The sequence below is a fragment of the Solea senegalensis genome, linkage group LG6, assembly GCF_019176455.1.
Source record: "Solea senegalensis isolate Sse05_10M linkage group LG6, IFAPA_SoseM_1, whole genome shotgun sequence".
Classification (NCBI taxonomy): Eukaryota; Metazoa; Chordata; class Actinopteri; order Pleuronectiformes; family Soleidae; genus Solea; species Solea senegalensis.
In genome coordinates this window covers 983,252-1,044,381 of record NC_058026.1, presented here as the reverse complement: position 1 = coordinate 1,044,381, position 61,130 = coordinate 983,252, and the positions used below count along the sequence as shown (strand labels likewise).

At 40.4% G+C, this 61,130-nt stretch overlaps 6 protein-coding genes and 1 long non-coding RNA gene across 9 annotated transcripts in view; 4 read left to right on the top strand and 3 right to left on the bottom strand.

Annotated features, from left to right (window-relative positions):
- Nucleotides 1-1,883: 1,883 nt before the first annotated feature.
- psmb3 (proteasome 20S subunit beta 3) lies at nucleotides 1,884-6,346 on the bottom strand. The gene is given in 7 exon segments (XM_044027850.1): nucleotides 1,884-2,056; nucleotides 2,155-2,249; nucleotides 3,711-3,888; nucleotides 3,982-4,069; nucleotides 4,507-4,522; nucleotides 5,098-5,286; nucleotides 6,205-6,346. Coding segments are annotated over 7 exon segments (618 nt in total). The 5' UTR covers nucleotides 6,208-6,346; the 3' UTR covers nucleotides 1,884-2,007.
- Nucleotides 6,347-8,633: 2,287 nt separating this feature from the next.
- On the bottom strand, nucleotides 8,634-15,842 carry cwc25 (CWC25 spliceosome associated protein homolog). Its single transcript, XM_044027849.1, has 9 exons — nucleotides 15,711-15,842; nucleotides 14,443-14,615; nucleotides 14,098-14,334; nucleotides 13,905-13,974; nucleotides 13,542-13,690; nucleotides 13,327-13,399; nucleotides 10,415-10,620; nucleotides 9,738-9,905; nucleotides 8,634-9,631 (listed from the first exon to the last, which is right to left on the bottom strand). Exons 1-9 carry the CDS (start codon nucleotides 15,726-15,728, stop codon nucleotides 9,520-9,522), a joined length of 1,206 nt encoding a protein of 401 aa, XP_043883784.1. The 5' UTR covers nucleotides 15,729-15,842; the 3' UTR covers nucleotides 8,634-9,519.
- A 37-nt stretch (nucleotides 15,843-15,879) lies between these two features.
- On the top strand, nucleotides 15,880-18,408 carry LOC122770762. The gene is made up of 3 exons (XR_006360544.1): nucleotides 15,880-16,904; nucleotides 17,902-18,042; nucleotides 18,118-18,408. It is a non-coding gene; the product is annotated as an uncharacterized LOC122770762 (long non-coding RNA).
- A 46-nt stretch (nucleotides 18,409-18,454) lies between these two features.
- On the bottom strand, nucleotides 18,455-26,978 carry sp6 (Sp6 transcription factor). Of its 2 annotated transcripts, none has more exons than XM_044027841.1 (2): nucleotides 26,818-26,978; nucleotides 18,455-21,904 (listed from the first exon to the last, which is right to left on the bottom strand). In XM_044027841.1, exon 2 carries the CDS (start codon nucleotides 21,783-21,785, stop codon nucleotides 20,865-20,867), a length of 921 nt encoding a protein of 306 aa, XP_043883776.1. In that variant the 5' UTR covers nucleotides 21,786-21,904; nucleotides 26,818-26,978; the 3' UTR covers nucleotides 18,455-20,864. The 2 variants fall into 2 exon arrangements, with proteins under 2 accessions (XP_043883776.1, XP_043883777.1); XM_044027842.1 differs by lacking the exon at nucleotides 26,818-26,978 and adding an exon at nucleotides 25,241-25,369.
- A 12,796-nt stretch (nucleotides 26,979-39,774) lies between these two features.
- scrn2 (secernin 2) lies at nucleotides 39,775-50,926 on the top strand. 2 transcript variants are annotated; one of them, XM_044027822.1, is made up of 9 exons: nucleotides 39,775-39,952; nucleotides 42,048-42,210; nucleotides 42,673-42,854; nucleotides 43,866-44,065; nucleotides 44,685-44,900; nucleotides 45,011-45,176; nucleotides 46,124-46,304; nucleotides 48,832-48,988; nucleotides 50,477-50,926. In XM_044027822.1, the coding sequence occupies exons 2-8, from the start codon at nucleotides 42,049-42,051 to the stop codon at nucleotides 48,982-48,984; spliced, it is 1,260 nt and encodes a 419-aa protein (XP_043883757.1). In that variant the 5' UTR covers nucleotides 39,775-39,952; nucleotide 42,048; the 3' UTR covers nucleotides 48,985-48,988; nucleotides 50,477-50,926. The 2 variants fall into 2 exon arrangements, with proteins under 2 accessions (XP_043883757.1, XP_043883755.1); XM_044027820.1 differs by lacking the exon at nucleotides 39,775-39,952 and adding an exon at nucleotides 39,984-40,355.
- Nucleotides 50,927-52,592: 1,666 nt separating this feature from the next.
- On the top strand, nucleotides 52,593-58,593 carry LOC122770730 (cyclin-dependent kinase 12-like). Its single transcript, XM_044027798.1, has 4 exons — nucleotides 52,593-52,799; nucleotides 53,748-54,353; nucleotides 55,589-55,693; nucleotides 56,935-58,593. Exons 2-4 carry the CDS (start codon nucleotides 53,790-53,792, stop codon nucleotides 58,144-58,146), a joined length of 1,881 nt encoding a protein of 626 aa, XP_043883733.1. The 5' UTR covers nucleotides 52,593-52,799; nucleotides 53,748-53,789; the 3' UTR covers nucleotides 58,147-58,593.
- A 1,035-nt stretch (nucleotides 58,594-59,628) lies between these two features.
- LOC122770729 (zinc finger protein 318-like) overlaps nucleotides 59,629-61,130 on the top strand; it is a 10,243-nt gene continuing 8,741 nt past the window's right edge. Inside the window, exon 1 of the mRNA XM_044027797.1 lies at nucleotides 59,629-59,806. The gene's annotated coding sequence lies outside the window, so the exon portion shown is untranslated. The remainder of the gene's footprint in view (nucleotides 59,807-61,130) is intronic.

The window sequence follows — 61,130 nt, the reverse complement described above, 5'->3', positions numbered from 1 at the left end:
ACTGCGGTTATTATAGTGATTTGATCGCGTTCACACAGAGCGACGTTTTCCCACACAGCACTCGAGAATGTTCCTGCAGAACCCACCCGCGACTGCAGACACGTGGACAGAGGTCACCCCCCCCCATCACTCGAGCTTCAGTGCCTTGTTTGTTTGGCGCCTTTGTTTTGCATGAAGCTGCGTGATTCCCCAATTAACTGCCACCATCACGAGCCGCGTCACGTTCGTGACATCCAACTAATTCAACGGCGCACGTGCCAACAAGACAAGACACAAGGAAGGGAATTCAGTGTGTCCGTGATCTTAATCAAGGACAGTTTTCCCCTCACGATGAATGCGAGGACAAGTTGAATCTGGTTAATGCAACTTCGATAATGTGATTATTATTTTTGCACGGGTGAACTCATGATAAAAAAAAAACAAACCACCTGCCACTTTATTAGGTACACCTGCCCAACTGCTTGTCAAATATCAGCCAATGAAGTTCAACGAGGAAGAAAGGTGTTATTTGTGTTATATGAACTTGGCTGTGTTTCTGTCGCCAAACAGGCTGACCTGCATATTTCACACTGGCATTGTGACTGTTCAGACTGGTTTAACAAACAATCACACACACACACATACACTCAGAGTCAAACCGACAAGCAGATGTGCTACAGAGGCAGAAGAACACATCCCCTTTAAGTCTTCCACGTACCTAATAAAGTGGCTGGTGATAGCTATAAATATCTGACCATGTTCTTTGAGCTGCATCTCACTGAAGATGACCTGCACACCAGCACCTCTTTTAGGGTTAGGGTTCTAAAGGTGTGTTAAATTGACCTTTTTTACTTTAAAGTTGCAGTATGGGAGTTCAATCCACTCAGGAATAGTGTAACTCTGTTAATGTAAATAAAACATGACTTCAATTGAACATTTCCTGTGTATTTGGTCTTAATTGGACGTTGTGTTAAACACACTCTTTTCCCGTTACTTTAAACATTGCTAATGAATTGTGTAACAAGCTCCTGTTCCTCTCAAAATATCTGTGGCTGAGTTTATGATCTAAAATGCAGCGTTAGAAACAAATAAAGTCAAAAACACTGAACATGAGCCGCAGGTGGATCCTCAGCGAGGGAAGATGTGTAATGACACAATCTTATACAACAGATCGTGTTTATTGAAGGGATTATACAACCAGTTCATCCACACACTGACAACTTCTTTTTGTCCAGAGACAAAAACACACAACACATGATACAGAGGGTGATGATGATGTTGTTCTCAATCCTGACGGGAATTTCCCACTGTCTGTTTTCTGCAATTTGATGTGGGAATAAGACTCTAGTGTGGACTGATTATTAATCATTTGACTCAAAGCAGGTCCAGGTTGAAGCTGCAAGAAGACGTCCTGCATGATTATGCATAGACTAATTTTCAAAGCATGTGAAAAACATTGCATCTCTTTGCACTTTCCTGAGGCTCTTTGTCTCATTTTGGACGACATACTAAACTATGACATTTTTGTCTCATTTTGGACGACATACTAAACTATGACATTTTTGACAAATTTTGGACGACATACTAAACTATGACATTTTTGTCAAATTTTGGACGACATACTTTACATGCTAACCTATGACTTTTTTGTTACATTTTGGACGACATACTATACTATGACATTTTTGTCACATTTTGGACGACATACTATACTATGACATTTTTGTCTCATTTTGGACGACATACTATAGTATGACATTTTTGTCTCATTTTGGACCTTCATTGGAAGGTTTCTTTCACAAATTGAATATACTGCCCACAAGTTAGTTTCGGAGGTGTCACAATCTGCAGTCTCACCAGTAGATGTCACTAATTGTTACACACTTCTTCACAACGTACAAAGATCATTGTTAAACCTATGATCATTTATTGAACAATATCAATGAGAAACAGAAAAGAGTACAGGCGTTGTTTACTTTTATTATACAAAACATCTGTATTGGTGACGTGTGGCGACAAACTGAAGCTCTAGTCCATCCTGGCCTTCAGGGTCCGCGTGGTGATCTTGTCTTTCTCACTGACAGAAGAGGAAAAGGCTGTTAGTTGCTGTAATAAACCTGTAAACCTGTATTTCGACCTTTAGGGAACTCCGGTGCTTGTTACGGCTGCACTTACACGACATGTACGACAACTCCCATGCCAGACACGGCATCTCTGTCGACAGCGTTGAGCATTGCCTGGGAGATGGTCTCAAACAGGTCCTCTGGTTCCTGCAGGATCAAACACACTTGTTTAAGGATTGGCTTTTAACCCTCTCGTGACCATCAGGATAATCAGGCTGCCTGGATTTTGATTTTTTTTGCAGTGTTGTTTGTAGTGCTGGCAAGTTATTCAACCATTGAGGAATTACGATATTGAAAAGCTGACGTCACAAAGGCGTGACACGCTGGTGAATCTTGTCTGTGATTGGACAGTTGTTCCACGGAAGTTCTTTTGGGCTACCGTAATGAAACGGTCTCAGAGTTATGGTAATGAGAAGTATGCATGCCAAATCCTGTTGGCGACGACGGGACAGTAACAGAAGTGTTAAAGCTTCACCAGATCATTGGCTCCTACTTTACTTTTAAACATTATTTAGGTAAACGTCACTCAAGCAAAATTGCATTTGTACACAGATAACAATCGTCTGTACACCTGCTCCTCCTGTTTATTTTTACACCTGATTAAACAGGCGTCCTTCTATACTTGGGGAAAATATGGATTCTTGAAAAGTTTAAATGACACATTTCTAATCTAGTTCAGAGAATCGAAATGAAGACTGGCTTTTATTTTAGAAATAAATCATGTTTCACTTTCTCTGCAGGGGAAAAAAATGGTGTTATGGTGATACGCCGTACAGGCATGCAGCCTCCTCCACTCTAAGGAGCCTAGATTCTCTGCGTTTAATTTCAAATGCAAAACCTCTGTCACCACTGCATTCTCTATGATTTAGTTGGCTGGATGTCATCAACCATCTGTAGACCACAACACTGGTATATGTTCTCCATCATCTATAAAGCTCTGCTGGGTAAAGTGTTAGAATCCCTCAGCACCTTTGTCTCTGTCAGCTCTAGTGCTCACCATCTGTGCGCCACCAAGTAGTTGCTCTTGAATGTTCCCATGGATTTGACCGACTTTGGCAAAAGTGTTTGGTCATTGTCATGGAATAATCTCCAAAAACTCAAAACATTCATATCCATTAATGACTAAGAGATTTTAAGAATGCAGTGAAGATGAAATGTTATTGTTTTTCTTCAGCATCTTTCTTTTACTGTTCATTTGTGTGTTATGTACATGTTCTATATAGTTTGGATTCTGTATGACTGCTGCCTTGGCCAGGTCTCCCTTGGAAAAAAGATTTCTAATACCCAATGGGACTTCCAGGTTAAATAAAGGTAAATAAAATAAATGTGGAAATGTACATACGTCAGGCTTTACAAAATAAAGGCAACACAGTTGTATTGCATGCGCAGCATTAAATACTTGTTCATCTGTGTTTATGACTGACATACTGCGGGCCGGACAGGGATGCCGTATGTGGCCCGCGGGCCGTAAGATGCCCATGTCTGATTTAGTGACTCCAACATGCATATTTATATACATTCCATTTGCGCAAGCTGATCTCACTGAATTTGATGTGGGAAAAATCAGGGAAATGCTTGATAACAGATACACTGATGGTGAAGACTTACCATATCTGGCTCCCACAAAGATTCACACATGCCGTACATCTGCTCTGAACACGTGCCGCTCACTACAAAGTCTTCAGTCACCATGGGGCAGCCAATCAAATCCAGGGAGCATATGAACGGCTCAAAGGTTTTGGGATCTAGTCCAGCAATTACAGGCTCAATGTAGTATGGTCCAAACCTGGCGAGTGAATCACACGTCAAACACATTTGTCTTCTTCTTTCCTTCTGAAGACAAGAGGACATAGATGTAGACAGGGTTCAGGTCTCTTACCTCCTTTCATACAGCAGGTTGGACACCATGCTCATGAAGGTCTTGGGCTTGATCTGACGACCTTCCTTCAGTTCATACAGGTTCAATCACACACACACACACACACACACACAATAACAATCGGTGTTAAAACACTTTGTATATTACTACAATTATCAATTAATCAAAAAGTCCAGTATGTAAGAGTTATGGTGAAACTGCATGTTGTAAGATTTCCCAGGCACGTCAGAACTACGGTGGCCTTCACATACCAGAAAGGTTGTTTCTTTATGTAATAAGCTTGTGCATCATAACGAGAAATGCACCTGTGTTTGGTTTGTCTTTTCATGGCTGCCGTAGAAGCAGAAGAATTAATCTTCAACTATTCTGATAATAGATTAATTGGTTTTGATTACAAATAATCAAAACAAGCGTTCTGATTTTTCAGCTTCTTACATGTGAATATTTTTTAGTTCATTAGTTACTTTGCTTATTAAAACAAAACAAACCATTCTTAAAAAAATAATTACGACGTTTAGGAAATTAGGAATTTCAACATTTTCTGGACCAAACAACTAATCACTTAATTGAGGAAATATTCAAAAGATGAACGGATTATGAAATAAAGGTTAGTAGCAACCCAAAAACAAGTTATTTTAGAAAATAAAATACCTGTTTTGTCTTTGCGCAAGAACAATGAAATTTGCTGTGCAGCTCCTTTGAAATGTTGCTTTAACATTAGAGAAAATATAAATGACATTACAAAAGTAAATATTAAACTATATAAAAAAAATTGACTGGAATGAGTTTCTCGCTACCAAAACAAGTGAATAATTGTATGTGCATAAGAAATCAAAGACATTTTACTATGGCCCAGGATTATTGCCCAATGACAAAATACATGGCAAGGAATAAGTGTGCTTGAAACTGCATAATCACACAAGTACGCTAATTAGACAGAGTTGCGGCACATTGAAACATGACATGATTTACTGGGCGGTTGTATAAGTGATGGGCAACAAAGTCTGTGAACAAACCCTCTTAAATGTGACGCACTGGATCTTTAAATCCAACACCACCACCTTCTGTTGCATCCTGGGATAAGCATTGTCCATAAAAAGTTGTCAGTCATTTCACTCACACTGTCTGGACATCAGTGGCCAGTCCAGCCAGCCCAATGTATAGCCTGTCTCCCATGGGAAAGATCTTCTGGAAGTCTGTGGTGACCATCTGTGCCTGGATGCCAAATCTGCGGTCCGCTGCTATTGCCACACAGTTCTTCCCCCGCATGGCCATGACGGCCCCACCGTTATAGGACATAATAGACTGCATGAAGGAGCGATACAGAGGTGTCATATTGACGGATCTTGGTGTTTGCAGATATTCGACCATATATTTTAAAGCCAAATCATGCATCCCTAATATTGGATATAAGTCGAAAATTGTGAAGTCATATTTTATCAGCCAAACAATCAGTAGAAGTTGTTGATACTGCAAAGTGTAACATGTAAGCTATATGTAAGCTGAAGTGAAACAATATTGTGTATGACACATGTTTATTATGTCAAACATTAGTGCTGACACAAATGAAGGATTGTTATTTGAATTTAACTGAATTCAAACAAGTACGTGCAGAGTTTCATTATTTAAATGAAGTCAAACTGGAAGATAATACCAGTAAACGTATTATTTATAACAGGGCATCAATTGTGGGCATTACTCTTAAATGAAAAAAATAAAAATGTCTTTGGAAGATTTGTAAATATCATGATATTGCTATGAAGCAGCGACGTCACTGCGTTTGCTGCCGTATTATATTATATTTAAATTAGTCGTCATCCAGTCAAATTAAACGTTAACCGAGTTACATACACTTCTAACCAAACACTGTTCAAAAGTCTAACTTCATTTATAACATCACAAGGCAATTCATCCAGATGAGATGCAAAGAACAACGTTAGCTCGTGTGCTGTAAGCTAATGAATTAGCTTTCAAAGCAATGTCGGTTACTGTTAAAATAAACACTTCTTCGTTTTTTAATCTTGAATTTATTAAAATACGGTTATTTAAATAAATCGTACCGGCGTGTAACATATTTAGTTAAATCAAGTTCAACCTCATTAAATGAAATACCTATGAGCTAACAACATTAGCTTAGACAAGCTATCATACCTGCGAGCATGAACAGCTAATTGAAAAGCACAACAAGCCGTGATTAAGTCATCTTTAATATATAGTTCTTACCATCGTGAATGTGTTGTGGTGTTTTATTCGCTGCTCGAAGTTGTTTTATCTTGGTTTTCTTTAGCTGCAGTTGAGGGACTTTCTTCTTCCCACAGTGACTACACGATTTAGAACCACGGAAACCACACTAGCATGAATGTGTCTACGTCAGCACGTACACACACGCTGATTGGCTGGATGAAGGCTGCGCGAGGCGCAGCGCCGCTCTCATTGGACGGAAATGGCGGAACCACGTATACCGTACATCGCCGTGCATAGTTTGGTTGAAGTGTGTTCAAAACGAAATGAAAACGCGGAGGTTTTTTTTCCCCCTGAAAAACGTTGTTTCACTGCTCACGTCTGTCTGAGAGCGACTCTCATCAGGTTAGTTATGTGAGAAAATGTTCGTCTTTAAAAGTTGTTTTATGTAATTATAATGAATAACTCATTGTGCACGAACCCTAATGATATGTCAAAAGTTCGAATGAAGTTCTGACAAAGTGTCAAACATTTAGCTAACATGACCACGGGCAAATATTTTCTGCCAATAAATTGATCATGTTATCAATGTGATTGACCAATAATGCCTGTTTATTTTCCCAATTTAATTCAAAATACTTTTGTTTCAGTATTACATATCTATCTATATATCTATCTAACTATATACATACATACATAAATATCTTCCTGGCTAAATAAATGATAAATGAATTATGGCTGAAGTCACATTTCCTGTTTTCACCAGCCTTGTACCTTCTGGAATAAACCCTTACTTGGGTTTTGGGGTCTTTGAGCATATTTTAACATCACCTTGCAGTTGACTATTGTACCTCTGATGGAGGGACTTAAACCAGCTGATAAATGGCAGAAAGCGTCACTCTCCTGTATACATAGTATATTTACATACACGGTTAAATATGTTTCTTAGTAAAACACCACTTCTGAAGATTTTTAATAACATGTGAAATAAAGTGATTGCATCCCCTGGGTAAAATGCATTTAAGGTGAGATCCACACAAATAACAGGTCTGCAACAAAAGATTTTTTTTTCATTCATTAATTGAATTGAATTGAATGACTTTATTCCTCCCCCAGGGGGGAAACACACATTCACAACAGCCCAGTTAAGAAAAATGAGAATAGAATAAAAATAAAAATAAAAATACAATACAATACAATAGTAAGAAAAATTACCAAAAAATAAAAAGTAAAAAAGATAAATAATATAGGAAAGTGAGTGGACATTTACCAGGAGTTAAATATCCGAACAGCAGTGGGGATGAAGGACTTTCGGTAGCGCTCTGTCCTACACTGAGGGTGCCGGAGCCTGCCGCTGAGTGAGCTGCCAAACCCCTCCACAGTCAGGTGCTGTGGGTGGAGTGTGTTCTCCATGATGGAGGACAGTCTGAATAACGTCCTCCTCTGTCCCACCTCCTCCACCGATTCCAGTGAGCAGCCCAGGACAGAGCCGGCCCTCCTGACCAGCCTGTTCAGTTTCTTCCTGTCCCGGTCCGTGCTGCCCGCTCCCCAGCAAACCACAGCATAGTGGATGGCAGAGGCCACCACAGAGTCAAAGAAAGTGCGGAGTAGAGGTCTGCACACTCCGAAGGACCTCAGTCTCCTCAGGAGGTGGAGGCGACTTTGACCCTTTTTGTAGAGGGCGTCGATGTGAGTGGTCCAGTTTAGTTTGTTATTGAGGTGAACACCCAGGTACTTAAAATTATCCACCAGCTCGATGTCCGAGCCCTGGATGCTCACCGGTGGGTGTGGTGGGGTCCTTCTCCGGAAGTCGATCACCATCTCCCTCGTCTTTCCGGTGTTCAAGCACAAGAAGTTGCTCTCACACCAGTCCACGAAGTTTTTGATGACCGACCTGTACTCCAGTTCGTCCCCCTCAGACACGCAGCCAACAATGGCTGAGTCATCGGAGAACTTCTGGAGGTGACAGCTGCTGGAGTTGTAGGTGTAGTCTGAGGTGTAGAGGGAGAAGAGGAACGGTGAGAGCACTGTCCCCTGAGGGGCCCCGATGCTGCAGATGGCCACCTCAGACCTGCAGTCCTGCAGCCTCACATACTGCGGCCTGTTGGTGAGGTAGTCGGTGGTCCATGCAGCCAGCTGCGTCCCCACTCCTACGTTCTCCATCTTCCTCCGCAGCAGCACTGGTCAATTAATCAATTGATCTTGCAATCAATGGATTTGTTGTTATCTAACCAGAAAATATTGACATTTAGGAAGCTGAAAGAAACCAGAGCTTGTTTTAATTATAAAAAATCAACAACACTATAACTGATGATAAAAATATTTGGCAAGTAATTTAGTAACAGGTTTGATACATGAAACAAGTGGAGTCATTTAAAGTGACTTGGATACGATCCACTGACTTTGTCATGGTGTAGATTTTTGATTCAAGCTCATTATTATATTATAGAAAAATAGACTGAAAGCAAGAGTGGACTGCACTTTTTAATCCAGTTGATTCTCACAGAAATACACCAAGTATCAAACATATATTACAAAAAACTCTGAAATGAAATCAGGTGCTATTTTACTGTAAAAGATAAAAAAAACAGTTGTCTGTACAGATTTCTTTTATCACCCAGAGTTCCTGTGCTGCTCAGGTGCAGCCAGACTTGATCAGCCAAACAGACACGACACACGTGTGTTAGCATTACGTTATCCTTGCGTAATCTGCTTTTCAAACTTTCACAGAGGCCACTCCGTTCCCCAGAGTCTCAAAACACTCCCAAATCTCGCAAGGTTTATAACTCCTAATTAAAAAAAAATCCTAAAAAACAGATCCATATCTGGATCACCACCAAAATGTAATAAATCATTCCTGGGCCACAAATTGCATTGCAAGGAATTTACATCAAAATCTGTCCTTTAATTTATTTAATGATGCTGCTCATAGACAAATGCTCCTAATTAAACAAATTCTCAGAACTGAGACAGCGTCTCACCACTCCATCCATCACTGTGGAGTAGTGGTAAGCACTATTGTCTCACAGCAAGAAGGTGCCTGGTTTAACCAAGGCTGTTTGTGTGTGGAGTTTTCATGTTCTCCCTGTGGGAGTGGGAGTGCCCAGAGATATTCCACACACACACTGTGGAATATCTCTGGGCACTCCCACGTGCAGAGCTTCATTGAACACTCTAAATTGACCATAGCTGTGGTTGTCTCTGTATGTGAGACGGGCGATGGACTGGCGACCTTTCCAGGGTGTGACCCCACCTTGGGATTGGCTCCAACTCCTGCGCCGCGACCCTCGTGTTGAGAATGAAGCGGTAAATATGTTTAATTTAGTTCATGTTTAGAATGGTAAATGTGTTGTGTTGTCATCTCTTCATGAAGTTGTCCAAGGCGGCCGGTGTTCTCTGAATGGAGTGGATTTTCCTCTTCACTCTGTCCTCCAAAGAAGAGCTGGCTGCACTCTCCAACTTCATGTTACTGCAAGAGAAAAAAGGCAAGTGTCACTAAAAACCAAAAAACACAGAACATGAAAGAATGAAAAAAACAAACAGCCATTTAAAACAGAATATGCTGTGAAACTTACTGTATGAAGCCAGCGTGAGGCTCGTGTTTAGCACTTTGGTCCCGCTGCCTTTCCTGCTCCTCTTGCCTCTTATATCTCCTCACATTGTTCTCTCTGTCCTCCTCCCTCTGCTTGGCCTCGTCCATCATATCCCGTCTCTTTCGCTCCAGTTCTTCTGCTGAAAGCTTCCTACATCATAAATAAAATGAAGACATTATTACTAGAATCTATTCAGCATAAGCATCACCTTCATCCAAAACCATCAGCAAATTTTCATTAAGAGTTGTGGATCCACTGCTGCGTCCATCACCTCAACACCTTTACCTCAGTGACACAATCTTACCAAACGACTTTGTCTGGACACTGGAGAGTGAGTGCTTCACACACTCAAGTTTCCAGTCAGAAAATATATAGGGCACTGGATTTGTGCTGTCACTTTTCCTAAAAAACAACTTTGAAGGAATTTATTATGACAATTACTTCATCAAAATTCAGTCAGTTTTTATTACTTAATAAAAACTTAATTTAAATGAACAGTTCTGCAAGCATTCGAGTGTTCATAATGTGCTGCACTCAGTAGAACAGGAAATGACTGACAACGGCGAAAGTGGCTAAAATGAGTTTAAACTTAAAAAAAAAAACCTTAATACCACACACAGTCATACCCTATGACTGTGTGTGTACTTGTGAACTCGTACTTAGACACGTGGTTCGTCTGTCTCTGGTAACGCTTCGTCTGTGGGCTGGAGTCTCTGGGCTCAGCCTTCCTGTCGCTCTTGTGCCTGGAAGAGGAGGAATGATGATTGTCCCTGTGGTTCTTGCGAGGTGATCGAGAACGGCTCCTTTCACGGTGCAATGATTGACTGGGGGCAGCCGACAACTGGTGATGTCGACCAGTGGGGAGCTGCAAGGAAGAGAGATTCCAGTAAATGTTCAGACTTATTATAACAGTTCTGGATTCAGAGAGGAATGAATCATCAAACTCATACTTAGAGATGCACCGTTTTCAGCCGAAAGACTGATCTGGATCACTGAAACCACACGACCGAAACGGGATGTTTGTCAATTCGCCTGTCTATTCCCCCTTATTGTGTGTCCAAGATCAGTTTGAAATGTAAGATGTGAGAACATGGTGGAACAGCACGTATTAAATGCTGGAAAGTCTCTTTGCGCAAAAGCGAAACAGATTATGAACTCCCTGCGACATTCACTCCACACCAGAGAACATTCTCTCTCTCTTCTCGCCCCCTTTGAGCAGCTAACTAAAGAGATCAGCTCATCTGTGCTTCTGTTATTCCTTTACTTGCAGCACTAAAGCGTCTTCTACTCAAAAGGTTGAGACAGACCATGGAGTGAAATCTCGTGATCGACTGATATGGGTTTTTTTATGGCCATTGCTGATTTTTTTGACATCAGCCTTAGCCGATGTCCGACACATGCTGCCGATTTTTTAAAGCTGATATTGCTTTTCCAGCCATTTCTTTAAAAAGAAGAAACAAGAACACAAATTCAGTATATTTTTATCTAATGCTTACATCTTGAGTTTAATGTATAAATTAAACATTTTGGGGGGGGTTTTTCTACATGAAATAAATTGCCCATGTTTTATTATGTCGTCTATTATGCAAAGACAATACACTAGAGAAAGACAGGCAGAGAGAGACAGACAGACAGACAGACAGACAGACAGACAGACCCGTGCACACACACACACACAGCGCTGTGGTGGCTCCACTCAGGTCTGCTTTCAGTTTCTCTTTCCCACTGGCCAAAACTCACGTTTCTTTTTACAGTCTATGGTTTAAACCCACTAACTTCTGTTGGCAGTGGGACCCGCGTCGCGACTCACACTCAATCAACGTGTCACAGCGAGAAAAAAGAGCTTCTCATGTTCCGTGGGGTGAAAGAGGAGGACAAAAAACACTGACCACCGCAGCAGTGTGGACTATATTTTTTGTGAAGTTAGATGCTGTTTAAACACGTAGTGATAGGTAATTGTTTTCATGTGCATGCTGATAAATGTGTCGTATTCTGTAGCCATGGCACGCACAGACACGCAGCGGTGCCATCCCACCAGCTGGAGACCAGACGTGTTTTTTTAGCCAGTGGGAAAGAAAGGGGCTCTATGACGATTGTAAGCAGCTCGACCAGAGTTTAAAAAACCAGCGTCGACCCGCTAATTTCATTGGCAGAGAGAAAGAGACACACACACACTGCTGTGATGCTGCGCAAAGAGGCGCACACACACACACACACTCCCGTTCAGAGTGACACAGAGACAGGCAGACTTTCAAAGTGTGATGAAAACAGCTGAGTTAAACAGTTCAAAATACATTGAAAGTTGAAAACACTGTACACTATGGAGAGTAGTTGTTGGCAGGCAGGCTTCCAAAGCTGCTCTCTGCCAGGGAGGGAGGGGCAATGCATGAACTTCAGTGCTCTCCAGCATCTCAACACAGCGCTACGTGAATGTGCAGGACGAAAAAAAAAAAAAGCACAATAGATCAGCGAACGCAAATCGGCCGATGCCAATACACGTAAAAACGCAAATATCGGTCTGATGTATCGGTCCGATCCTTAGTGAAAACAATGAAAAGTGCGCTCTTAAAGGGGACATATTATACCCTATTTCCCCCATTAAAATAGTTCCCTGGTGTCCTAATGAACATGTCAGTGACATGCTTTGGTCAAAATACCATAAGGATGAAGCATCATAGCAGTTCAATAACCCAGCTAAACCCGCTCCACTAGTTCTCTGACAATATCAACATGGCAGCCGAACACTGTCCAACTGTAAATCAGCCGCTGACCTTTGTATGTGACTGTATATCAGACTGAGTCTGTGCTCCGGTCATGGAGGACGTACTGAACAAATATTTTTAATTAGGATGTGTCAGAATGGTCAGTTATGACCTCTATGTGACCTTTTCTTAAGAATGTGTGTGTTTGTACGTCGCTGACTAAATACTGATGTGAAGTGGTGCGAACACACGTTTGCTGACTTTATCCGGCACATTAGCTTCATATATAAAATCCTCTGTAAAACACTGTGCAGCCACCAACAGCACACTTGTCCCTCCGCGTTGACATAACAGCGCTCTTCCTTCATCCCCTGCACTCTCGCAGGGCTAAGGTGGAGCTCGCAAAGTAAACTTACTGGTGGGGCGGTAACATTCGCGGTGAAATGCGCATGCTGCCGTCATAAGCGCAGGGAATAAAACATCAATTTTATCGCCTATACTTACACTAAGGGGGACCACGAAAACATGACTGAATGATAGATGATTATTTGGATGTGGGGATAAAGCTGTGCGTAGAGAAATGATCCAGTCTGTGTTGGATATGGAGAGCGTGCTAGGAGACAGAGAAGCCACAGCGCAGGAAAAAAAAAGGCGTGTAATATAATTGTGTTATATAATACACTATAATTGCAATGCCTTGACTTTAGTGAGGTAAGTACACACAGACCCAACAATAACAACAAAATTAGAAGAAAAAAAACAATGATACAGAATTGACATAATATTGTCTTTCAAGTGTTTCCTGATTTTCAGTTTCAGCCAACAATTTTCATTGTCGGTGCATCCCTACTCTACTACTTCTTACTGACCTGTAGGCCGTAGCCGAGTAGATGATGGGGACGAGACTTGATGTCTGCTGAAAAGTCATCTCGTGAATGTGACCTAAATTAGATGAAAGATAATAATTAACATACCAGTTTTACTTCATGAAACAATAGAAAATGATTCCTGGTTGAAAACAAGTAATGAACTTAATGTGCAATATGGATTTTCCAGGTATTCCTTAATCTCTGCAAACATATACCTGTGTTTTTTCTCATCTTCCTCATTAGAGCTTGAGCTTGAACTCCGTCTCTTGTGTTTCTTCTCCTTTCTCCTCTCTTTGTCTTTCTTTTCCTTTTTGTCCTTCTTCCTCTTCTTTTTCTTTTCTTTCTTGTCAAGATTCTGGCGCAGCTGTGAGAGAATCAACTATTATTTTACCATTGAAAAAATAAATCCAAGCTGCAGTAACAGTAATACTTTAGGTAAGAACATTGAGGAAAATATAACTGTGTCAACAGATTGAATGGGTCATGTATAGTAAAAACACTTCTGAAAAATGAAAGCAAATTTGAAATGATGTTAGAATTAAGTTTCCAATAATTTACATAAAATATAGTAATCCTACCATTTCCTTGATCTTCTTCATCTTCACAGGGTTACTCAAGACTTCCCTCTTCTTTTCTTCTTCACGTTTCCTAAAATGAGACAGTTAAATTGTCCTTAGTTAATTTTTCTACTACAACAAGAACAAAATAGAAACTCATACACAGCACTGAAATATAACTGAATAAACCCAGTACAAATGACACTAAACTAACCTGATTTCAAAGAGTGGGTCTTCCCTGATCTTGGCAGCCAGGTCCAGATTGGAGGCCGGGGTTGCTGGGTTGAAGATGGAACCGGGTAGGAGACCGGTCTCAGCTGATGGACCGCTCTCTGGCTCCTCATATTGGTCAGTGATCTGCTTGTCAATGGAACGTCCAAGCAGATACTCGTCCCTGGACACACTACTAACAGGGCCCTGGTACATCCAGTCCAGACGATCATCCTTTTTTCTGTCATCACACACACCAAAAATACGACATCATTTAGCCACCATTCTTGACATAACCACGAAAATATTGTTCTTTATGCTATGTTTTAAATTTATAGCGACAACTAACTTGATGGCTCCAGAGTCCTCTGCATATCTTGTAATTTCTTCTCTGGCTCGTTCATCTTTCAGCTGTTTCTGCAGCTCCTCAATCTTCTTGCGTTCGGCCTCATGTTTCTGCTCGGCTTTCCAGACCCGCTCAATATTTTTCATAGTCTGGGGATGCCAGCTCTTTTTCAGGTTCTGGCAGAAGACAAGGGGGAAAATGTTAATTTATCGTATCAGAAAAAACTAATTTTGCACGATTTTGAAGCATGATTTTTAACACTTTGGGTTTACAAAGAATTGGCATACATGTCTGAAAGCCATTATTAGACTTGTCTTTATGTCATTTGTCTTTTCCAACTTGTTGGCAACAATGATTTGACCAAACCTAATAATTTCTGAGGCAGAAAACAAGAAACAAAATCATGAATTTTTTTATTAATCAATTACTAAATTAATTGTTAACTATTTAGATAAGCAATTCATCAGTTTGAGTGTTTTTCAATAATTAAAACAAGTTTCTCAGATTTTATGCAGTGTCTTAAATGTGAATGTTTTCATGATTCTTTGCTCCATACAACAAAGACATCATTAAAACTGAATGATTTTGTTTTTGGTTTGTTGACAAAACAAGACATTTGAGAACATTATCACTTCCAGGTTTGAGAAACAATGATCAACAATTTTCAACATTTTTTGGACCAAACAAGTACTCCATTATTTGAGAAAATAATTGCCAGAATTAAATCGATGATAAAAATAATCGTTAGTTGCAGCTCTAAATGTGATGTAACCTCATTCACATTCATATTGGTAGTTAACTTAGGGTCAGTGTAACGTTGTAGAGCACAGTTAACAGTCTTTTGCAGCATTACATTATATATTTTATAAATGTTCATAAACCTTTATAATGATTTAATTCTGCCATTGTGTAAAGTGTGTGTGTGTGTGTGTGTGTGTGTGTGTGTGTCTTACTGTTCCATAGTTAACTTAGAAAGCTTGACATGTGTTTAGGTCAGTATAGCTTATAAGCTATTTTAGCCTTTATGTGTGAGCAACTTAGCTTGAACCATTCTAGAAGTTATAAATAATAGTAGTGTAGTAAAGCTTGTATAGAGTAACGAGCAGGTCAGTTAACTACATTTTCTATGTAACTTGTAATTAAATCGTGTTCTTATCAACAATAATCACTCATATTATGTTCAAACAGCCATTTTCTCAGTGCAGTTTGCTATTATTACTGTATAAATATCGTATAAAGCGCCTGTTGTGAGTGAGTTGGCTCCTACTTACCAGATCACCGCCCCCCATCTTGAAAACTTGGTAGTTTTAATCCAAATATAAACCGTAGAAGACAAAAATCTACTTTAAAATGTGACGACGGAACAACGACGCTTCGCCACTAGCTAGAAATTGAGCAACCGAGGCTACAGTGTGACGCCTTTCCTGTTTATGCGATTCTGGTTCCGGTTCGAGTCCTCGCGAAAGCAGGAGTAGATCAATCCTAACAATAAACGTTTGAATACATATGTATAATTTTTAACGATCATTATAAATATGATTATTATTTTTACCCATACGTAAAATGATATTATCAAATCATAAACAGGTATACTGTCTAAATATATATATGAAAAAGAATAAAACATGTGATTAAAGATGGAGGCTAAGGTGGTTATTGTCCTAAGATTTGACTTTGATACAAAGATAGTTTTTAAGATAAGTTGTTTAAGTTCTCTGCCTTAAACTGATGGCATAGATCTATATCTAGGCGAATTAACATGTGTCTAAGTATCTGCATGTAATGATCCTAAATTGATGCATTATAAATAATAACATTTATAATGCATAAGATGAATAAAATGAAATTAAGGTTCTGAATGGAACTGAAAATACTGATCAAGTTTTTCTTCCGTTGAATCTCTGTGGCTTCACGACTGGCTTTTCCCTGAAATGTTTCATCTCAGAAATTCTACTCAACATGATGTTATTTGTGGACTTGTTTTGAACAATTCTAATGATGACTTTTTGGGCCAGTTAGTTAGTTAACTTTTCTACTACAACAAGAACAAAATAGAAACTCATACACAGCACTGAAATATAACTGAATAAACCCAGTACAAATGACACTAAACTAACCTGATTTCAAAGAGTGGGTCTTCCCTGATCTTGGCAGCCAGGTCCAGATTGGAGGCCGGGGTTGCTGGGTTGAAGATGGAACCGGGTAGGAGACCGGTCTCAGCTGATGGACCGCTCTCTGGCTCCTCATATTGGTCAGTGATCTGCTTGTCAATGGAACGTCCAAGCAGAGACTCGTCCCTGGACACACTAAAATACGACATCATTTAGCCACCATTCTTGACATAACCACGAAAATATTGTTCTTTATGCTATGTTTTAAATTTAGAGGGACAACTAACTTGATGGCTCCAGAGACCTCTGCATATCTTGTAATTTCTTCTCTGGCTCTCGCTACGATTTCCTTTTGTAAGTCAATGCTCAAAGTTACAAAAAAGAGAAATGACTCGAAAATATGACTTTATCTACAAGTACAATTTTACCATTTTACTATTATTTATTATGTATTTATTTTGTGTTTTTTATGTCTATTTCTTTTGTCTCATTACCTTTTACTTAAATACCTATTTTGTATACCAGCCATTCTCAAACTTCAGACTGAAAATCTAAAAATCTTCTGAGGTCCACACCCAAGACTGGAATCTCAACTCTGATCAGTACACTAGGGACTATATATATATATAATATACATATGTATGTAATATTTGAAAGGTTTGCTTTTTATTAATTTAACAAATGATCATTGTGTGCAAATACTGAAACACTAGGCCTGTATGCTGACTGGCCCACACTGTTCAAATCACTGTTCTATAAAGATCTACATGTTCCTTTTTGGTTAAACATTGTCTTGATATAGGTGCTATGTTGATCATTTGAGATATAAATAACAAGCTGTTTGCCGAGCACAAGAGCAGGGATTTGATTCATTCCTGTGTGAAACTGAAAATTCAGTTACATATAGTTGACATGTGACTGACAAGAACCAGTCAGGAAGCAAATGAGGGTTAATGTGTCATTGTCTTCACAGGTCTTTGTTTCTGCAAAGACCTGTGATACTTTGAGGTTTGGAAAGCAGGGTTTCCAAACCTCAAAGTATTTAAATTGGTGGTTCTTCTACCATATTAACCATCCTCTGACAAATATTAATTACGACTAATAACAACAACAATACAATACTGCTGATTCTAAAAATTATTATTATTACCCTATCGGCCGATGTAACTGAGATTGGCACAGCACCCCCCGCGACCCTCTGGTGGAGGATAAAGCGGTTAGATGATGACTGACTGACTGACAATCCCACTCTCCTCCACCGTTATTATTCTTACTATTCGTTATTTACCTCCGTGCCGCTCTCTCTCTCTCTCTCTCTCTCTCTCACTCTCTCTCTCTTCCCTCTCTGCAGGAGGCGTGGCTGACCTACTTCCACTGATGACGCTGGTGATCAGTAACACCTGTGGCAGCTCATCCTCACCTGCTCCTGATGAGCTTCTTAAGCCTTTGTCGTCCCAGTCACCAGCGTCAGATTGTTTTTGCTCTACCAGTGGTAACTCATATGACTTCTGCTGTGATTTCTGAAACTCTGACTTCTGGAATATTTACTGGTGTTGTTCTGCTTCAGGTCACCACGTCTCCTGCTTCCCCGAGAGCTGCGGATTCACCACAACCCACCTCGGCCGTTGGAACCTCCCCTGTCTCTATTCACCATCGTGAGTCTGTTCCTGCCAGCATCCCCCCACTCACTGAGTCTCACCCTGGGCTCTCGCCATTTCCCGGCACAGCTGCATCGGCAGTAAACCTTGTTAAACCGTGATCTGTCTCCTCTGCATTGTCGGGTCCTCTTTGTAGTCAAACCACTCTCATTAGAGAGTGTCTTATTTCAGTAGTGCAAATAAAAATGAGCTAATAATGAGCTTATTAGCCTCATCTTTAAAAAAAAAAAAGACACATACACATAATATATATATATATATTTTTATTTCATAGCGGACAATAATAGATTAAATACAAGTTACTACACCATGATACATAACTTATTAAACATTTTGAATTTATTACAGTCTCCACAACTAAAGTAACTTACTACAATGACCAATTTAAAAACATGTCCATTTTGTTCTACTGACCATAACAAAAGTCTCACAAATCTATAATAAGGTCAACAAAAAATAATAATACTAATAATATTATAATAGTAATTATGCAATAATTGACTGATATTTAAGCACTAGCGTCCATTTATTATCATCTATACATGAATGCAGTAATCGTGGTCCAACAATAATGTCGGCTCCCTAATATACAGTATAGAAATCTCAGCCTAACTTGGTTTATATGCATCCTAACAGTGTTTTTAGAGTGTACAGCTGCTTACACTGCTTACTACAGAACTACTGATCATACAGTACTGATTATAAAGGTTAATTATCCAGACAAACCGTATGTGTCACTCATTTTCGGTTTTATTTCATGCTGGACCGCTAAGTAAGATGATTTATCAGAGTTAAGTTTGAGACACATGGCAATAAAAACGTGCTAACAGTGGTTCTCAAACCTTTTATACCAAGTACCACCTGAGAAAATATTGAGCTCTTGAAGTAACACCATTACTGCCAACGTTAAAGTGTGGTGTAAGTAGGCTGAGCAAAAGTCAGCGACAAACTTTTCACTGGAGGCAGATTTATTCCCATTTGCACTCTCATCGTCCTCCTCCTCTTCCTCACATATACTTCACACACTGGTGTAGTGAAATTAGATTAAGATGGAGCAAGAGATAAGGTGACTCTAATTATTATTATTCATTATTATTAGTTGTTTCATTTTCTACGCGCTCACGTGTCCTGGTATTTACAGTAGAACAGTATTTCTGACATTTCTCCAAGTACCTACCAGAGGAAGTGTGTGTACCACTGGTGGTACATGTACCACAGTTTGAGAACCACAGTGCTAAAAGAGCGGGACTATAGCTCGACTGCAGAGGTATCAAGATGAAAATATTCGGGGAAAACTGTATAAAGCCACTATTATACCACCCACCACCAATATAATGCACTTTTGTGCCACATTGGGGCAGTAGGACACGTTTATTACCTCCAATACAAACAGTTACTTAATGATGGAACCAGCAGAAACAACAAATGATTTTCATTAACTTTGTCACTCTGCAGTTTTTTGCTGGCTTGATAGCCTACGGTGGCTTTATCACTAGGTACTTGCTGCTGGAAACAGGGTTGGATATGAGGAGTGATTCTTAACCAAAAAAAAAAAATAGCTAGAAAACCACAACAATGGGCTCAAATCTGCTCAAAGTGCAACTGAAGGGGAAATGTAGGGTCAGATGATAACGATCTGACACAACATCTTTCACATTACACAGTGCTTTGATCCATTGCTTTTAACAAAAATCTCATTAAATATTGGGACTGCGTATGTTCCCGGGGACCAATGATGTCACAGAGCTCTGCTTTTATGCTGGAAGTTTCAATCAACGCCAGCTGCTTGACATATGTTGACAGGGTGGATCTCTGGAACTGTGTTTACACCAGATATGGCGGCTGTCATCAGCGTGTCCCAACAGAAACCAGGATTCATTTAGCCAGGCAGCGTTTCCTCCTCTTTTCTCACCTGACCGGAACTGAGCTACCGTCTTATATTATATTATATTATATTATATTATATTATATTGTCATCACATTAATATTAGCAGTCAGTGGTGCGTGGCAGATGCCACAGCACAGCATCGCTCTCTTTGTTCATGTACCCTTTCAATTACTTACATACGAGAACACAAACACACACACACACACACACACACACACACACCCAATTCAGTGGCCCTGTGTTCTGTTAAGCTTGTAAACAACATCTGACCTTTAAAAAACAAAAAAATAGAAAATGCTGTAATTATTCTCCAGTGTCTCATCACAAATTGCACAGTAGTCTGCACTAATAGCAAGGTGATAGTCTGAAACAAAAAGAAATTATTCTCACTCTCTGCTGTCTCACTTAAAAGGCATGTAACCTTTGAAACTCTTCCAGTACCACGTATAAATGATTTCACTGTAAACAGCTGAACGAGCCACCTTCATTTGGACTGTCGATCTAGCAGCAGTTAAATGTGAGGCGGCTTCAGCTAGGTCGCCTGCTTTGACGTTTTTCACCTTTAGTAAAGACAGAGGAAAGTTTGAATCCGCCAGTAAAACTCATGCTTTCTCTCTGCGTTATGACACAGCTGTTCATTTCACAGGAAATCCAGCTTTCATCAGAAGAACTCCTAACTTTTCTTCTTTCTTCTCTATTCTATCGTAAATCTATGACACCTCAATGACAGAGAGAGGCAACAGATGGTAAAACCTGTGACTGATGAAATTAGCCGGACTGCCCGGTCACACTGGAGACTGATGGATCTGTCTCACATTTCAGCTTCATCTGTGGCTCTGTGGTGTCAGACACATTTGAAGACGACTGCGATGTCGAGGATGCGTCGAAGCCCTTATCGATCCTGCCGTCTCCGTTCACTCTCTCGTCCCCGTGTCCTGGCGGTGACTCGTGCGTGCGCATGTGCTTGGCCAGATGGTCATTGCGCATGAAGACTCTGGGGCATAGTGCGCAGCTGAACTTCTTGGCTCCAGTGTGCGTCTGCAGGTGGCGCTGAAGTTCATCAGAGCGCGTGAATCTCTTGCCGCAGAAGAGCCAGTTGCAGACAAACGGCCTGTCCCCGCTGTGCCATCTCAGGTGCGCCTTCAAATGGGAGGTCTTAGCGTAGGCTTTGCCACAGCCGGGAATATGGCAGTTGTGCATGTGCTTCCTCCTGCTGTCTTCTGTGCTCTGGCCCATTTGCTCAGCATGGACGCAGTTAGGGCACCGACACACAGCCTGACCAGCACCTCTGGAAGAGGAGCGGCGTTGGGGCTTCGGACGGGCAGAGACAGATGTCTCCTGTGGCTCCTCCAGGGAAAATGGCTCTTGCTGCAGCATTTCTGGGGCCAGTGGCTCCATCTTAAAGCCATCCTGGGGGAAGAGGTGAGGTGAGTGTGAGGGTTGAACGTGCTGAGCTGAAGGCAAGGCGCACAGCTGTGGGTCAGAGCCGTAGGGACCTAAAGAGGACTGCAACCCCATGGAAGTCCCTGGACTCACTGGCGGTAGACCAACACCCTGAGCCGTCTGCAGGTCTATCCAGCTCCCTGCTTGGACATCTCTGTGGAGGTCCCACCAGGAGGGGATGTTCATGTCCTCTGAACTTCCACTTGGTGGTGCTGTCCTTAACCAGGGCTCATAAGGGTGGGCCATTTGAGCAGCTGGTGCAGGTGGATTGTTGACGAGGTGAACCACTTCAAGTGTCGTTCACTATCTTTCTGGTTTGTCTGAGAAGATTACCACATGCTGGGATGGTGAGGCATTGAAAAACCCTGCAGAAAGAAAGAAGAAACAGTCACATCTTCAAATCTCTCTCATGTCGGTCTCAGTTACATTTTCTGAATCACTGCACTCAACCACAAGCACCAACTTTGACGTCTCGAGGTCATTTTTCATAGTCTGAAACACTTTGAAGTTTTGTAGCTTTTGGCCTAAATCTGCTACAACATTACCAACCTTGAGCACTCCGCCTTCATCACCACAGATACTGCAGTTCTCACGCTGCGTGGCCGTGGAGGCGGGGGGGGCAGACGTGTCCAGACAGAAGCCTGCCACATGCATCCGCTGCCAGGTACTTCCCACGGAGGACAGTCAAAGACAAACGCAAAGAAAACAACATCATCGGCCCAGAGCAGAGGTAGTGGCAGCGGCTCCAGAGATTGGGGGTAGGGCCGAGTGAGACGGGGAGTGTTGACAGGGGAGCAGTTTGGTGAGGGAAGAAGTTCCAGGGAGGTATGGCTGCAGGCCAAAGTCTATTTGTACGTCTTAGAGGTTTGTGAAGATGGGACTTGGCAGACAGAAGAACCAGTTTTTTTCTTTTTTTATGATTCACACATGATTTACAACAGCCCTACAGCCAAAGCTAGAAAAGGAGCCCCGTAAATGCCCCGCCTCTCACACACTGGCAGCACAAAGCATCAGCAGTTGCAGACTGACGGCATTCATGAGCATGAGAGTCCAACAATAACGTGAGAACAAATCCTTTATGTACATAATTGACGACAACTTGCTCTAAAAAGAATCCTGTCCCCAACACGCTCCAGGTAGGTTCACATATCTCAACGGCGTCAGTGAACCGTCCCACAGAGGAGGAGGAGGAGGAGGAGGAGCAGCTCCAGTTTTTAAGGGTGACGCAAAAGCTTGTTAACAGTTCTGGGGAAAATTTATGACAAGGAAGTAGCAGCCTACAGGACTTGTGTTAGGCTCCAAACATGTCCAAGCCCTAAACAATCTTGTTGACTTCCACCACACCCCCATCACATCTACAATTATCTTTACAGCAGGAAACAGTGAAGCAGCCTGAGCTTTAGAGTTTGCTATCTTGAGATTACTTTGTGTAAAATTCTATCTGACATAGAAAAAGCTTCCCAGGTCCACTGGAGGATATTGATTATGCCACATATGCAGCTTCATTATAGGCGCGTGGTTCAGCTTACAGGTGGTGTCTCTCTGTCAGTAGATGTCAGTTTGTCAAAGCAGTCGATTCAAGAGGACGACAAGTCCTGAAAGCTCGAGTCAAAAGTAAAGTTTCACCAGAGCTTTCCAATTTCAAGTCAAGATTAGTTTGTTCTTTCTTTTTTTCTTTTTATTTCAAAAAATGATTCAGAAAATCAGATTTGAAGTAAAATTCAGATTTAGCAAATCCTGGGTCACCAAGGATAAGCAATTGAATCAGACTTGAATGGAACCAACATTTACTTGATCAATCTGCAAAAAACATACCACCATATGTATTAGTGGCAATTCCAAGCACCAGCATCACATGACCAACAGAGCACAGTGTGATTGGCTGAATGTTGGTGCGATTCCAGCCAGAATTGATTGCTTATCTTCAAATTTGTCGATTCAAATTTGGGATGTGAATTTAGCGATTCAAATCACAGCACATTGAATATATATTATATGAATATTTTAAACCTAGAACCTTTGAGTCTGAATTTTGACCATGCTGCAAATTAAAGTTAGAATGGCAAGAGTTGAATTCATTGGGGGAACTCAAATTGAAAGGCTTTTAAAATTCAAAATCTGGTGAGACAGATTTACTTCCATAAACCTGTGAAATCCTAAAGCAATTACTTTGAAATTCCCTAATGAAACGTCTTTTGCTGAGGGCCAAGCTGATTTACTTCATGTCGGCCTGGAGCCAGACCTACTGCTCTGTAATCTTTTGGGAATGTGACTCTAGACGCCCAGCAGAACGGTCCCCGCAACCCACTGAAAACCGTAAACAAACCAGGACAGCAGCATCATCCTCCTACTCCTTTTTTCGTTTAAGTGCTGGGAGCGTTGAGAGCTGCGGAGGGAAACAGCTGGCATGGGGGGGGGTGTAGGATGGTACAGAGCAATGACAGAGCTGTGGTCATAAAACCTGCCCGACCAAGACCCAGCACAGCCTCCAGTTAACAAGTCTGCCCTCATGAAAGAAATCAGTAAAAACTGAGTTCTCTTGTTCCCAATTCCAACATTTGGAAACCTAATAATTAGCTTCCTTCCCCCTTTTTGTCGCTGACAAACTGATTTTCTTTTCAAATGAAATCCTTAGTTCTCCCACACCATCTTTTCCCAGAATGAGAACACACAACTGCAGACGCTCCAAACAAACTAGTTTGGATAAATGACTTTTACAATAGTTTGTTTCAACTTGCTCAACTTGCTCAGTACACAATGGGTGCAGGAGGATCACATCAGGTCAGTAACCGTGGTGATCTTCATACACATTTCTGTTAAAAAACATTCTGACCTTTGCAGAGTCCGACAATACGGAGGGGAGAATGAATCATCGTGATGATAAGTCTCTACTGTTAAAATCCAAACTACAGCGTCACCGTGACGTCAGTTCTGCTGATGATATGATGAAGTGCAGTGTCCTCATTGATTTACTGCTGCTGTGTGATGCTGATTTGTACACGCTTGTTCGGAAATGCTGCATATTTGACTTCAATTTGTACAGCGCTTCAGTCACGCCGAGCATTTTTGTTCCTCCGTGGACAAAGAACAAACATTTCATTTCACCAGTGCCCTGAGACGCCATTTTCTTTCTTCTTCTGTTTTTTTTTTTAGCAAAAGCAAACGATATTTATTCCATCATCTCTCTGAATACAATATTATGCGCTTGATAACGTTTAGGTTTTAGGGTCCGAGTGTATCTAAGGATGAGATGATGTCTAAATGTGGCTCGCGATGAGTAAGGTCAACACTGTTTGTTTAAGAGAGTAAAACATCAAATCAAGCAGCGTAAAACACGTACGACGCCAAAATATAAAAACATAAAATCTAAAATGACCTCAACAAACTTCAACTAAATCAGTCCACAGCACTAAAGACAATTCAATTTGTTTTAATCTATTTTGTATTTAATTGCTACATTTGGATTCAGATCAAACATTTCATGCAAATTAGAGCATGTTACATGAAAGTACTGAACTTAATACTGTATGAAGTTACTAAAATGAAACTAGAACACTCATGGTTTTCTATTTAAGACATCTGCACTTTTATTCTAGAAATAATATAAATAAATAAATAAAATTAGGGCATTCTAGTAACTTATTTAGATAATTCCTCCATTGTATAAATCTTAATCATATTAATTATAATGTGTCTGTCACCACAGTGAAACAATGCCATTCGTGTTTGAATGGAGCTCTTCCTATAAAAACAAACATATTTAATAATAAAGAAATCAGGTTCAATCAAATCTGTTGCGACGCACGTTTCACTAACCCCTGCTTACACCATTTAAACTCTCCTTCTACTGTAGATGATACATTTGCCGTTTATTGTATTCTGGGGAAAATATCCCATAGTTTTGTTTCCTGCAAAGCAAAAGCATGAAACTCTTTATTTCACCTTTTTTATTCATTTCTATTTCGCATTACACTGGAATTTAACATCCACAGAAATAAACAAATGGTAACAAAGTTACAAAAGTTTCCTCAATATATTTGACATATTTATTTATGAAGTGAAACAAGAGCTACACTAAAATGTTGATAGACACTTAATCAACTATATAATCAAAACTTACATGAGAAAGAATAAATAATACATTCATATATTTTTGCATTAAAGTTTTAAATGACAGAATGTTTTTAATCAGGACTTTCAGATTATGGACAAAGTATAAGAAGAAATCAGCCATGGTTTTAATTCACTGATTTAAATGGTTTTTCAGTGATTTTACACCTGCTTCACTTTACTTCTATATATATGTACTGTATGTATATATATATATATATATACATGTGTACATATGTATATACTCACATCTTTATTTTAGTTTTTAGTAAGTGTACAGCAGTTTGTAAATGCGTTTTAAAATATATGAATAAAGAGTATTAGAATTAATATCATCTGTGGATTAGTTTTTTTGGTCCACAAAATATCAGAACTTTTTTATAAATCAGTCCATTAGTGTTTCCCAAACCTCAAAATGTCCACAAACCAAAATGAATCAGTTTTGATTCTTTCTTTGTTATATGGAGCAAATAAACCAGATAATATATATATTTAAGATATTTAGTGTTTAAGAAGCTGAAAAATCTGACAACTTGTTTTAATGAATTATCTAATTGTTTATCAAAGTAGTTGACGATTAATTTAGTCTTTGCAGCCACAATTCTTGTTATCATTTTTATTATTATTATTACTCTTGTTAGTATTATCATTATTATTATTATTATTATACCTGTAGGAGTAGTAGTAGTAGTAGTAGTAGTACTGTAGTTGGTGGTATCGGTGCTGAGATGTAATATCTGTGTCCAAGTGAAATGATTTTTATTGTGTTGTCTGCGTCACTAAATGATCTCATGTCTGGTTTCTTTTGCTATGAGGGAACCTTTTCTATGTTAATGCAAAGTAAACTTTTTACACTATTAAACTAAAAATGTTAATGGAACACACTAGCAGACTGCTCCACTATAACAGTATCTAAAACAGAATAGTATATAAACATAGAAAGAATACATTTAAAGAGATAAAGTGACTCTTTTAGTGTCACTTTAATTCTGCCAGACTGCTTTACTGCTTTATACAGTATATACAACACTGTTACTCTGTGTGTGTGTGTGTGTGTGTGGCTGCATCTAAATAAATCTTAATAAATTAAAATAAATAAAGTATAAGTAAAAGCTCCTAAAATATTAGACATGGCAGTGACAGGAGGTTAAAGAGAATCCTGAGTTACCTGTTTGCTGCTCTTCTCTGTTCTCAGTTCACTTCTGTCGCTTCTTCTTCCCTCAGAACAAAACTGCCCAGAAAACTCAATAAAATCCTCATCACATTTCACCGGCTCTCCTCATCACAGACGCTGCAGCAGGACGACAGCACACAGGTACAGACTCACTCACTCACTCACTCACTCACTCACTCACTGACGAACTTTATCATAAAGCAAAGAGCCTTTGAGTGTGTGCAGGCTCCGCCCCCTCCTGCTCTGACACCCCCTCCCTTCTGAAGATGTGTAAAATACTGTGTGGTTGGGTTTTTTTTCAAACTCCTCTTACTACAGAACTCAAAGCCATTTTACGTGCATGTTTTTGGCTTCATATATATATATACATATATCTATCTATATATGTATATATATATATATCTATCTATCTATCTATCTATCTATCTATATATATTTTTTTATCGTATTGTGTTCTGTTGGTGCTATGGACTGCTCACTTGTGTCCCTAATAAAGTTTGAAGTGAAAGATTGAATTGAATATATATTCAATTCAATTCATACATATACATATGTATGTGTATATATATGTAAATATATAAATTATCATGTGGAAATGAGTTTACTTTTTTCTTTCCTTGAAATAGCATTTACATTAAGATTACATTACATTATCGTAATCAATGAATGTGTTAATCGGTCAATTATTTTCTTGACTGTTAAGATTTTTTTCCCAAACCTCGAAATGATGATGTTCTCACACATATTCTTTTGTCCTCAAGCAAAATTTCTTTCAGATTTATTGACTGTGGAATCACGCGCAAGGAATTTGACTTGTGGTGTTTTGGTGCATTTAATTAGAGTAAACAAAAAGCAAAGCCTAAGATATGAAAATGTACACACTAACACAAACACAAAATATGTACATAAGGAGCAGTGGGTTAAAAGGGTTTGTCTAATGGAGCAAAGAAACCAGAAAATATTCACATTTAAGAAGCTGAAAAATCAGAAAAGCTTGTTTTAATAATTTAAAAAATCAAATAATAAGTTATATAGTAGGTATAGTAGTCAAAATAGTAGGAAATTATTTTTTAGTAATGGGCTAATCATTGCAGCCCTACATTAAATCAAGTTTATTTCTAAAACACCTTTAAAAACAACAAGTGCTTTATACAAGTACAAAAAGAAGTTACAACAAAAAGGCACAAAACATAAAGAAATAAACATGAGAAAATGTAAATTAATAAAAAATCTAGTTTGGGTAGAATATTGTCATCCTCAAGTGAAGTCCATGGAGAAGAGGTGGGTCTTTAACGATATGTCACTATATTTAAGACACGATACGAAGTTATCACAATATTTAAGACACGATACGATATTATTACAATATTTAAGTCACAATACAATATTATCACAATATTTAAAACACGATACAAAGTTATCACAATATTTAAAACACGATACGATGTTATCACAATATTTAAAACACGATACGATGTTATCACAATATTTAAGTCATGATACGATATTATCACAATATTTAAGTCACGATACGATATTATCACAATATTTAAGACACGATACGAAGTTATCACAATATTTAAGTCACGATACAATATTATCACAATATTTAAAACACGATACGAAGTTATCACAATATTTAAAACACGATACGAAGTTATCACAATATTTACACGATATGATATTATCACAATATTTACACGATATGATATTATCATGATATTTAAGATGATATTATCACGAAATTGCAAAATACTGAGCAAAAATGTCGTTGCGATATACCCACGCAACAGCTTTAGTGAGCGTAAGCCCTTGCTACCATCTAGTGGACTGAAATATCAATTGATTGATGTTCATTTGTAAATAATATTCTAAAATAAAAATAAACAATACAGCAATATAATATTGGCAATATTTCTCTGTATTGATGTTTCAGACATTCCATAGTTTGGGGGCAACTACAAAGTTTTTAGCCGTGTTTTACGCTACGTGTAAAAGCAGTTATTTGACCTCAGACCTCGTGATTGGTCATAAAGATGGAGATTCAAAAATCAACAGTTACATTTTAAAAATCAGTCTGTAAAATAACAGGAAGTCAGTGAAAGGTGTGCAACACGAGTGTCATGTGGACGAGCTGGATGACTGGTCTCAGTATAATCTAAGAATAATCCAGCCATAATGTCATAAAAGCGCGACTCAGTCTCTCTAAAACTTTGCGATAAACCTGAGCTGAACTTAACGATTCATGAGATTTGTTCATCAAATTTGAAAAACCTTGTCAAAGTGGACACCGAAGCTCTTAGCTGTACTGTTTTATTTTAGAGGGATTTTATTTGTATTTGTAGTGTGATACTGACTCTGGGGGGCCCCAGGCAAAGAAGCGAGTTTGGGCCCTTCACCTTCATCTGTACTCCCTCATAATCCCTTACAGTGCTGATCAAACACCATGAACATTTATGTATTTAACATGAATAATAGAAAACGATACACACTTACGAACATCAAATAATCAAATATTCTCTAAACTTAACCCACACTGACCAGAAACAGTGGATCTAAATGTGCTAAATGTACATGTTTTATTTATTCATTTTATTTGATTTAACCTTTTTTAACCAGGTAGAACCCAGAGGTCAGCAGCACACGTAAAATATTAGATTATAAATATTATAAATATTAGATTATGAGGACGGGTTCAAAACCTTTGATTTTGATAAAGAAATAGACTGTAACAGTGGATAAAGTTTATTTAAAGTGTCGCTTCTCGAGGTGTTGGATTGTTGTTGCTGCTGATCTTAAAGTCTTTCCAAACTGCTCTCTTTGCGACACATCCACACGGAAATGGCACGAAACCAAAACATCAAACATTTTTCTTTGCCGTAAAGACGGTGTTGTAACGTGACTTAAAACGCTGTAGTACATATACCGGGACTGTGCGGAACACTGCACCAAAAGAAGACGTTGTACACATTACAGATATAATAATAATAATAATAATAATAATAATAATAATAATAATAATAATAATAACAACAATAATAATACTAATAATAATAATAATAATAATAATAATAACAATAATAATAATAATAATAATAATAATAATAATAACAATAATAATAATAATAATAATGATAACAATAATAATAATGATAATAATAATAATAATGATAATAATAATAATAACAATAATAAGCCAGGGCAAAGAAAGGTTCTGTGGGCATATTCAGTGAATCTGTTCTAGTGATATCTAGCATCTTTTCAGCAGTTTCACTGCTTCACTGCTTCACTGTTTCACTGTTTCACTCTTTCACTCTTTCACTCTTTCACTGCTTCAATGTTTCATTGTTTCACTGTTTCACTCTTTCACTGCTTCACTTTTCACTCTTTCACTGTTCACTCTTTCACTGCTTCATTGTTTCACTGCTTCACTCTTTCACTGCTTCACTTTTCACTGTTTCACTGTTTCACTGCTTCCGCTTCACTGTTTCACTGTTTCATTGTTTCACTGCTTCACTCTTTCACTGTTCACTGCTTCACTGCTTCACTCTTTCACTGTTCACTCTTTCACTGCTTCACTGTTCACTCTTTCACTGCTTCACTCTTTCACTGCTTCACTCTTTCACTGTTCACTCTTTCACTGCTTCACTGTTTCACTGTTTCACTCTTTCACTGTTTCACTCTTTCACTGGTCACTGTTTTACTGCTTCACTCTTTCACTGCTTTACTGTTTCATTGTTTCACTGCTTCACTCTTTCACTGTTTAACTCTTTCACTGTTCTTCACTCTTTCACTGTTCACTGTTCACTCACTGCTTCACTCTTTCACTGTTCACTGCTTCACTTTTCATTGTTTCACTCTTTCACTGTTCACTCTTTTACTGCTTCACTGTTCACTGCTTCACTCTTTCACTGCTTCACTCTTTCACTGCTTCACTCTTTCACTGTTTCATTGTTTCACTGGTTCTCTTTCACTGTTCACTGCTTCACTTTTCACTGCTTCACTCTTTCACTTTTCACTGCTTCACTCTTTCTCTGTTTCATTGTTTCACTGCTTCACTCTTTCACTGTTCACTGCTTTACTGTTCACTTCTTCACTTCTTCACTTTTCACTCTTTCACTGTTTCACTGCTTCACTGTTTCATTGTTTCACTGCTTCACTCTTTCACTGTTCACTGCTTCACTGTTCACTCTTTCACTGCTTCTCTTTCACTGCTTCACTCTTTCACTGCTTCACTCTTTCATTGTTTCACTGCTTCACTCTTTCAATGTTCACTGCTTCACTTTGTCACTGTTTCACTGTTTCACTTCGTCACTCTTTCACTGCTTCACTTCGTCACTGTTTCACTGCTTCACTCTTTCCTGCTTCACTTTGTCACTGCTTCACTCTTTCACTGCTTCACTGTTTCACTGCTTCACCCTTTCACTGCTTCACTGCTTCACTGTTTCACTTCGTCACTGTTTCACTGCTTCACTCTTTCACTGCTTCACCACTTCACTGCTGTATTTGTGTTGTCCTCCTCATGTTTCGTTCACTGGGTGTTTTGTCTTTTTCAGTTTGTGAAATACTCAGACCATGGCACATTCAAAGTCACTTCAATCAGCTTGTCCATTCATGTCTTCATGTCTAAATGCATTGAGTTGCTGTTCAAGCTTATTTCAAGCAGTTAAGCTTTGTTTTTTATATATACACCTAATAAAGTGGCTGTAGATACAAACCATGAAAAATAATTCACGTTCACTTACCAGATTTGATTAAACCGCACACTGTTTTCCCAGCAGACATGAGTGAATACATTAGAATTATTCTCTGTTCAAATGTCACAACATACAATCAGGTGACGTCTGTAACTGTGTGTATGTGTGTGTGTGTGTGTGTGTGCGCTTGTCTCAATGAGGCAGAACCTCATTTCTATGGCACTGGTTAAGTAAAGGTTTAAGATTTTAATTGTGGTTAGTAACCGGTCATGTTTATGTTTAGAGCACTTTATATAGTCTGTCCAAATGAATGGAAGTCACTGTAGTGTCCTAAGAAGTATAGCTGTGTAAGCGTGTGTGTGTGTGTGTGTGCACGTGGTGCTATGTGAGGACCACAAAAGTGAAAAACCACGGGACGTGAGGACATTTTGTAAACATGTGGACACTTTGGCTGATCCTCATGTTGTCACACCTTCAAATTGCTGTTTATGGGTTAAGACGTTGTTTTAAGGTTAGAGTTAGAATCAGGTTTAGGTTAAAGGTTAGGGTTAGGTGTCGTGTAGTTGTAGTTGAGATGGTTAAGGTTAGAGTAAGGGGCTATGAGTGTCCTCACTACGAATACGTGTGTGTGTGTGTGTGTGTGTGTGTGTGTGTGTGCGTGTGCGTGCGCGCAGCCCGACAGTCACCATGTTGACACCTGGAAATCCTTTGATTGCAGACGCTCCTGAGCTTGTGTTTGACCGTGCAGGCAGCAGAACACAAGCTCACATCACTGACCATGAATGTATTCAGTCAGTCATCATCTGTTCACCTTCAGACTAACAATAAAATCTCATTAGAATAAACTCTAACTTCTACTTTTACAAGGTTTATCCCAAATGTCAGACTTTGAACGAACATCACAGATTTAATAGTTTTTGTAACGTCATTTTCCTTTGAGGTTCTTTTTATTTTGTCTCTGGCTGAGTTAATTCCTTTCCTGTCGCAGCTTGTTGGTGGAGCAGCTTCAAATCGACTGACAAACACAGACCACAGACAGGCCGGCGGGAAGTGACTTCCTACCTTCTCTGCTGCTCTTTTTTTCCTCTCTCTCTTTCTGAAGCAGCACTTCACAAACACTGAGGTTGAGCTGATGACACAATGGTCACACAGTATAATAAAACCCTGACTCAGCATCATAGATTTATACGTACATGAAATAATTATTCTTATTTATTATAGCTGTCTGATTTTGATGTGAGCTGCTCTGTGTGTGTCGTCTAAGTCGTTCATTTATACGTTTATACCACCTGAGTAAATATGGAGCTCTTGAAGTAACACCATTCATTTTATTTTATTTTATTTTATTTTATTTTATTTTATTTTATTTTATTTTATTTTATTTTATTTTATTTTATTTGTATAGTGCCAGATCACAACTTACATTATCTTGAGGTTGTGTACATAGACAACATGAAGGAGAGGCAGAGAAACACAACAGTTCACACAATGAGCAAACACTAGGCTTCAGTGGAGAGAAAAACAGAAGAAGAAATTATTATTGTTATTATTATTATCACCAACGTTAGAATACAGTGATGTAAACAGGACGCAGATTTATTCCTAATAAGATCATCATCCTCCTCTTCCTCACATGTACTTCACACACACACACACACACACACACACACAGTGACACACACAGATAAAGTGACTCTAATTATTATTATTGTTCATTATTATTAGTTGTTTCATTTTCTACTCACAAAATTCCACTTTGATCACATACCCTGGTTTATACAGTGGAACAGTCTTTCTGATTTTCCTACAGTACCACTGGTGGTACACTTACCACAGTTTGAGAACCATGGGTCTAATATGCAATATGGAAAATGGAAGAACATTTTCCATAGAGTTAGTGTTTTTCAATTTTTCATGACCAACAGCTTTAACAGACGTTTTATTTTGAAATGACTGAAAGAACACACACACACACACACACACACACACGAAAGGGCTGAAATAATCAGCCGTGGACTTACAGCTACATAGATTTATACACATGATAAATAAGCATTATTTTATCTGTCTGTTCATTCACTATTCGTTTAAGATTGCCGTATGGATTTAATCTAGTCTATTATTTATTGTCTATTTAGGGAAATTAAATTAAACTCTTGAATCACAGGGAATTATCACACTAACGAGGAAATGCCATTTTCACAGCCAGTGTTAGCAGATCTCAAAACCATGTGCCTAATGTTTTATTCTGAATTTACTGCAGGGATTTAATGTAATTGGATAAATGTGGTCTTTAGTTGCAGCATTAAAGTCCCCATACATTTAAAAAGAAAAGTGTATAAGAGGTGAATATGAATGCTAAGTGAAGAGCAGTTTAAACAGAATGATATTGGGCAAACAAATACAAATGATTTAAAGTTTAACAGACAAAGTCAGTGTGTCGCTCGGTGCTTGTACACAGAGAGGAGATCAAGGCCGTTCAATCCAAGACCACACACCACGTCTAAATGTTGTTTACCTGTGTCTCCAAATAGTCAAGCTTATTTCCTCATGAACACAAGCAGCACAATCAAGGAAAGGCACTACTTCTTAATAACACTTCATTACAAGCAGGGGCTTACAAATTCTCCTAATGATTTCAATTTGTTTTGACAGTTTTTATTTCTGTCATTGTGAACATGAAAATGTTTGTTTTCAGCATTTACTCGTGTCGTCAGTGCAGCCTGTGAAGCATGTGATCGTTTTCCACGACTGCAGCAGCTTTGACGTGAACCACTGTTGTCTTCACGCTGAACTTACACACCTATGCAAATGACTTTGTTTCCATAGGAGTGGCTGATCTGACGAGTTATGTAGTAATCACATGAACAAAGACGTGCGTAGAATTTACAGAATACATGGATTAGACACTGTGACGTTTTCTACTCTTGTCATTTGAGTTTGTTACGTTATCAAAGCTCGTGTCTCCTCTTCACTCTTAACTGTGGCTGAGAACATGTGAAACTCTCCGCTCTTCTGTCCGCCAATAGAAAAAAAACACTCACGAGGGCTCCTCCAGTGGCTAAACTATAGAACTACATTATGTCCACTAACAACATTTCTTATTAATGTTTAGTGAATATTTTGTGAGTACAAAAATGAGTACAAGAAATAAATCAATGACCAACGTAAAATCCACATTGTTGGTTACGTGTGCTTTGTTATTATTTACTAGCGTGCACTGTTACCATGGTGATGGAAACATAAATAAGCACCCGTGCTAACCCTACGTCATGACCAACAAACACATTTATCACCACGTGCTCCTGATAGTGGCACAGCCATGTGCCCATGTGCCAACGTTTATGTTTTGCCCCACCCTAGTGCAAAGGTCAAACCCAGTTCTGCCATTTTATTTCAAATTCCTAAAAAAACGAACAAAAAGTAAAGCTGTGAGGCTGCAGTACCAGTGAGAGGTAGGGGGGGCGACAGAGAGCAGGACTGGTTTTTTTTCCATTCTTCCATTTAAAAGTGGTTAGATGCTGTTATTAGAAGTAAACATCAGACTTGACTGAGGATGCTAGTAGGTAGATGTCCCCAGTTGTTGTGTTAAGATAAGCTATGTGTATTTTTCTGTGGAGTTTTCCATCATCACGGTACGGAGCGCTAACACCGCGGGTCGAGCTTCACTCGGCAGGTGGTCGCGTGGACTGTGCCCACGTTACACTGGTGCAGCGACAACAAATGACAATAGAAGAAACACAGGTCCCACGGGGGTGACGATTTTCTGACTGTCGCGGACCGTACCATTTAACTCTGGTACCCAAAGGGAAGGGTGCCAAAAAATGGAACAATTGGGCCCGGATATGTTGGTTCTATTCTATTCTATTGTATAATTAAGAACACAAATCAAATATGAACCAAACCGAAGCATTTCCACTCGGTGTTAACTTTGTCAACAAATGCATTTGAGAAGTTATTCCTGCACTGATTTGCCAGCGTCCTACACACCCCAAACTTTACTGCATTACTGCTTGTTAGCATCTATTGTAGATTTAATTACAGTAATTATTCAGGAACAAGTTTGTGAGGCTTTTGTTTTGGTTTCTCTAAAGGTTAAAGCAGTTTACGTGAGAGATCAGGCTGAATTCTAGAGCTCATAGATACACACAGAAATACACACAGTGTGTGTGCGTGTTTGTGTGTTTTTGTGTGTAAAGCGTGGGACTTTCCTTAAAGGCGCATGTTTTGTACACAACATTTCCATCACATGGACTTGGTTCTGATTCTGATTGCCTGGCCTGTGGCTGGTTTGACTTGCCTTCTGTCACACGGGAACCAAACCAGCGTCCCAGACAAATCCTCCTGCCAACACGGCAGCCTCCAGAGAACTAGGCCACTAAAGCCTCACTTCCCCTCGAGCAGCAGGAAAAAAGTCCCAAACAAAGTCTCTCAGTAAGCACCTAGTAGTCAACTTCCTTATCCGTGTTAATTATTCAAAATCCCAAAGGAGAGACCAGCCCACAGTTGTCTTCTGAGTCACTCACTCACCATAACAGCCCCTCCCTCTCTCCCCCCTCCTCCAACCTCCCCTTTCAACTTCAAACCCAGTCATTTCTGCAAGCAGCGCTTTGATTGTACCAAACACCTGTATTTTTCAAGGAGAGACTTCCTCCTGAGCCCCCGCCTCCCATCTTTGATTGTTAAACAGCAGTGGCGCCGTCATTACTGTCTGAGCGACTGAAGCCGCCCAGCTGCCCCTCCCATCTTCCACCTCTGCCTTTTAACCGGAACTTTAATTGCTCAGAGAACATTTGGATTTTTTTATTTTATCTAATTTAAAAAAGAAAAACCTGTGTGTGCGTGTGTGTGTGTGCGTGCGTGTGCGTGCGTGTGTGTGTGTGTGCGTGCATGCATGTGTGTGTGTGGTTGTAAAACCTGAAATGCACCTTGCTACACATGTCGTATTTCCCAGCAGCAATAAAAGAAGCACTTTAACCCTAAAATGTCTGAGTCTTTTTTTTAATGCACAGCGTTACGTTGGTGGTCAGATAGACAGATGGACAGACACCCGGCACTTTATCGAGATCACCAGTAATCCTCCAGGAAGACAGACTGACACACACACACACACACACACACACACACACCTTTTGCGGTAATGCCATGGTTTATTAGCCGGCCTCCCCTGACATCCTGTCTCCCCCTCAGATGAATTAATATCCTCTGGGCTCCTCACCAGCTGTTTCCTTCCCTTAACACCACTCATCTTCCTCCGGCCTGCCCTCCACTTCACAGGGCAGGGCTTAAAGGCCTGTGAGGGTTCAGTGTGTGTGTGTGTGTGTGTGTGTGTTGTTTGTGTGTGTCTGAGCATCACAACCCAAAATAAAATACTGTCCATTTTCCATGCTCGAGTTTACACACAAAGACGTTTTATACTATAAGCTATAGTGCATAACTTTTACACATTAAATGAATGAAATCAATGTTCTGTTCATACAACGCTGATCTCAGCTAAAAATGTGTAATCGTATATAATATTGTCTGGATCTGAAATCTTAATTCTGCTTTTGTTTTTAAACAAGATGAATTGAGTTTTTGGGGAAAACAAAAGGCAAATCCAAAGTTTTTTTAACTTGATTCAATCATCATTCAGCTCAACATTATTGGATGTATTGGTGTATTTCCCACTCGTCTGTAACGTTTCACCCTGCCTGTGCTTGTTACTGTGTGTGTGTGTGTACACTGTACATGTGTCCATGGTCTGTCTTGGGTGTGTCTGTCTTTGGCTCAGGTGGGTGTTTACTTCTCTGGGTGTTTTTACTGCTTGTGTGTGAGGGCAGACAGGATGTGCGATGCTTGTCAGCACACTGTGAGAGATGAAAGGACAAAGAGGGTGTGGAAGTCGTCATGTGCTGTTCAGGTAACAGGTTGTCTTCTCTGAAATGCCATCAGCACGAGGGAAACACCACTCACCACCACTCACCACCACTCAGCACCTCAATAACTCAGCACCTTCCACAGATGTGCAGAGTCCAGGTGCTCCGTCTCAAACGTTTGCAGTGCGTGTGACATGTTATTAAACTACTTGCATGAATCCGATTGCATCACTGTAACTTGACGGACACACATTTAAGAATGCAGCCTCCTTACATGCATAATAATGAGCACCAGTCGCTGCTGTCGTGAGAGGATGGGAATGTTGTCGCTCGCTGCAATGCGGTTTGGCAGGTTAACAACCTACGGCCATCACCATCAATGTCAACCTATTTTTAGCTTAGCTGATTAGTGTGACGCCATGTCAACAATTTTCAGGTCAGCTAATTAAATTTCCTTTGCACAGTTTGACCCAAATAAACGTTCTTTATGGAACAGGCCTGGGTTTAAATATCGAGCATTCGTGAGGCAACACTGGCATTTATTTGAGTTTCATTGGATAAAAAACATAAACAACTGTTAGCCTCGTCTTACAATAATGCAGTAATTTCATCCATCTAATAATTAACAGCTGTCGTGCATAACCGTTGATGAGGCTCATTATTCTGTTCCCCATTTGGTTTTCATGAACAGAAACGCTGTGTGAAAAACACAAAGAAGCACCAAAATTGGCACAAATACTCCTTGGGGATAGTTCTTTTGTTAAAACCCATTAGCCACACAAAAATCAAGATGGCTGCCTTTTTTTCCAAGATGGCCGCCAATTTAAGCTCTGAAATGCTATTTTCGGGGCAACTTTGTATAAAATGGTCAAAAAGGTCAAATCTTGATATCAAATCATACATTTTTGACCACAGAGAAGTCAGATTTATTATACTGGACAAGCTAAGAAGCTTGTTAAGATTGTTAAGATCACACATGTGGAGCCACAGTCTGATTGCATCATCATTGATGGCTCTGCGTTGGTCACAATCTTCAAATACATTTGATGACTATGCAGCATTGGATGTGTCACTCTCACAAGTACAAAGGGACAGACATTGTATTTTCTGTACACCACCCATCAAGTCTAAAGAGTGAGAACGAGGTCAAAGCGAGGACATGGAGTCAGACGAAGGGTGACGAGTACCAGCAAAGTCCCTCAAATTGGTGGAACTTCTTAAGAGACAACAACAACAACAACAACAACAACAACAAGGCAATCAGAGGTGACAGACTTCACCTCATTCACGCAACAAGACTCTGTCGGCCTACGTGAGTAACAGGCTCAGGGTCAAAGTTCTAAAAAAGTGATTCTAAATTCTAACAAGCTCGGCTGATGTCCCAGATGTGTGCCACAAACATGACCATTGTGATCAAAGAAGATGCTGCGGTGAGCAGTCACCAGGTGGCCCCCTGCAGTCATGGGCAAGCTGACACTAGAATAGGCCAGGCAGGCAGTAGAGGAGGGTTGTCTTTGGCCAAGGCCTGAATCTGAGGTGGATTCCCATCCGTGAATCCATGACAAAGGCGTTCTCTTCTTCCACGTCTTCACTGGCTGCGATGTTGTGTCAGCCTTCCGTGGTAAAGGCAGAAGACCACTGACGCTTTCTTACCAAAATCACTGACAGAGGAAATAACATTCTGATGTGATAGACGGTTGGAAATGGCAGCCGTCTTTAAAAATGGCCGCCATTTTGAAATGTACGTGGATTTTTCAAAAGAATGACCCAAGAGGTACGTTCAGTCAAATTTTGATGCTTTTTTTGCTAATCTGCTCTACTATTATTCTTAGTTCGACTAACATACCTGGATAATGCGATTCATAGTCCAGTTACGTACTCCTGCATGTATATGCTTAGTCGGACTGGAGTCGGACTGGAGTCGGACTTGGCGTTGTGTGCATGCACCCATAAACTGCGACGTCTCTCCTCGGACAACATGGCAACCACAAGAGCCATGCTCAATCTAATCTGATTAACATGCAGACTCACCATTCACTCTTTGTAGGAAACTGATTCAGTACGCACTAGCTTATAGAGAGATAGAGCGCCACCTACAGAAGTCAGATGGACATGGATCATAAGTTGTTACCTGTCATGTTAAGTAGCGTTTCCACTAGCATAGTGGTACCATACCTGGTCTACCTGGTAGCGCCGGTGGAAACACGTTAGTCAGACTACGGCACGGTGCGCGTCTACGTACTCACTGAGAAACACGTCAGAGTGGAGTGGACACACATTGTGTGAGTCTGAATGGAACATAAATGTGTTTATGTTTGGAAGTGATGTACTACAGCTTTAAATAAAGGACGATGATGATGATGATGATGATGATTTCAGAGCATCAGGTGGTGTTGTGTACGCACACAGACAGACAGCAGGGACACAGACAGGTGTGGACTCAGTCAGTGAGACAGTGAGCTGTACTGTGGTCAGACGAGACGAGACCTTTAAATACAGACCTCTGGATTTCTCTGTCACGTGACCCTGGATCTGCTCCCTGCCGACTGTCCTCTCGCTGTGGACATAAAACAGGTAAACACACACACACACACACACACACACACACACTGTAGCTCTACTTTAATCCTTCATAACTTCAAACCATCGAGTCAGCGCGCAGTAAAAGGCGGGGTGACACGAAGAGGCGTCGTCGCTGCTCCGGAAACAACCGAGCACTGACGGCGGCTGCTTCCCGCTCACTGAGGCCTCGTGAGCTCGGAGTGTCGAGCAAAAGCCGCAGTTTTTACATTATTTTCCGATTGAAAGCGATTAATGAGAGAAGAACAGTAATCGAGGAGAGCGTGGCAGTGGGATTAGTGAAGATTACAGTCAGTAAAGTGTCCTGCACAACAACACTGTGTCCTCTAATCCCCGTGACAGGGACGAACACAAGCTGCTGTACACTCGTTCACAGTTTATTCAGAATAAACATGACGTAAGTCCGTGGTTAAAGGGATTGTTTGACTTCTTTGAGCTGGGGACACAACTTTCACAGTCTTCACTGATTCTGAAAAGACTATGAAAGCAGATTACTGTCATTATTATTATCATTATTACTAGTATTATCATTATTACTAGTATTATTGTGACGACTGAAAGACGGTTGGTGTGGTTAGCATGTCGTGCTGTTTGCCACGACCTGGGGACAACTGTGTGTGTGTGAGGGTTAACTGTGTGTGTTGTAGTTGTGAGTCTGTGTGTGTGTGTGTGTGTGTGTTGTGTGTGTTGTAGTTGTGTGTGTGTGAGGGTTAACTGTGTGTGTTGTAGTTGTGAGTCTGTGTGTGTGTGTGTGTGTGTGGGTTGTGTGTGTGTGTGTGTGTGTGTGTTAACTGTGTGTGTGTTGTAGTTGTGTGTGTGTGTGTGTGAGGGTTAACTGTGTGTGTTGTAGTTGTGAGTCTGTGTGTGTGTTGTAGTTGTGTGTGTGTGTGTGTGTGTGAGGGTTAACTGTGTGTGTTGTGTGTGTGGGTTAACTGTGTGTGTTGTAGTTGTGAGTCTGTGTGTGTGGGTTAACTGTGTGTGTTGTAGTTGTGAGTCTGTGTGTGTGTGTGTGTGTGGTTAACTGTGTGTGTTGTAGTTGTGAGTCTGTGTGTGTGTGTGTGAGGGTTAACTGTGTGTGTGTAGTTGTGAGTCTGTCTGTGTGTGTGTGTGTGTGTGGGTTAACTGTGTGTGGATTAACTGTGTGTGTTGTAGTTGTGAGTCTGTGTGTGTGTGTGTGTGTGTGTGTGTGTGTGTGTGGGTTAACTGTGTGTGTTGTAGTTGTGAGTCTGTGTGTGTGTGTGGGTTAACTGTGTGTGGATTAACTGTGTGTGTTGTAGTTGTGAGTCTCTGTGTGTGTGTGTGTGTGTGTGTGTGTGTGTGTGTGGGTTAACTGTGTGTGTTGTAGTTGTGAGTCTGTGTGTGTGTGTGTGTGTGGGTTAACTGTGTGTGTTGTAGCTGTGAGTCTGTGTGTGTGTGTGGGTTAACTGTGTGTGGATTAACTGTGTGTGTTGTAGTTGTGAGTGTGTGTGTGTGTGTGTGTGTGTGTGCGTGTGGGTTAACTGTGTGTGTTGTAGTTGTGAGTCTGTCTGTGTGTGTGTGTGGGTTAACTGTGTGTGGATTAACTGTGTGTGTTGTTGTGAGTCTGTGTGTGTGTGTGTGTGTGTGTGTGTGTGTGATCTGTGTGTGTTGTAGTTGTGAGTCTGTGTGTGTGTGTGTTGTAGTTGTGAGTCTTTTTCTGGTTCCATTTTCCGCCCACAGAACTTCCATTTACCGTATATTTTCTCTTTTTTCCGGACCATTCTCTCTACTCTACTCTACTCTGGCTGGTTGTTAGTGGAAATCACAGCAGATCTGCAGTTTCTGAAATATCTTGCGATGCCACAATCAAAGTCAGTGTGTTTCTCTGAACTCCAGCAGCTCGTCTTGACCATGTTGAGTTTCTGTCATGTGATTGGCTGATTACATGTTTGTTTAGAAGCAGTGGAACAGGGAAACCTAATAAACCAGGGTTACCTCTTAAATCTTTAAGGACAGCTGTTGTCATATTTCTGATATATGAACAATGGCACATTACTATCAGCTCTGTACCATTAGTCTAATGACTTGTTATTGTCCACCGCAAACCTCAGAGATGTTTTGTTTGTCACAGGATGGCAGAGCCTCCCATGTCATGTGACTGCTTTGTTTCTCTGCCCCCTGGTTGTCGCGACGACCACGTGATTTTTGGGAAGAACTCTGACCGTCCTCGGGATGAGGTGCAGGAAGTGGCCTACTACCCTGCAGCAGCTCACGCTGCAGGCTCCATGCTGCAGGTAACCTGCACCAAGCACAGTTAACACTGCACTGTTTACTGCAACACACACACACACACACACACAATAGTATTTTTATGGTGAGGGGAAGTTTGGGCATGAAATAAGTAGTCACAGCCAATGATGAGACCGTATGTTGCTGCAGATGTGGACTCCTCCTCCACGCAGCATTGTTTTCTGCCTGTAAACGTCGGAGCTTCATGAGTCACAGTATTGATGCAGTCTGAAGCAGAAATGTCACATGATGGGTAAACGGTGCTTCTTGTTAATAATTGAGGGAAAGTAACTGATGAAAGCCGGCCTTTTGTTCAGTCACATTAATCTTTAAGCTCACTGTGCTTCACATGATCTGTGGGTGTAATAAAAAACATTTGGTTTCTTCAGTGAAATTTATAGATGAATTATATATCGTCTCTCTTTGGCTCCTTGTTCCTGCTCTGTGATATTTTCTTTTACCTGCAGTGCACATACATGGAGATTGCTCAGGTTGAACAGACTCACGCCGTCATCCTCAGTAAACCTGCATGGATGTGGGGCGCAGAGATGGGAGCCAATGACCAGGGAGTCTGCATCGGGAACGAGGCGGTGTGGACGCGAGAGCCTGTCGCCTCTGGAGACGCTCTGCTGGGGATGGACCTGGTCAGGTGAGCTCCACAACTCTGTCACCAACAACTATCAGGCTCATGAAGTGAGGTCGACAATGTCGAGGTATGTCAAAACATGGGATCTTTGTCGATCTAGATAGATGTATTAATCTGATTGCTTTAGTATAATTGTGTGGTTTGTTTTGTCTCTGTCACTTACATACAGTACAGTGTCCTCCTGTAGTATTAGAACAGTGAGGCCTTCCTTTATTTCAGTTTTTACATCAAACACTTTTGTTTGAACCCACACATTTTTTTCATGTGAGCAAAAGTATTGGAACATGTGACTGACAGGTGTGTTGTGTTGCCCAGGTGTGTCATATTACATGGTTTATTCAAACAATTAATATCACTGAATGTCTACACTCAGGTTCAGATTGGGCGGACAGGTTTTTCATGTGCCGAGTGCATTTAGAAGTGGAAGCAACATGAAAACCAGAGAGCTGTCTGTGGGTGAAACACAAGAGAGAAGAAATCTATCACAGCCATGGCACAAACATTAGCCACAGCCAGTACAAGCATTTGGAACGTCCTGAAGAAGAAAGAAACCACTGGTGTCCACCAGGTAGACCGAGAAAACATCAGGAACTTTGTGAGAGCTGTAAACAAAGAGCCTAAAACAACTGTTAGTGACATCAGCAGCAACAGGAGTGAAGGTATCACAGAAGACGTCATACTAACTAACACTCAGAGGCTGCAGCAGAACATGCTAACCACTCATTAGCATGAAGAACACCAAGACCAAAAAGTAAAGAGACGAGTCTCAAAAAGTCTGAGACAAAGTTTTATGGACTGATGAGACACACACTCAGCCGGTGTCAACAGTGTGTGTGTGTGTGTGAACACTGGCAGCCAACTATCACAATAATATCAAATAACACAATATCACTGAATAAGAAGAAGAACGTGTTAATAAGTTACTAAAGATGTATCCAAACACAAGTACTGCCTTTCAGACATCACAACGTTACACTCTGAGGTTTCTCTGTTTCTCTGGCTTTTCATGGTCAGACTGGGGCTGGAGCGTGGTGACAGTGCCTGGGCAGCGCTGACTGCCATCACCGGCCTCCTGGAGCAGCACCAACAGGGCGGACAGTGCAAGGAGGATCCGAACCCTTTCAGCTACCACAGCACTTTTCTTCTTGTGGACCGTAACGAGGCCTGGGTCTTAGAGACAGCAGGGAAGCTGTGGGTGGCACAGAAGGTCACAGGTGAGCACAGAGGGTGAGCAACAGGTGTACAGGAGTGAAATATGACTCTGTGGGAGCTGAACTGTTCATATTCTTAATATTAATACTCAACGCCTGTTTGTTTAACTTACAGCCCGTTGCTTAAAGGTGCAATATGCAATACTCAAAAAGTTGTAAAGGAACTTAGGGCGTTTTTCCACCGGCTCGCTCCGCCTCACCTCGCCCTGCCCCGCCTCATCTCGCCTCGCCCCGCCCCGCCTTGGTGTTGTGAGATACCATGTGATTCCCAAGGATTGTGTTTCTCTTTCTTTGAAGCCTTTTGTAGCCAAAGAATGAACTTTGTTTGGAAGTGAACCTGGAGCTTCAGACTGACGCGTTTACTTTTTCTAATTGAACATATTTGTATTATTGTATTAATCACTTCTCTGCATTTGAACTCATCAGCTTATAACAACAAACAGAGAGAGAGAGAGAGAGAAGCACTGATCACACCTTGAGTTACAGAGTTGCAACAGTTGTTTCGTAATATATACGTTAGACCTTAAATGCATGACTTGTGAATTCTGTGAATTTATTTTTGATGTTTTTGTTTTTGCAAACTTGGGTTGTTCGTGTGCTAATAGCTTCCTGCTCCTTTCAGAGGGCGTGAAAAACATCTCCAACCAACTGACCATTGGCACTGAGATCTCTGCAGAGCATCCACATCTGCGGCGTGTGGCCCAGCGTGAGGGCTGGTGGGACGGCGAGACAGAGTTTAACTTCTCTCAGGTGTTCAGCCTCGAGGACCCTCCAGCGAGGATGGAGCTGGCCAAGAAACGTTATAAGGGAGGCACAGAGCTGATGCAACAACATGAAGGTGAGGGTGGTGGTTTCCCAGCATGCCTTTGGACCTACAGTCAATCAGGGTGAAAATATGCCGGTTTGGTAAAAGATTATCAAAAACATCTTTCACTATGTTGGTCTCAGGCTCGGTGACAGCTGAAGTGATGATGTCTATTCTGAGGGACAAGCCCAGTGGCATCTGCATGGACTCTGGAGGTTTCTGCACCACAGGCAGCATGGTGTCTGTCTTGCCCAGAGACTGCAGCCGGCCCTGCGTCCACTTCTTCACTGCCACCCCAGACCCATCCAGGTTTGTGCCTGAATAAACTCCATTTCACTTCAGTCCAGATTATATTAACCTGATACTGAGATACAACACCACTTTAATACCTGTTAGGTTTTCCTTTTGTGCTCAGAACAGTCTCAGATACTCTTCACATGGATTCCATACGATCCTGGGAACATTCCTCTGAGATTCTGTGCATTGTTGATGTAATTAGCGTGACAGAACGTTTGCGGATGTGTCAGCTGCACGTCCATGTTGCTGCTCTGATCCACCACATCCACAGGATTCACATGGGTTGTCTGCAGTCATTGACGTTCGTGAGGGAAGTTAAAGACTAAAGACACGTCTCTGAACAGGGAAACCTTGCAAATTTGAATGATTCAAATGTCGCTAAGTCTTTAGTTGTAATGTTGTAATCATGCTTTAGTGGGGACCAAAGCAGCTGAACGTTGCTGTTCCTCAGTGTTGTAAATGCTCTGGTATCAAACCGCTTGTTTTACAAACTTGTAGAGAGGCAACGATTTTGTGGCAGTTTAAAGACGCACTGACGACACTCCTGCTCTCTGTCTCCCTCCCTCCCTCTCTCAGTGGTACTGCAGCCTCACAGCAGGAGTCTGCTCTTCTTTCTCTTCTTCTCTTCTTCATTTTCTCATCTTTGAACTGTTTTAATGAAATGGCAGAGCTTTTTATTAAAAGCTGCTTTTCTACTTTTTTTTATGTCATGGAGTCAATTTAGAAAATGATTTGGATTATTTTTGATTAAATAAACAAAATACTTTTTTCACAGTGACAAGGCTGTTGGAAGCTGACACTTGCGTATAATATGGTGAAGGTGAAACTTAAATATTCTGTCCCACCTCATCTTTGCTTTTCTCACATTCTGTCTCTTGCTTTGGGTCTGAATTTCTTCGTCTGCCTTTCTCTCTTTCCTCTTCTTTTCCCTTTTAAACTGCCCCGCCTGCACCCATTAGGTCTATATTCAAGCCTTTTATCTTCTCGGACTGTTCCACTCCAGTGCTGAGGGTGGTCTCCCCACAGTTTGGCCCAGATGACCCTATCTGGGAGGAGCCTCGCTTTCAGAGCCAGGTGGATCGCAGACATGACCTGTACAAGGCTCACCAGGAGGCGCTGAACAACATGGAGACCAACCCCGTGGGTACCAATTGAAAATACAGTGATTGTGACAGTGATTGTTCAGTGCAGATCCTGTAAGAACTTCAATTACATTCAAAGAAAAAACCCATAAATGTGTAAAAGTCAAGTACAGATTCAATGTGAAAAAGCAGGATTGCTACAAGGCTTGTTTAAGACTTTCAGCTTGTATTAGCTAGATAGATAGATCACACAATAGAACAATAATAATAATAATAATAAAAAAATCTATATAAATATATAAAATAAACTAAATAGAAAAAAAATAATCTAATGACTCATTTTTAAAAGACACTTATACCAATGCCCCCAAAACTGAGACGTGCAGCGCGTGTCATTTAGATTCTCAACATTTAGATTCTCAGAATCATTTCACCGGCAGATGAACCTGTGCATTACATTTCTCAGAGCCGCTTGCAGTGTGTTCACTCCAGCGCTCACAAACAGCTCACTCGCACTGGTCCATCTGGGCCTTTTTAAAAGTATCCTCAAGGCGAACATGTGCAGTTTCTGAAGGCTGGTTTTTTATATTTCAACCACAGATGTGCAGTGTACATAGGTGAACAGTACACTTTGAACAGAGTCAGCTCCACACCAACAGTGCACCACCCGAATTTACGTACCATTACATTTGCTCGCACATACAACATACGACACTGACGAAAAATGTCCTCATCATCTGTCAGTTGGTCTGTGATCACATGACCAAGATATTTCACTTCACTGCAGATATTTAGAACCTTGCCTGCACCTTTGCTTCATTGCAGGTCGGTAGTGGGTGGTGGAGGTGGAGGGTTGAGTAGAGTTTTGAAGGTGGAGAAGAGTTTCTGGGTGGTATTGTTAATCTTGTCACTGTAGAAAGCCTTTTTTGCAGCAGTGACACTAGATGACAAGAAGGTCAGTAGTGACTGGAATTTGTTTTGGTCAGAGGAACCTTTCATTTTGTGCCATTTTCTTTCTGCAGCTCTGAGGCTGGTGTGCAGCAACCGGAGGGTATCAGTGAGGATTGAGCAGGTCTGCTCAGTGTAGAACAGAGGTAGTCAGTGGCATCATTAACCTCCAGGGAGGAGAATGTGCTGGAGGGTTGAAGAGCGGAGGCTACAAGGGACAAAACTTGGGTGGGAGACAGGTTGTGGAGGTTGCGACGGAAGGGTAGAATGGGGGTAGAAGCAGAACATTGCTCTGGGAGACCCACACTGAACTGAATGAAATAGTGGTCAGAGAAGTGTAAAGATGTGGCCGTGAGGGTATCTGTTGAACAATCTCTGGTTAGAATGAGATCAAGCTCTTTGCCAGCTTTGTGAGTTGGAGGGCTCTGAACCCGCTGGAGGAGTGCATCAGCGACAGGAAGGCTGAAGAGCAGGGATTGTTCATATCATTTGGGCAGTCCGTGGCCAAGTGGAAAGGGAACTTGACTTGTAACCAGAGGGTCGCCGGTTCAAAATCCCCACCCGGCCAAAAAGGGCTGGGGTACCCCTGAGCAAGGTACCCAACCCCCAATGCTCCCCGGGCGCTACTCAGTGTGGCAGCCCACTGCTCCTAATTCTAGGATGGGTCAAAATGCAGAGGAATATTTTCCCTAAGGGGATTAATAAAAAACTAACTAACTAAAACTAATCACATGGGACAGTCATGGGACAATCATGGGACAGTCATGGGACAGTCATGCTCAGGGATGGAGGAGAGCAGGGTGTCTAGCTCATCGAGAAAATCACCCAGTTGTCCTGGTGGACGATAAATGACAATCATGTAGTTGTTTGTATTATTTTAAGAATGTGCAGCCGTGGTAAAATAGTTTTCAGGTGTAAACCAGGTCTCAGTGAGACAGTGAATGAAGTCAGCCTTGTTCACTGCTGACTGGCAGTTCCACAGACCACAGTGTTTTAAAGAGCGGAGGTTCGTATTTATCTAGCTACCTAGCTACCTACCAACCCAGCTAATTACCTACCTAGCTACCAAGCTAGCTAGCTAGCTGCCTACCTATATTTCTATCTATCTAGAAATATATACAGTATATGGTAGCTGTTACATTTAAGTTGTAGTAATATCTTTTACAATTATTATTTTTATTATTGTTGTTGTTATTATTAATAATAATACTTGTGATTTTTTTTTTATTGTTTTGTTTGTTTTTCTTAGTCGAAGATGATTTCCTTTTTAAATAAATAAAAATATAGTATCTTAAAATCCAGAAGTGGTTAGAACCAGAAGAGGTGAGACAAATTAAACTAGTATATCACTTGTATAAAAATGAGTGGCTGCTGTTTTTGTTTTTCAGAGTCAGACTATGTAAAAACCCAGATTAACGTGGAGAGGAAATGGAGGCGAGTGATAGCATGTGTGTGACTCCTGTTATTACGTCCCCCACTACACACATCCTGTTGAATCAGCATCTGAAAAGCGTGTTGCTGTTTCTTTTTCATACATAGTTAAGCAGATAATATACAAGTAAAAGTGTGTTTTTCTTTTTCTGAATTTACAAGCACGATTTCACACAGTTGTCTGTGTCATATTTCTGTTTTCCCAGGACAAGGGCTCGTCTGTTTTTGAGACTCTGAAAGAGCTGGAGTGTCAGTGTCTGAGGGACATTTCAGCCGTGCTCAGAGGAGAGATTCCCGAGGATGAACTGGTGGATTTGTTTTACGACTGCGTGGACACAGAGTTTAAGTTCTACCAGTGAGGAGGTAGGAGGCGCCAACCTCCATCACCATTGGTGATTGGTGTATGTGTGCGACAGTTAAGTTTCCTGTATAATGAAGATCTAAAGTGGAGCTTGCGAGCAATCAAGAGTCAGATCTCAGAATCAGAATCGCAAATACTTTATTGATGCTTTTGTTACAGTTACTCCAATTAAGAACAGAAAATAACAGAGTCACAGCCTATACTAAGATATTAACTAAGGTACTATATACTAAGAGGGCCACACGGTGGTGTAGTGGTTAGCACCCGGGTTCGAGCCCCGGTTGGAACAAGGGCCTTTCTGCATGGAGTTTGCATGTTCTCCCCGTGTGTGCGTGGGTTCTCTCCGGGTTCTCCGGCTTCCTCCCACAGTCCAAAAACATGCAGTGTGGGGATTAGGTGAATTGGACACTCACTTTAAATTGACCGTAGGAGTGAGTGTGAGAGTGAATGGTTGTTTGTCTCTATCTGTGTGTGGCCCTGCGATGGACTGGCCAACTGTCCAGGGTGTACCCCGTCTGGATTGGCACAGCACCCCCCGCGACCCTCTGGTGGAGGATAAAGCGGTTAGATGATGACTGACTGACTGACTATATACTAAGAAGAATTAAAAAGTATATACAATAAAATATTCATCTATATTGAACAAGGATGTTATGACGCAGTTTCTGAGTTGATAAATATTTGTATTTTTGTTTAAATGAAGCCAACAGTCTAGTTTATTTTAGATTTAGAGTTATTTGTATCGAGGACAGTGTATAACAGTGGAATGTCAGCAATTCAAATGACGAAGATCAGTTTAAGCCAATATGACATTCAGTGTTGGAATTGATGCAGTATTAGTGAAAAATCACTGGTTCCCATATCAGATAATGAAATGAATAAAATCCATGGCTGTTTATATTTTCAAAATAAAATCCTAATTTGAAGAAACACAATTATCAAATCACAAAGGCTGCATCTAAATTAGTATTTTTATTAGTGCTGAAACGATTCTTCATTTATTAATTGATTAGTTGACTATGAAATCAATTTTTAATATTAACCAAGTTAAATTAATTAAGTTGGCGTATTTAAAAAAGTTGAATATGTGCTGATTTCTTAAAATGAACATGAATTAATATTTTGTTTATTAACTGTTAACTCATTTTTTGGGGTACTTCATTTTTATTTTAGCTAAAAATCTTTATTTTTTTTCCCTGTAAATAATTGATGTAAATTTGTATTTAACTTTGCATGAGATGGTGGAAGCATGTGTATATAATGATAAAGAAGCGGGTCGATTATTAACAACCACTGATTTATGGACATGGACTTGTTTTTATTCTTAAGTTGTGTGTGTGTGTGTGTGTGTGTTATTTTCTGCCTGTCATTTGTTTTTCTTTTATATCATTCAATAATTTTTTCATTCTCTGGCTTCAGCCTTTTGTCCTCTCTGATTCTCTCTGTGTGTCTTTCCCCTTTTATAACAAGTGCTGTGTTCACTCTTGCAGCGCCCTCCGGTGGACTTGCCTTGCGGCTGCAGGACTGTGTTCCTTCTCCCTGTGTGGCCCTCACTCACACATCACACATGCCTGACACCGTTCCATCGTTAACACAGACTCAGTGTTTTCGCCCTCATTATAGTGACGTATAGACTGCACAGGCGCTGATGTAGAGCTGTAATGAAAGTATGGAATTTGTTTAATATTCTCTGTTGTTGCAGATGGTTTGACATTTATTGGCTCCTTGTAGGGAATAACAAACTATAAGAAATAATGTACAAAAGGGATGTACTGTTAGTGTTGTCAGCTTTTTGACCACCGTGATGAGATAAGAGAAGATATGAGATCAAAGCAAAATATATGTGTAAAGAAAAATAAAACGAGATGTTAAAGACGATACAAAAACAGCTGTGATTTTTCTTATTTTCTTCAATTAAAGAAGAATAATAGGCAGCTCTAGCTTTGTGTATGGCTCTTTTGTAAGCTACAAAACATCTTCAACGCCGTTTTCTTTTCTCTTTAACACCTGTTTAAGAGCGTGAGTATCGGTGTTAAACCATGGTATTATTATCAGACAGACTGGTAGTTGTATTTGTTCTTTATGTTATTGCAGATCATCATTGTATAATTAAATGTGAGTAAATAATGATCAGTAAGCAGAGGGTTTTGGGGAGAAATCTTTAAGTTATCAATATCAAAACCATACGTTAAAACAAGATGGAGGCTGAGCTGGTTTACTAACGTGTTGAATAAAATCAACTGATTTCTACAGTGAATTAAATGCACAGCTGAGACTATCACAACATCTACATGGATGTTGAAATCCCCGACAATTATAATTTTATCCGTCTTAAGCACTAACTCGGATAATCCAGACAACTCTGAATAAGGTGCAGTGGACGATAAACTGTGACTATCAGAATTAGTTTGTGTTTTCCTACTAGGATGAGAAAGACTAAAGATGAATATCCAGGTCTGGGTTGGGGGTTGATTAATAATCTAGTATTAAAAATGGCTCCTCCTCCTCCTCTATGGAGGACCAAAAGGGACAAAATTAAATAAATAAATACACCATTAAATCATTCATGAAATGTGTCATTAAATAATGAAATGTGTCATTAAATACATATAATTAATTAATGACACATTTATTTCATTAATTCATGGTCCGTGTTGCAGTGGATCATTCATTTATTTTATCTGTCAAACTCTCCCATCAAAGTCAGAGGGCGGAGCTAACGCTGATCGAGTCTGATTCATTGCTTTGGACTGAAATGGCATGGCTGCCATGTATCACAGCATAGCAGCAGAGAAAAGAAATAAATATATTTCTGAGTCCCCGAGCGCAGTTTTAACATCATTTGAGGCGAGAAATTAGTCATTTAGAATTCAAACATGTGGTTTGTGTATGAAGATATGACGTATTTATAGTTTGGCAGCGACGTTTGTCGGAGGTGATCAGCTCCGCCTCTGCGGACGCTCGGCGCTCACTGTGCCCGGCACAGAGCAGCGTGAAATCGGCCTGTCCTGATGAAATGATCCGCTGGCTCATTAGGTGCTCGGTGTGATCCATAGATTTGTTGTTGACGTGTTATTTTGTTTTTAATGGAAACGATAGTGGAAACGTGTATATGTATATATGTATATTTATATATATATATATATATATATATGTACTACTCTACAATGCTGTAATATATCTATTTGCCACATTGTATTATTTTTATTGTATATTTTAATAGATATAAATTAATAAATGAAGTTATATATTTGATTGATATTGATTTTTATTAAAGTAGAAAGTCTAAGTCTAACTCGTCTTCTGTTCATTATTGATTTATTCACTTTAGATTGTGGGCCAGAGACAGTGTGTATGGGGTTTTAGTTGGTGACTGCTCGAAAAGAAGGCTGCAACTCTGCCTCCTGGTCTCAGCGCGTGTGTGGTTGTCCATGGTTATTTATTTAAACAGTCTGAAGTTCGTTCCATTTAAATAGTTTTGTTCAGAATCTACCTTTTTTTCTTCCTCATATTCCTCTTCCTCATATTTTTAAGGGTTATTCTCATTGATTTATTTATTGGATAACCGTAGAACTATGCGCCCTCCGTCCAGCAGGTGGCAGCCTCTGAAACAGATGGAGGAGCAGTGAAACAGCGCGGCGGTGAGGTTGCACGGCCGCTGCCTGCAAAGTGTGAACCTGTTTGCGAACGTTTACAAATGTTTACGAACTGCACGTCGGTCTGTTGTTGCTATGATTCGTACGAGTTAGCAAACCTAGTTTGGAAATGTTCTCCCAGTTTCATCTTAAAGAGAATAACGCGAAAACGGAAAAGGTAACGTAGATTTCTGGTTGTTGCCCAACGAGCGCTAACTAGCTAGTTACACTAAACGCTTCTAATGAATAGTCCAGCCACAGACGTTAACTTGGTGAAAGTGTGTTGTGTCGCAGTCACCTGTAATTTATCTAAAGACACTGGTTAGCGATAAAAAAACAAAAACAAAAAAAAACAAGTCATATCTCTGGTATTATTTGTACAAAGCTAAGCTAACTAGCTCGCCTCTGTTTAACCGATCCTCTAGCAAACTGTTATTAACGTTAACCGGCTAATGATGACAGTCGCACGTTTAAAAAAAGAAATTAATTATTTTATCAATAAATGGTGACGATTTAATTGAACGTATTGCTTTGTAGCTGGAATCACCGAGAATGTGCACACACATACTCGCGTTTACATCCACTGGTCACTTTATTAGGTACATAGGCTAAGTTTACATCGCAGCCGGGTTCAGGTCAGTATGACATCATATTTGCTAGAATGTTTAAAAACTTAACATCCAGTAAAATAACACACACCATGGATCTGTTTTTTGTAAATGAGGGCGATGTCGTCGATCACCTTACATGAGGTTACAGGACGCTATAGTGCAATTACAAGTGTTGTTGCAACCGTTACTAAAGGAAATGTATTTTTATAATCCATTAATTAGACTGTGTGCTTTTTAAATAATTAAAATAAGTTATCTGACTTTTCAGCTTCTTAAATGTGAATATTTTCAGTTTTCTTTGATCCTAAAAAAATCATTAAAACCGTGTAATTTTGATCGTGAACATCATTTCCAGGTTCCACCGATCAACATTTGCTGACATTTTTTACGTACACGATGAATCAAGAACCTAAGCGACAGAGCAATCTATTTTATTCAATGCAGCCCTACTTACATTATGTTGATTTTTTTTTCACCTTCATTATTTTAATTCTGCTTTATTTGTTTTCCTGCAGCTTATATGACCTTTACTCAGTGTGTGAAGCTGCTCTGAGACGATGTACTCAAACAGGTCGGAGCACAGTCACAGGCGGCAGCACGGTGACAGGAGTTCCAGGCAGTGGAATGACAGACGTGAACCCCACAGAGATGTACCTCGGGATTCCTTCCAAAAATATGATAGAGCTGAGGGAGGAAACCGAAGCAGAGAGTACAGTGACTCGCCTCAGAGGCGATACAGTCAAGACTGGAGCAGAAAGAGCCCAGTGAGAAGACGCGGGTCTTCTCCTGATAGGGGTGCTACTGAAAAGAAGAGGCGAAGGTTTGTTGATCATGATGATGATCACAAATACAGATGTGAACCTGAGGATAAAACATACAGACAATCGCCAGATGGTTTTTCACATCAACCCAAGGATTTCAAACATTCACTACCACAAAAAGACAATTTCAAATACAAGAAAACCTCTCAAGACTCGAGACACAGGCATGAAGAGTTCAGCTACAGAACACAGCATGACGATCACAGACCAGCGTCTGGATATCACAAAGACCGAGATCATCGTGAAAGGAGCTGGGAGCGTTCAGAAGGGTCGACACGATCTCAAGAGAGCTCCATGAACGTAAGACACTAAATTACGACTCTTTTTAGTTTGAGACACACACTCTTAAAAGTCCCTAAAATCTTAATAGAGATTATCCTCTTCACACATGATATTAGAAAACAGTGACTGAGAACAGGTGAAAAACCACAGTGGGTTCTGTGTTGGGTTCGATGTTGTTTGTTGTTGTCGTACCGGTACAAAGGTACTGGTACTGTTCTCAGTGGAAACGCAAGCCTGACGCAGAACTTTACTGTTCCAAACCAAACTATACATTTCTAGCATGGCTTGACATAACTTTTTTTTTCTTTTCCATTAGTGATAGTACCTGGTACCTGTTGCTTTATTGGTACTTGCTCTGGTGAGGTTCCAAGTGAGCGATATGACTCAACAGTCTGCCGGCCACTGATTGGTCAGAGAGTGCCGTCACTGGAAGACTCATGAGCTTGACGTCCGACATGAGAATCAAAGCCAACAAAGCAAAACTGTAGATCAGTTAAAAAGACTGAAAAATCCTGAAAACATGCGTTAATCTCCAACATTTAACAAGGAAACGTCTAAAATCTCAATATTTAACAGAGGAGTCTGGTGTATTTAGTGACGGCACCGCTGAAAGTCGGCGATCGAGAGCCCCATCACAACCCGTTCAGTTGTATTTCAGTTCAGTGACTGTGTCAGAGTCTGCGCTCCCGTCATGCAGGAAGTACTGAACCACTCTGTGACCAAATCTTTTGGAGGAGGGACTATGAAGTGACTGATACCAAACCCAGTAGAGTTGAGCTGAGCCAAGCCGAGGCGTGCTAGAACGTTGAAAAGCGTCTTATGTGATTAAACTGCGAGCAAACTGTTTTGACGATATCTGATCATACATTTTAAAGCAATACCAGCCGATACTGATACTGATGGTGTTGTGCATCCCTATTTCAAGTTAATATTCTTTATTAACGTAAGTAGGACTTGCATTCACACTTGAGGTGGGACCAAAGCAGACGAGCGTCATTTCTCTGCATGTTTGTTGAACAGTGAAGTTTAAAAGTGCTGCGTTTTACATTTTGTACAAACACTGATGAACAGCAGCGTTCGTGGCGTTTGGCTTCTCGAGTGGACACGCCCCCAGCGTTTCAGAGCACAGAATGATTTGAAACTTATTGACTTTTTTAAGTGTTTAAAGTTGGTAAGGTGGATATTATGACATTGTGTTGTTTTTTCTCTTCAGTATCATGTGTTTAAATAAACATATTTCACTTATCATACAGAATTTTGTCAAAGGAGGAGCGAGAGAAGACAGCCCCTCCAGACGTCACGAGGATCCTCATCATCAAAGTAGTGCAAGGTTTCCATTAAATGAACCTTGTGGACAGGTGGGTGTTACAGGTGGTTTTATGTGAGTCTGCTACAAATTGGTAATTCACTTACAGCACGTTTCCAAACTAAACATGTTTGACATGAATCACAGCCTTTTTTTAATTTTAAAAAGAAACAAATGTTGAGATTCTCACCAACATCAACAGGCGAAAATCACAGATGGATTTTAAAACCTGTTTCACTCCAATCACCATGAACATGAGGGACACGTCAGTCGCTCGTACGCCACACCGATATTTTTCTGCACAACTTTAAATTCACCACTTACATACATTTGATAGAGTTCTCTTGTCTGCAGTGTCTTTAAGGGATTCATCAAATCTGATTAGATAATGATCCACAATACCTTCTGTTGTGACTTAACAGCCGTTTAACGCCTCTTGAGAGGAGATAGGTCCTGTTTGTTTGTATGACGCTGCACGCTGAGTCCGGGTAAGCATGTTTCAGGATGTTTAATGATGAACACAACGGCTACTACAGCGGTTATTTCGAAATACACAATACACACCCAGGTAAGATGTAATACGTGCACTGTTTGCGTTTGTTTGTGTATCATAGCTGAACATAAAGCGGTCAACAAAAATTCCGGCTACCTGACTCTCCTCTCTCCTCCCAGTGCAGGTGATTCAGCCCCTAATTATAACCTACGACTGCCTTCTACGGTGGCCACGTGACCCAAACCTCACATATCACCGTGGCAACCATACCAAACAAATCAATGCCCAAATAATCCCCCGCAAGCTATGTGTGGCCCCTACACCTTCAAATTAAGCATCTTTTAAACCCGTTTTCCTTTTACTGGGTGGTTTTACTTGTTACTCAGTGACTGATGATTCACAGAATTGTCTGAGCAATTGTCAAGCAAGGCTTTTAAAACTCTGCAGTAGTCTTTCTCTTAGGACAGACCCAGGTGTGAATCGATCACTAAATGAGTCGTCAAGTGTTTTGATTCATTTTGGTTTGTGGATCGTCAGTTTGAGGTTTGGGCGTTTTATGGCCCAAACAAGTCCTCGATTAATCAAGGAAATGACCAAGAGATGTAGTCATAATAGTATATAATAGTATTAATAGTCATAATAACACTTGTATCAGATCAATAGGTCTGAGAAAATGGGAACAGATGTGTCTGAGCTCAGAGTTGTGGATGTGCCAGTTTCTCTGCAGGTTGTTTAGTTGAAGCAGATCCTCTGCAGATAATAACCCTGTAAACTGGTTTCTTCGGTGTGTTTCTCATCAGTCGTTTGAGCGTGACCTCATCAACCAAACTCCCACTCTTCCTGAGCAGAAGTCCAATGAGGGCTTTCAGCGTTTCCTCGACGTGCTCAACAAGGGCGTGAACGTCGCCATGCTCACCAAGATCGTCACTCGTCCGTCTCCAGAAGCCAACAATCCACCGCACTCCCCTGGTTCTTTCACGGACACGGTGCAACATCTGTGGTCTCCTGATTCTGATGAGAAGCAACAAGGAAGCCACCAAAACAACGGCCAGTGGAGTGAGAGCGAAGGACCCCGGCGACCTCACTGTGAGACCAAGACCTTCAGCCCAGTGGGACGTTCTCTGTCTGATGACACGTCACTGCAAAGGAGTGATGGAGGACAAAGCCACCATGGTTCGAACAGCAGATTCAAGTCTCCGTCCGTGGTGGCGAATAAAACAATGACGCCTGAAGATGAGCACAAGCACAAGCAAATTCAAGATGTTCTGCAGGCCATTGGCTTGGATCTGGGTTCTGAGGAACTGGGCCAAATGTCCCATCGAATCCAGGAGCGGTTATACGGAAAGAAGGATGTTGACCTGGCTCGCTGTCGAGGCGGAAGTAGAGAAAGAGACACGAGGCGAGCGATTTCTCCACAATATCGAAGTAGATCGTCCTCATCAAACCGATCAAATTTCAGCTCTTTGACTGGGGACAGTTACATGAAGAAAGACTCATGTCATGCTCAGATGGATGGAACAGAGGTGCATCCCATTCAGGCGCTTAAGACTGGTGAATATGTCCAGAATAATAGCAGTGATTGTGTTCAGGACAGTGATAAATGTGAAACCACTGCTACATTTCAGACATTTTCTCATGATAACACCTACAGTGTTTCAGAGCCGCCTCCTCCTCCTCCTCCTCCCACAGTGCCGCTGACATACTCTCCAGTGAACTATTCACCTCTGCCATACTCACCTCTACCGCCACCTCTGCCTCCGAACTTACCCCACGTCAGACCCAGTGTTTTCTTGCCTCCCTACCTCCCTTTCCCCCCTGTCCCCCCTGTCCCACCTGTGAACTTCTTCCCTCCAACAAACCACTTACTCCCACAACACATTATCAATCCTCAGTCAAACTTTCAAAACCGGCCACAAATGAACCAACATCAGCCAGTGAACAATGCACAGAAATCCAAACCACAGCCCAGGCCGAGGTGTTTGCAGGTCATCCAAACAAAACAACCTGGATAATGAAGATGTGAGGAGATGTGGGTGGGAAATCTGAGCAGAGAAACTCACTGGTGTAGGACAGCAGCTCCTTTATATTAACAACACATCACACATCAGAACATCCTTCAGACAAAAGCAGCAACAAGTAATGTTGAGAATGATCAATGACGACTGTCCATCACTCAGTCTGTGTTTTTCAGCCACGGCACAATGTCACACACACACACACACACACACTAAACCCACAGTGACCGTAACCCTTTTTGATTTATTGTATTATTTATAGCTAGTCATAAATGATGAGATACGGTTTTGTTGTAATCATGTTTGTTTGCAAATGTCTTTTTTCTGAGGGTACTCCCTTCATGTGAATATTTACCATGTATAGTAAACAACATGTGTTTTTACACCAACTGTTGCTGTGTAAATATCTGACGAGTGTAATAAATACAATGATTCTGAAGTAAATGGTGAGGAGACGTTTAATTGCACAAAAGCCACAAGAGCGAGTGTGGGGTTGTCAAGTGAATAAAGTACAATAAAATACAAATTACTAATTACAAAAGAAAAAAAAGAAAATACTGCCTATCCCTGGATGGAGTCATGAACCACCGAAAAAAGTGACAAAAGTTGTAATATTATGACTTAATTCTCATAATCTTCCGACTATTCTTGAAATTTTACTTTTTTCTTCAGTATGATCTTAATGCTCCATTGTACAAACATACTAAAGGCCCGCCATTTAGTCAGAAATGCGTTCATTTGTGTAAGAAATGCCCACGTTTGTCTAAGTCTGTCTACTTCATGGACGACAAAAGTAATAGATAAATAAATTGTGTTTGCGTAAGATTGATTTCATTAATGAAAACATTAGTGCCACAGTTAATGTTGTCATAGTTAAGTGTCAAACGCTCCCAACAGTGGCAACAGTTGTCTCCAGTGTGTCTCCTGATGTGTCAGAATGGTGTGAACAAAAAAGTCTACAGACATAATATCTAAACCTGACTGACACAGTAAATCTTAATTACACATGACAGAGAACGTAGTCATTAAAGGTCATAAAACTGGAATTATTAAATGTCCACAACTGGCACTAGAACAAATGATCAGAATCTGTTTTACAACCAAGTAGGTTTCAATGAATGAGGGAATTTCTGAAGAAAATAGACTGAAGATTTTTTTTTTTTTTAAAAAGCATTTGGATTAATGAAGATGAAAGCTGTTGTGTTGTAAGACCTATCAAAAAGGATTACTTGGAGATACTAAGTCATAATAACGAGGTAAGATACTAAGTCATAATAATAAGATGGGTATCCATTATATGTAATATGTATTAATACTATGTGGCGGAAACGGGCTTCCATACATACGCAAACTTGCTTTTAAATGTTCAAACAAGTTGCGTGGATAAACTATAATAAAAGAGATGTGGTAGTTTCCCTCCGGTTCAGCAGGGGGCGCTGCCACCAACACCTCTGTGGCCTCCCAGCTGTGCTCGTTTCCTCTGTTCTTCATAGCAAACATTTCGCTCGTCCTCACCCACGGACCTGACATGTCATATATTATGTTTTTTTCGGCCTGTGACTGTGAAATAACTTGGTTTTAGACAAAGACCGATCTTAAAATGACGTTTCCTCTCGAGAAGCAACTGGAGAAGGGATCGTTTGATCAACCGTAGAAGGTAAACTGTCTTAGCTCTCATGCTAAGCTGCTAAAACACAGGACGCTGTCAGTGTTCGTCTGTTCAGTGACACAAAGCTTCGAACCACCAGTCCTGTGTTGTGTTAAGTTTCTTTTTAGTCACGTTTGTTGGACTGAAGCGAGATGTTTCTCTTCGTATATAAGTGAGTGCAATGTGTGTGTGTGTGTGTGTGTGTCCTGACAACTGTGCAACATTAGCAACCACCCTCATTTATATGCATGACTTTATGATAAAATTTTATTATATTAAGGGGACATTGTCCCAACATTGTAGCATAATTATTATTTCAACCATTCTGGGTATAACTCCTTCCTATTTGTCTTCCTATTTGTCTTTTTGACAAGGAAACATAGAAGTCACAATCTTAGGTTTTTGGCATCTAATATATGGAATAGAGGTGCAACTATCAATTATTTTCATAATCGATTAATCTGTCGTTTATTTTCTCGGTTAATCGTTTGCTCCATAAAATATCAGAAAACCTTAAAAAATGTTGATCGGTGTTTATGAAACCTGGAAATGATGATGTTCTCAAATGTCTTGAGAAAATGATTCACTTTTAACGATTTCTTTGTTCTTCAGAGCAAAGAAATTAAGAAAATACTCACATTTAAGAAGCTTGAACAATCGGAAATCTTGTTTTAATCATGAAAAAAAGCTTTGAACCCATTAATCGATTATCAAAATAGTTGTCGATTAATTTAGTAATCGATTAATAATTGATTAATCGATTAATTGTTTCAGCTCTAACATGGAACAAATTACAATCTGAACTTCAACTCCAAATACTTGGAATACCAAGTACGAGTTCAGAGCTTTGGTGAAATCTGGTGAAGTGTTTTATGTAAGCAAGTGTTACAGTCGTTAATTGTATCTGTAAGTATTTGTTTGTTGAACAATCTATGGTCTATCTGCACTGCACTTGTATATTCTTATTAAAATAACTATAAATGAAATAGTAAATACTAGAGGTAGACTGATCTTTAATGGACACTGGCCAACATTGTTATTTGATCAATTATAGATAATTATGCATTTTGTATTTTTTATGATTACCTCTCTCATGTCTTTAATCGGGCCACACGGTGGCGTAGTGGTTAGCACTCTCGCCTTACAGCGAGAAGACCCGGGTTGGATGGAGTTTGCATGTTCTCCCCGTGTGTGCGTGGGTTCTCTCCAGGTTCAGTCCAGAAACATGCATGTGGGGATTAGGTAAATTGGACACTAAATTGACCCTAGGAGTGAGTGTGAGGGTGAATGGTTGTTTGTCTCTATCTGTGTGTGGCCCTATCTTGTGCTGCAG

What these genes read in the sequence shown, in the direction of transcription:
- cwc25 (XM_044027849.1), bottom strand. An exon ending in GAGGACTCTGGAGCCATCAA is followed by an intron (nt 14,335 to 14,442) that starts GTTAGTTGTCGC and finishes GTGTGATGACAG; the next exon opens with AAAAAAGGATGATCGTCTGG. An exon ending in TACTCGGCTACGGCCTACAG is followed by an intron (nt 10,621 to 13,326) that starts GTCAGTAAGAAG and finishes TCTTCCTTGCAG; the next exon opens with CTCCCCACTGGTCGACATCA.
- sp6 (XM_044027841.1), bottom strand. Translation starts at nt 21,785, where the DNA reads ATGGCCCACCCTTATGAGCCCTGGTTAAGGACAGCACCACCAAGTGGA.
- scrn2 (XM_044027820.1), top strand. An exon ending in CTGGGGATGGACCTGGTCAG is followed by an intron (nt 42,855 to 43,865) that starts GTGAGCTCCACA and finishes TTTCATGGTCAG; the next exon opens with ACTGGGGCTGGAGCGTGGTG. An exon ending in GCTGATGCAACAACATGAAG is followed by an intron (nt 44,901 to 45,010) that starts GTGAGGGTGGTG and finishes TGTTGGTCTCAG; the next exon opens with GCTCGGTGACAGCTGAAGTG.
- LOC122770730 (XM_044027798.1), top strand. Translation starts at nt 53,790, where the DNA reads ATGTACTCAAACAGGTCGGAGCACAGTCACAGGCGGCAGCACGGTGAC. An exon ending in CTCAAGAGAGCTCCATGAAC is followed by an intron (nt 54,354 to 55,588) that starts GTAAGACACTAA and finishes CTTATCATACAG; the next exon opens with AATTTTGTCAAAGGAGGAGC. An exon ending in TAAATGAACCTTGTGGACAG is followed by an intron (nt 55,694 to 56,934) that starts GTGGGTGTTACA and finishes GTTTCTCATCAG; the next exon opens with TCGTTTGAGCGTGACCTCAT.